Below are 60,948 nucleotides of genomic sequence, written 5' to 3' on the forward strand. Positions count from 1 at the left end.
TACAAATATACACACGAATGCTTATGAATAGGTCCTTACTACGATTTCCTGTATTCTCTGAACTGGCAATATTTACTAACAAGTGCTTCTCGGTATGTGAGAATGGAGCCAGATCAAAATTCAGCAGGTCTGATTTGCTCATCTGACGACCTATGCCACAAGTCACAAACCAAGAGCCGCAGGTGTTAGGGTTACTTCAGAAATCATTTTCATCCAATTTACCTACTTCATATATAGAAGCTGTGATGTAGAGGTTTCATAGCACTGTTTTATATAAGCTCTGAAAAATATCAGGTATATGTAACCAAGTCCTATATATGAGACTGATTTAAAAACACAACCAACTTGAACCTCACCTTCATCCTTTTTAAAATTTTTATAAATGAGGATTTTAAAAGTTAGTGTAAACATTTCTTAGGATCTCTTTATATGCTAGGCTAGTGAGAGTGTTTGGAGAGAGAAAGAAGGACATAGTTATTGTAAGAAGTTTACAGACTATGAATATGTGTAGTTTGATCCTTAAGAAGACCAATCCGTGTAAAGCTGGGGGCTGATTATTCAAATTAGCTTTTCATGTTGATCATATTTTAGTAAATGGCAAAAATCTCCACTTCTAAAGTTGGGGGTACACCTACCCCTGCCAGCCCTGATAAGTACTCTCCATTTCCTCTACAAGTACCCAGCTTCTCCTGTTATAGCATGATTAGCATACACATGCTGACGTGTTCCTGGATTGCTTACTCTGGCAGAGTCACTCTAACTTCTGCTTTGCAACTTCAGTGTTATCAGAAATTCCGCAGGAACCTTAGTATTTTTGAGCCTTCCATTTCAGTTTTATTTTTTTAAACACACAGGTTCCTTCTCCATCCTCCAAACTTATATGAAGCCAGAGAGTGTGAGAGCATATGAAAATGATAAAGACAAAAGCAAGTCACATATTTCTCTTGTGACATTTCTAACTATTTGATTATCTGGATATGAACCACTTTTTCAGTGAGGAAAAGTGCCTCACTTTTCCCTCAAAGTTCTGAATTAAATCATTTATTTGCCATTTTTGCCCATGTAGAGCTCAAAATCTGTTACTGAGTCAATGTGGTCCTCTGGGAGATGAATTCTCATGAAGTGGGATGAAGGCAGACCCCTGCTCTTGGTCAGATGGAAAAAGAACCTATTGTTCTGGACATGTTTTGATGGCACCTTCAGGCAACTGACCTTCTTACTCACGGAGCCTCGGTTACAAGTACTTGCCTGGGACACTTGTTCTGATCAGTTGTGCTTCAAAGGAAAATAATCTCAGGAGGTGAAAACCGGGAAGAACTATAGTACCTCCCCATGATTCCCAGTCTTCCCCATTCCTACCTTTTTGTCCTCCCAAAGCATAAAACAAAAGCCCACAAGTTTTCATCTGCCAGCCACCACTGAGATTGGGTTATCTTGGGGCTTGAAAGCCCACGAGTTCCTGCAACCCAACTGGGGTGTCACTTATTTGCTCCAAGTCATCAACCCACCGAGTGGTTTACGTCTGACGCCTTCTGAGGCCAGGCTTCTTGGGCGTCTGCTCCACTGAACCGGCGTTGGGGGAACCGTCTGAAACATTTTCTTCTGTTCTGTTGGCTCTTTTGTTTTGAGGAGAGGAATCTAAGGGCAAGAGGGAATTTTAAAAAGAACACACACAAACAATCTTTATTAGAAAAAAACAATGGCCGACAGAAGTGAGCCCAAGAGTCAAGGGACAAAAAACCCACCACCTCCACCCACAATCCTGGGTCCGTCATTCCCAGTGGCCTTTAAGGGCACAAAATGAAGTTGTTTTCACATAACAGAAAGTGTATTTTCTACGCTTCAAAGCTCTCTCTCCAAAGCGAAGAAGGAGGCAGTTGATAAACATCCCAACGTTGTCACATACCTACCGCTGTCTAGCTGGGAGGAGCCGCGATGTTTTCAGTTAGAGAAATGATCAGATAACACAATCTCAAGCTTCTGACTTAAAAGTCATAAACAGACAAGCAGGCAACTAAATAAATAGCATGTACTCATGTACCTCAGAGTAGCAAAGTGCGCTCCCCCCGCCTCCGCCCCAAAAGCTAAGTCAGAACTCGCTGAAAAGAAAGCTGCGGTTAAAGACCCTCGAGCAGGGAAAGGAGCGCGGCAGACAGACACAGACAGACATTTTAGGCATCGGAAAGGGTCATTACCATCTGCGGCAGGTCGCTTCCTTATCCCAGGGCACTGCTCCGCTAACCCGGTCTGGCTGTCCGGGGCATCAGTCTTCTGATCGACCAAATGCGTGTCCTCTGGGTTTGCCTGAGACCCAAGTAAAGGGACCGCCGGGCGGGCCCCGCTGGCATCCTGGCCTTCCTGCGCCGGCACCTTGCAGGCGCCTTTGGGTGGCCGCGGGGGTCTGTGGTAGAACTCGGGCAGGCTGCCCTTTTCTACCTCCTGCCACTCGTACTTGCCCTCCAGGGGCTTGTGATTCTTAAAATCAAAATTCCACTTGCGCTGGCTGGCCTCTTCCATGTCTCTGCAATGCTTCTCCAAGTCCCGGGTTAACTCTTCGTGATTGACCGGGCCAAAGAGGTTTCTGCAAGCCGAGGGCTTGGGGTACTCCGCCTGTCTGGCGTCCATCCGCTCCAGGCTCGGACTCCCGTTAGACACTCGCACGTTTGACATCTTCCTCCCGGGGGGTGGGGTGGGGGTGGGGGGTCTCGGCGACTGAGGCTCTTGCGCGCGCTCTCTCTCTCTCTCGCCAAACAAAACCGAACAAAACAAAACGCCCCGACCCAGCCCGAGCCCCTCTTTATAAGCCCTGCGCCGGCCCCTGGAGCCAAGAGAAACAAACGCGAGCCGAGTCAGCGCCCGAGCGTCTAGGCGCGCACGGGGCTGGGGGAGGGGGCGAGGGGCAGCCCCCCGGGGCCAGGCAGCCCCGATCCCGGCCGTTCAAGCGGGAGGGCGGGGAGCGGAGGGGAGGGGAGCCGAGCGCCGCCGAGACAGGAGGGGGCAGAGCCGCTCCGAGTCCCGGCCGCCGCGAGCCCGCGGGTCCCGCCGCCCGAGCGCCCTCTCCAAACCTTGCGGGCGTCGCGGAGTCGCGGAGCGGCGAGGGAGTGAGCCCAGAGGAAAGCGGGGAGGAAGAAAAAAAAACACCCCCGAAAAGACGAGCCCCCTTTTTGGAGTTGCCCAATATGGCGGTGGAAGGGAGGCTGACGAAGGAGAAGATGATTGACACCGCGAGTCTATTTAAACAGAGGAGGAGATCATTGGTCGCGGCGCCGGGAGCCGCCCCGCCGAGGCTGGCGAGCGCGGCCTTAAGGTGGCCCCGCCGCGCCTCCCCGCCTCCCGGGCGCGCCGCCGCCGCCACCGCCGCCGCCGAGCGCGCGGCCGGGACCCGGGGCTGGTCGCGTGACTGCGGGAGGCGCACGTCTTGCCAGCAGACCTGCTCCGGCTGGCCTAGGAGAAATTACAAATAAGACAAACAAGCTCGCCAAACGGCCGGGGAGCCGGGGAGGGGCCTGGGCAGCGGTGCCGGCCGGCGGGTGTTCTGATCCCGGGCGCTGCGCACCTCCCCGGCTCCTCGCCCGGGAAAGCCGGGGAGAGCTCCAAGGTGTTCGGCCGCCAGTGGTGGTACCCATGGCTGGCGATCTTGTTTTCCCCGCACTCGCCGAGCGGGGGATGGGGGGATGCAGTGTGGGAGCTGGGCCCCCTAGCTGGGCTCCCCCCCGGGGGCCCCCAATCGCTCACACGGCGGGGGAGGCGGGGAGCCCCTCGGCCTGGGTGCCTTAAGCTGGGGGTGAGCAGTGGTTAGTTCACCCTTAACCTAGAAGTCTTTGCTATTTCTAGGGGAGGCTAGGGGCTTAGGGGAGAAGCCTAGGCGGACGTCTTTCTACAAATTACCCTTGAATAGATGCAGTCTTAATCATGTATTCTGAACCCAAGGTCTCCCTCAATAAAAAATAAGAAAGGATTGCAAGATCAAAAAGTCAACTGGTCTCTCAAGCCCCTAATAAACTTTGTAGCTGTCTCAGACACTTTTAGTTTAAAAAAAAACAAAAAAACAAAAAACGAGGTTAAACCCCTGGCCAGGTTCTTGCCTCCCAAGTACAGATGACTGACGCGGGCTGCGTGTGGGAACTCGTCTCCTCTTTGTATTTTTCAATTCTTTGCCGGGTTGTAGCAGTTTCCTCTACCTGAGTCCAGCCGCCAAACACAACAGCTTCTTCCTTCCTCCACCCTTCTCTCCTACCAAACTCAGCTTCTTGGAACCCACCCAGAACACCATTCAGATGCAAGTGAGTGACGCTTTTAAAGGGCGGCGGGTCTTCTAGGAGTGAAAGGAATCGGAAAGTCCGGGTTGCGAAGTGATTTCTAAAGCAACCACAACCGTGTCCTCACGTCTGAGATTGTTCGGTTGGTCAGAAAGTTCGTTCGGATTTTTCCAGGAGATCCTACGGAAAAGCCCAAACGAGCTTTTTGGTCAACCCAGTATTTCGGCATTTCTCTGCTCCCTTTTGCAACTTGAAATTTACCTAACAGTGTGCTCCTGAGCAAGGTGATGGAAGTTAAAACAGGATGCACAGGCTGTTACATCTGAAACAAAGGGTCTTTAACTGCCCTCCCTATCCTCCTTTTGTTCTGGAACAAAGTTACACATTTTACTGGAAAGTAATCTCCGGTTCTAACAGTGCCCAACAGCAATTGTGCACTACAGTTTTCTTAGGCATTTATGCTACAGGTGAGTTTGACATTTAACTTGTTTTCTTAACCCACATAGTATTTGCCCACTTTGTGTGCCTGCCTTGCTTCAGACACTCCAGAATGTAGGAGTTAGGAGGAACCTTGGAAACCCTGTGGTTCAACCTTGTCTTTTAACCAGTGAGGAAACTGAGACTCAAGAGAGGTTTCTCTGGGTATCACCCAGAGTGATTCTCCTGTCTATAGTCTGCAGGTCCTCCTCTCCTATAAATGATTCAAAATGGCTCCTTCTCATGCTCTGGGCTGCTTGCAGCTGTTTTCTTGATGTGGCCTGTGGTCCCTGATATTTAAATACGACTGTCACTGGCCTTTGGTATGACCTTGCACTTAATATGACTAAAATGCAGATTCCAAAAGGGCAGGGTGAGACCCAGAGAGCAGCAAGAGAGGCAGTGCTTTCAAAGGCCGGACTTCCTACCTGATGGAGAGAAAATATTTCACCTGGCATCTAAGTAAAAGGTCTCATCTTCTTTCTTTCTTTTATTTTAGGTCGAATGCCCCCACTACTGAATTGGAGAAGATGGAGAAGAGGGAAAGAAAAATTAGGGTAGGTCTCAATACCATAATTTATACCCTACTCCTGAAATTATAGATTATTGTTGTTGAAATCTTTACACAGTTGTTGGACTACACCAAAATTCTGTATTCTATATGAGCATAAATTCAGATGCATAAGTACACAGCTACCATATCTATGTAAATGGAGACATCCTAGAGTATTACACCTTGCCACAGATGTTGGATTTTATTCGTGGAATTAATATCTTCCAGAAAAGTTAAAAATGGATTTTTCATCCCCTACGCACCCTGAATATTTCTTTAACTAGTATGTAGGACCACCATTTTGTCGCTTTGTTAATCTTGAAAACCAAACGAGTCACGGTGACGCCACCTTAAGACGTCTGGCTGCCAGCAGAAAGGCTGTGCTTACTCCGACCTTGCTATGATCTAAAGTGTTTTGTTTACAGTCAAGGCACCGTAGAACTGCGGGGCAAATAGTGAGAGGGCAGGCGTCCGCTGTAGTAGCGACGAAGCGTGAAAAAAATACGACGGAGTCCCCGAGGGAAGAGAACCCGGAGCTGTGAGCGCCATCCTCCTGTGGACAGTAGGCGGCGGCTTTAAAAGACTGAGCCCGGGAGAAGAATTTCCAATAAACAGCCTAAAGGCGGAGCCTGGGAGAAGACAGAAAGTTACACTCGCGCTGCTCTGATAAAGGGGGTTCGGCTGCCCCCAAGCCCCAGAATCTCGTCCTGGGTGATGTTTTTGTTGTCAGTTTCACTCTTGGTAGTCTTCTCCTTAGAGCTGAGAAGTGGCTCATAAGCCACCCAAGATTTGTGTGTGTCCTTTAACAGCTTAGGAGAGAGACGAAGACCAAAATTACTTAAAGGAAAACACCTGTGTGGTAGCCGAATGTCCCGGCGGGGCGGCTCAGCAAGCTCGCCTCCCAGGTGCAGTTCCTCGCAGGGGGGAAGTCAGGCAGCCCCCAAAACTTCTGCGAAGCGCACGCTTCCTGGCCCCATTGCCCCTCCCACCTCGAGCACACGATTTTAATCCTTCCTCGAGGATGTTTACGGTGAGGCGACGCTCGCTCAATTTCACTATGCTCCTAAACCGACACATTTTTAGAGTTTGGAAATTTCACAGTCTGTTTCTGACCCTTTTAATTCAATTTAATAAATACTTACTGAGCATTTTCTATTAATTTGCTTATTCTTTCTTTCTACTAATATTTACTGAGTGCCTTGATATCCGAGACTCTGGGAATACAGAGGTAAACAAGCAGATTTACACTAGGATGACGGCTTACACTCTAGTAGGGGGAGAGGAGACAGAAAATACACAGTGATACATGGGTGAAATATACATACCGCGGAAGGAAGTGATACATGCTATGGAGAATAACAAGAGGAGGGGGAAAGAGAGTGTTGTGAGGTTCCAGTGTGACTAGTGTGGTCCAGGAAGGCTTCATGGAGAGAGTGCTCTTGGAGAGATGCTCTGAGGACTCGAGAGAGAGCAGCCATGTAGTGTCCCCATAAAGGGAACAGCAGAGGACTTCCCTGGTGGTCCAGTGGTTAAGACTTCTCCTTCCAATGCAGGGGGTGGGGGTTCCATCTGTTGTGGGAGAGCTAAGATCCTACATGCCTCCTGACCAAAAAAAAATAAACAACAAAACACTAAAACATAGAAGCAATATTGTAACAAATTCAAAAGACTTAATTTTTTTTTTTTTAATGGAGGATGGAGAGGAACAGCAAACACAAAAGTTCTGAAGTGTGATTTTGTCTTCAAGGAACAAAGGGGAGAGAGGAGGGAGTAACAGCAGCAACATCTGCTCAAACAAAGCGAGGTAGGCCTCTGCAGGGTTTTAATCCATGACTGAATGACAGGAGAGGCCACTGAAGCAGTAGGAGGTTCTAAGCACTGGAATGATGTCCTCTCACCATGGGTAAGGTATTCCCCAAGGTGGTATTCTCAGCAGTGTGGAGAATGAAAGGATGAGGAAGTCACAATTCTTGCCTTTTAGGGAGTATTCATCCTAGAGGGCTTCCCTGGTGGCTCAGATGGTAAAGAATCTGCCTGCAATGCAGGGGATTGGGGTTCAATTTCTGGGTCAGGAAGATCCCTTGAAGAAGGGATGGCTACCCACTCCAGTATTCTTCCTTGGAGAATCCCAAGGACAGAGAATCCTGGAGGGCTACTGTCCATGGGGCCGCAAAGAGTCAGACACAACTGAGCGACTAACACTTTCATCTTAGATAAGGAGACCACCCTCTCCATAGATAGAAAGCAGAATATGGAAGAACTGTGTTCAAAGATGGAGTACAAAGGAGAGACAAAGAGGAAGCTGTCAAGGAGGTGATATGAGTCAGATCTTGAAGAATGAGAAAGTGCCCTTGGAGAAATGCTTTGAGGACTCCAGAGAGACCATAAAAATTATAAAGATGTATTGGCAGGGGTGGTAATTGGGGGTTGGGATCAGACAGTGACAGGCATGGGGGTGACATGCTAGTGAAAAAGTCTGCTTTATTCAGTAAGCAAAGGAGCTTTTGGTGAAGAGAATAACATGATCACTGTTCAAACATGTCTCCTGACCAAGAACAAGCCTGTGCTCTGAGAAACAGAGTCTAGGGACGGAGCCAAATGAAAGGTGGGTGGACAATCCCATTATGGCCTTAATCGAAAGGGAACTGAGTTTTGCACAGAGCACAAATGTGAGGCAATAGGGTAGAAGCATGAGCCACGAGACCAGAGAAAAAGGGCTTGGAACAGAGAACAGGAGGCTGTCTGGTGTGAGCTACTGAGTCACAAAGGCATAGCTGCAGATACTTTGTATGCAGTGATCACCACCTTGACCAGGAGTGGAGGCAACAGTTAAGGGACCCAAGCTGCATAGACGTGGAGTCCAGAAATGGAGACACAGATGTAGAGAACAAACTAACAAGGGGGTGGAGGGGTGGGATTGACATATGTACACTATTGATACCATGTATAAAATAGGTAACTAATGAGAACCTACCTATAGCTTCAGGAACCCTACTCAGTGTTCTGTGGTGACCTAAATGGGAAGTAAATCCAAAAAAGAGGGGATATATATATATATATGTAGCTGATTCAGTTTGCTGTACAGTTGAAGACAACATTGTAAAGCAACTATACACCAATAAAAATTTTTAAGTTATTTATTTGGCTGCGCAGGGTCTCAGTTGTGATACTAGGGAATCTTTGATCTTTAGTTGGAATCCTCAGGATCTAGTTCTCTGACCAGAGATTGAACCCGGGCCCTCTGCACTGGGAGCATGGAGTCTTAGCCCAAGGACCACCAAGGAAGTACCTCTAATAAGAATTAATTAAAACAATATAGGACTATGTGCTCCCAATGCAAGGGGCCCAGGTTCAATCCCTGGTCAGGGAACTAGACCCCAAATGCCACAACTAACAGTTTGTATACCACAACTGAAAGATCTCTTGTGCCACAACTAATTGATTTGGTGCAGGCAAATCAATACATGTTTTTTTATTAATTAAAAAAATTAAAGGGCCCCAAGCTGTCTTGGACAGTCAGATGTTTGGGTTCAGAAATGGCATCTGACAGCAGAGTCTAGGGTGGTTGTGATGAGCATGGAGGCACTGACATAGGGAGGTGACTTTCAAGGCTGATTGCAGTTGCCCAAGCAAGAGCTGTGTGTGTGCCAAGTCGCTTCAGTCGTGTACAACTCTTTGTGACCCTATGGGCTGTAGCCCACAAGGCTCCTCTGTTCTGGGATTCTGCAGGCAAGAATATTGAAGTGGGCTGCCATGCCCTCCTCCAGGGGATCTTCCTAACCCAGGGACTGAACCCGCGTCTCTTGCATCTCCTGCACTGGCAGGTGGATTCTTTACCACTAGTGCCACCTGGGCAGCCTAAGCAAGAGATACAAGGGCCTTAAGCTGTGGCGCAGAGGAAGGAATGGAAAACAAGGAATGAATGTGGGTTTGCTTAGGTAGTCAGAACAGATACGAGGGCTGGTGAAAGATGGAGAAATGGGGGATGACTTTAAGGGTAATTGAGAGAATGGTGCCATTAAATAAGAGAAGTAGCACAAAGGGAGGATGCAGCAGAAATGGCTTGCTGTCCAGCAAATTCCATTCTCACCTTCTTCCTCAGTATCAGAATTGTAACCAGGCATACAGCTGCCCAGCTACGTTAAATTTCCCACCCTCCTTTGTAGTTGGATGTGGTCTGATGATAGGTATTTTCCAGCAGAATGTAGGAAAAAGTGATATGTGTCTTCCAGCCTAGTGTATAAAACCTATCACATGACCCCTCCCCTTCCGCTTCTCTCTCCCCACTCCCATGGACTGTTAAGGTGAATATCACTGCAACCTTGGAAGCCACACATTAAAGATGATAGAGCCACCATCAATGACTTGACCCAAGAGAAGAAAGCGAATTTCTACTTTGTCGAACCATGTTAGTTTGGGTCGATTTGTTATAACATTTTATAGTCAATCTTAACTAATACAGGAGGGCAGAAAGAGAAGGGGGGTGACAGAGGATGGAATGGTTGGATAGTATCACTGATTCAATGGATACGAGTTTGAGCAAACTCCAGAAGACAGTGAAGGACAGGGAAACCTGGTGTGGTGTGGTGCACGGGTCTCAAAGAGTCAGACATGACTTAGCGATTGAACAACAACAACTAATACAAATGGGAAAGTCTGGGAGATAAATAGGGAAGATTGAGAATTTGATTTGTTACAGTCAGTATATATATTGAAATGAACTATATCCTTGAGGGAAAAAAGAATAAGAGGTTATGTTCCTTAAGAGGGTAACAAAGGGACTTCCCTGGTGGTCCAGTGGTTAAGAATCTGCCTGCCAATGCAGGGGACATGGGTTCAATCCCTGGTCTAGGAAGATCCCACAGGCCTGGGAGCAACTAGGACCATGCGCCACAACCACTGACCCTACGTGCTGCGACTACTGAAGCCCGCATGCCTAGAGCCCACGCTCGGCAACTAGAGAAAACCATCACGCAGCCATGGGGATTCAACCAAATAATTATAGTTAGTTTTTAAAAACAGGCATTATAATCCCCGCCCCACACAAAAATGGGTAACAGAGATAATATTGGAGACATGAATCTGACACGTAATGTAAAGGTATGGTGTGGTTGGCAGGACTCTCTGAGACCTGTCTGTATTTACAAATATGCCAAAAGTAATCATATGACCAGGTCAGATCCCACATAAAGTTTTCAGAAGTATGGGAAAAAGTATATGTGGAATGTTCTCCATATTTTTCATCACAGTTGACCTGTGCAACACTCTTTTCTTCACTGCCCCACACAACCTTCTCAGAGAGTTTGCTCCCTTAGCCTTTTCTGCTAAGGGATTATATGATATTGCTCCCATTTGCTTCTTGAAGATGACCAGAGAGGGGATAGTTGGTAGCTATCTGATTTTAACTTGGCAGACCAAATCCTCTCTCCTGGAAATTCGAAACCAGGTCTCAAAAACTTCAGTTAGTAAACTGTAAGTTAGAGATGCATAAGGTAATACAGATTCGGAATTGAAAGAGCAGTTTTAAGAAAGCTATCTTTGGCCCATATGTGATGGAGATGGAGATAAAGATTGCTTGCAGTGTCAGAAGAAAGAAAGGGACATTCAAAGAGAGGAGGAGGAGAGAGACTGTAGGTTTTCACATTTATTTATTTATTCATTTGGCTCTACTGGGTCTTCATTGCGGCATGAGGGATCTTTAGTTGTGGCATGTGGGCTCCCTGACCAAGGGTTGAACCCCGGGCTCCTTTGCATTAGCAATGCATAGTCTTAGCCACTGGCTCACCAGGGAGGTCCTGAGACCCCGGGTTTTAGAGAGACAAATAACACTGAGCACCCTAAACTCCCCAGTTTCTGGATCCTGCAACTCGGGAGGTCCAACTACATGGATTTCAGTTCCGTGGGACAGCCTGTGTTTGTAAAACAATTCCATTTTGCTCCAAGCTAGTTTGTTACTGGTTTCTATTAGTAGAACCCAAGACATCCCTGATTAATACTTTACATATTTGAAAGCAGCTTCTTTGATTTCATCACATTTGACCCTCATAAGACCACCATGGCAAGACAAATGCCATTATCCTCTCTTGCAGATGAGGCCCCGAGATTAAGAAGACTGAGTGTTCCGAAGCCACAGAAAGGTGCAGGCAAGGCGCTAGGACCAGTGTGCCTGCCCTTCGGAAGCTGAGTCCAGAGTCCACTGTGCTGACCCTTGTAGATGATGCAATGACTTAGTGAGTTTGTAAATTTTATCACTGAAGTTTCATTGGCTTAGTCTACCTACTGTTCATCAATAGAAGGTTCTGGAGAAAAGGAGATTCGAATTTCTAAAAAGAAAAATAGCATCTTTGAAAGAAACGACTCAAAAAAGGTTTAAAACTGAGCTAGGTCAGACTTTAGAGAAAAAAAAAATTCATGAGGTATTTTTAATTAGAGAAAAAATTCTCATTTTTAAGTAAAATATAGTAAGAAAATTCAGTATTGCTGATTTCATAAGAAGGGGAAATAGCAAACTCTGGTTTCACGACCTTAATTTCCATGATTGAAACATAAATGGACAACTTTCATGAGTAGAATATGGAATTTGGAACAAAAAACATATTCACCACCAACTCACCATTTTCTACTATTCATTGAGAAGATATGAAGGAGAAAACCTCTCTCAATGACCATCTCAGTCTTCAGTTTGCACAAACTTACAGCTAAAAAAATACTGGAAAGTGCTCATTTTCTGTTCCTGACCACTCTCTGAATAACTGTTCACATGAATATTTGTTCATTCCTTCATTCATTAAATTTTTAATGAGCTCTTACCAGATGCCAGACCCTCTGGGGACATAGCAGAAAACAAAGACAGCCAAAGTCCTGCTTAATGGAATGGAGTTAATACTCAAGTGTGGAAGGCAGACGATACACAAATAAGTAAGCATAGGGTGTCATGCCATTAAAGGTGCTCAACTGGTGTCATTGAGGGTGCAGAGAGTAATGGAGACAGGTGCTATATTAGGAAGGACTCTCTGATTAAATGACATTTGAACAGAGACCTCAATGAAATGAGGGCATGGACTACATAATTTTCTGTGTTCCAGGCAGACGAAATAGCAAATCCAAGAGCCCCGAGGAATATGCCTGGGATGCTAAAGAACGATAAAGGGACTTGCAGGTTAGAGTATGTAGGGGCTGGGAGGTAGGAGATGAGATCAGAAAGAAACTAGAGCCCTGGATCATGTATACTTTACAAGATATGATAAAGACTTTCAATATTATTCCAATTGAGGTAAGCCATCTTTGAGTGGGGAGTTTTGATTTGACTTTGGCTAATTTTGATCACTTTGCTGTGTGGAAAGTTCTTCAAAGAAGCCTGAGAGAAGTAGGGAGACCATTGCAGTAATCCAAAGAGGTCGTGCTGATTCAGACCAGGGTGGTAGCAATGTATGTGGAAAAAAGTGTAGAGTTATGATATTTGGGTTTTAAAATTTTTATCTTATTTTTAGTTGGAGGATAATTATTTTACAATATTGTAAAATATTGTTTCTGCCATATATCAACATGAATCTGCCATAGGTATACATAGATCCTCACCCCACACCCACCCACCTTGAGCCACCCACCCTCCTCCCTTCCTATCTCACCCCTCTAGTTTGTGACAGAGCACTGGCTTTGGGTTTCCTTCGTCATACAGCAAATTCCTACTGGCTGTCTATTTAACATATGGTGATGTATATGTTTCCATGCTATTCTCTCAAATCACTCCCCCGCTCCTTCCACCACTATGTCCAAAAGTCTGTCCTTTATGTCTTTGTCTCCTTTGCTGCCCTGCAAATAGGATGGTCAGTACCATCTTTTTAGATTCTATATATATGCGTTAATATATGATATTTGTGTTTCTCTTTCTGACTTACTTCACTCTGTATAATAGGGTCTAGGTTCATCTACCTCTTTGGAACTGATTCAAATATGTTCCTTTTTATAGCTGAGTAATAGTCCATTGTGTGTATGAATCACAACTTCTTTATCCATTCATCTGTCAATGGACAGATATGTTTTTAAAGATATAGCCAGCAAACTTTGCCAAATGATTGAAAATGTAGAGTGTATGGGAAAGAAGGGTCCGTAATGACCCCAAGGCTTTTTGGCCTAAGCAACTGAAGAAGGTTTGGCCATATACTGAAGTGGGGTTGACTGAGGGAGGAACAAATTTTGCTTTGAGTGTGCTAAGTGTGAGACAGACATGGGCATCCAAGTGGAAACATTGAGTAAGCAGTTGTATATATGAGTCTGGAAGTCAGGCGAGAGAGGTTTGTGTTGGAGAAACAAATTTGGAAATTTTCAGCATTTAGATTATATTAAAGCCTTGGGACTAGATAAGATCATGAAGGGAGTGAGTTTAGATAGAGAAGAGGCCTGAGCATTACAACCTTTAGAAATCAAAATGATGGGAAGTCTCTAAACAGAAGAGAATATAAAGGAGCCACTGATGGAGTGGAGGAGAGCCAAGAGAGAGGTGACTCAGAAGCCAAGTAAAACAAAATGTTTCAAGGACGAGAGAGATCAAATGGTTCAAATGCTGCTGGTAAGTCAAGTAAGATGAGGACTGAAAACTGACCATTGGATTTGGTCATGAAGGTCATTGGTGATCTTGATAAGAATAGTTCTGGCCAAGTGGAGGATATGAAAGCCTGGCAGGAGTGGACTAAAAGGTAAGTCGTGTAATGTCCCTGCGTGCTGTATACCCACATGAACAAAATATGCACGCATATACCTCATCTAAACAGAGAGTGGCTAGGTTCTAATAGCAGGAGGCCAGTGTGGCAGCAGGCCTGGGATGGGGCCTGGGCACCGGCAGATAGGGAGCTAAGCATGTAAAGAAGGTGCCACCCACTGACCACCTCTGCTTGTTTCTCTGTATGGTTTCACATTCTATCATTCCTTCAGTGTGTTTTCTTAACTTTCCAGAGAATTGTCATGTTGATAAATTACCTTAAACCTCTTGGAAAGGAATCGCTTTTGGAGGCTGTGCTAAGAGAATTAGCACTGAATGAGCTGTGCTTGCAAATCTCATATTTCACCCGGCTAATGTTCTGCTTAGAAAACCATCGCTTTATTGTAAATTCTTAGCATAATAAAAGGACATTGAGTTGTGTTTCTGTTCTTGACAAAAAGCCTTTTCTGACGTTGTCATAATGGTATTTTTCTCCGAACCTCAGTAATCTGCTTAAGATCTTCCTGTATCAGTGAACCAATTACATCTCTAGTATCTAATGCAATTTGCAATTTGTTGCCTTTTTCCTTAACTTGGGATTTGATTTTCTGACCTAAATGTTTCAGAGTGGTTTTCCATCTGGCTTCCTTCACCAAAGAAACAGAAACATCCAGAATAGTTAGGCCCTCTGTTGCCACATGAGGACAGAAGAGGGTAAGTAATAAGAATTCCCCCGCAGAGCATTCATGAAGCAGGAATGTAACTGACCTGCTGAGCTGTTTAAACAGCACAGGAGGGCAGCACAAGGCCAGAACTCTCGGCCCCAATCTGGCAAATATTTCAGACCATAACCATACTTACAGCCTACGTTTCTAAATGCAGACAGAAAAGTTTTAAACCCCACCAAATTTAACTGAACTGTAAATCTGCATAGACTCTACCTATTGAACGTTTTCAGATCATTTTCATACATTACTCACATAGTTTGAATTTAACGTTAATGTAGTTTATCACAGCAGAGTGTTTTTAATAATTGCGTGGTCAAAGTAAGTATTATAATCCTTAACAAGTGAGTAAGTAGAAATGAAGGAAAAAGGTGGGGACTTCCCCGGTGGTCCAGTGGCTAAAACTCTGCGCTCCCAATGCAGGGGGCCCGGGGTTTAATCCCTAGTCTGGGAACTAGATCCCACATACTACAACTGAGAGTTTGCATGTTGCAACTGAAGATCTGGTGTGCAGCAACAAAGACCAAAGATACCACGTGCAGCATTTAAGACCTGGCCCAGCCAAATAAGTAAATAAATACATATTTTTAAAAAGATAAAACGTAATTTGTCTCTGGTCACATGCAACTGGTGAAAAATAATCCAAGTCTGATCCTTTTCCACTAAACTACTCTTCAGAAAGACACACCCCCATCCCTCTAAACACACATAGACATATACACTGCCTCCATGACATATTCACCTTGACTTCAGATATAAACATATGGCTTTCTTTTCCCTCAGGATCGCTTTGGCAAGTCTGGGTCTTTTATGGTTTCATGTAAATTTTGAAATTATTTGTTCTAGTTCTGTGAAAAATGTCATGGATAACTTGATAGGGAATCACATTAAATCTGCAGATTGCTTTGGCTAGTACGGCCATTCTTAACAATATTAATTCTTTCAATCCAAGAGCATGAGACACTGGAGCAGACTTTTAATTTCGATGAAACTGCTTTCAATTGGAATCAAATGTCCTCAATGACCTACATGTCCAAGGAGAAAGCACATGTCCCAGGGTTAAAGGTTCTAAAGCAGCACTGTCTGGCAGAAATATGAGAAACATGTACAATTTTAAACTTTCAAGTAGCTATATTTTCAAAAAGTAGAGTAAAAAGAAACAGGTGAACTATTTCAACATATAATCAATATAAAAATTATTAATGAGATATTCAACATTATTTTTTCATAGCAAATTTGGAAAACTCAGCAGTGGCTACAGGACTGGAAAAGGTCAGTTTTCATTCCAATCCCAAAGAAAGGCAATGCCAAAGAATGCTCAAACTACTGCACAATTGCACTCATCTCACACGCTAGTAAAGTAATGCTCAAAATTCTCCAAGCCAGGCGTCAGCAATATGTGAACCGTGAACTTCCAGATGTTCAAGCTGGTTTTAGAAAAGGCAGAGGAACCAGAGATCAAATTGCCAACATCCGCTGGATCATCAAAAAGGGAAGAGAGTTCCAGAAAAACATCTACTTCTGCTTTATTGACTATGCCAAAGCCTTTGACTGTGTGGATCACAATAAACTGTGGAAAATTCTGAGAGAGATGGGAATACCAGACCATCTGACCTGCCTCTTGAGAAATCTGTATGCAGGTCAGGAAGCAACAGTTAGAACTGGACATGGAACAACAGACTGGTACCAAATAGTAAAAGGAGTATGTCAAAGCTGTATATTGTCACCCTGCTTATTTAACTTATATGCAGAGTACATCATGAGGAATGCTGGACTGGAAGAAGCACAAGCTGGAATCAAGATTGCCGGGAGAAATATCAATAACCTCAGATATGCAGATGACACCACCCTTATGGCAGAAAGCGAAGAGGAACTAAAAAGCCTCTTGATGAAAGTGAAAGAGGAGAGTGAAAAAGTTGGCTTAAAGCTCAACATTCAGAAAACGAAGATCATGGCATCTGGTCCCATCACTTCATGGGAAATAGGTGGGGAAACAGTGGAAACAGTGTCAGACTTTATTTTTTGGGCTCCAAAATCACTGCAGATGGTGACTGCAGGCATGAAATTAAAAGACGCTTACTCCTTGGAAGGAAAGTTATGACCAACCTAGATAGCATATTGAAAAGCAGAGACATTACTTTGCCAACAAAGGTCCATTTAGTCAAGGCTATGGTTTTTCCAGTGGTCATGTATGGATGTGAGAGTTGGACTGTAAAGAAAGCTGAGTGCCAAAGAATTGATGCTTTTGAACTGTGGTGTTGGAGAAGCCTCTTGCGAGTCCCTTGGACTGCAAGGAGATCCAACCAGTCCATTCTAAAGGAGATCAGTTCTGGGTGTTCTTTGGAAGGACTGATGCTGAAGCTGAAACTCCAATATTTTGGCCACCTCATGCGAAGGGTTGGCTCATTGGAAAAGACTGATGCTGGGAGGGATTGGGGGCAGGAGGAGAAGGGGACGACAGAGGATGAGATGGCTAGATGGCATCACCGACTCGATGGATGTGAGTTTGAGTGAACTCCAGGAGTTGGTGATGGACAGGGGGGCCTGGCGCGCTCCAGTTCATGCGGTCACAGAGAGTCGGACACGGCTGACTGAAGAGTCAGTCACGTGACTCTTCAGTCACAGCTGAAGAGTCGTTCACAGCAACTGAACTGAACTGAAGTTTTTGAAATGTGGTGTATATCTTACACTTACATCACATCTCAGTTTGGATTGGTATATTTAAATGCTCAAGAGTAGAACTTCCCTGGCGGTCCAGTGGTTAAGACTTCACTTTCCAGTACAGCAGGTGCAGGTTTGATCCCTGGTTGGAGAGGTAAGATCCCACATGCCTTGAAACCAAAAAACCAGAACATAAACAACAGAAGCAATATTATAACAAATTCACTAAAACCTTAAAAAATGGTGCACATTAAAAAAAAACTTAAAAATGCTCAAGAGCCTCACATAGACAAAACAGACAATATAGCTCTAAAAGATTACTGTGATGTTGAGAACACCAGAGGAGATTTAATTGTGCTGATATTTTTCATTAGCCTAGTAACTTTTATGGTCCTCAGGTAACAAAACTGCATAGGTTTTGAGTGGTCTGTTCCAAGCTTGTATTTTCTCTAAGTCCTGTTATTTCTAGTGTGCTGTTTAAAAAAAATACTTTTTTTTTACTGTATATACATACTTTCCTACCCTTCCTCCCAGCTAGAGGTAATCATATGACATAGTTCTGAGCAATGAGATGTGAGGGGAAGTCTGTTAAGTCATATGGGAAAGATTTTTCACGCTGATAAGGGAGGACACAAAGAGAAAGCATTTTCCTCTTTTTTCTCCCTCCCTCTATCCCTTCCTTTCTCTTTGAATATTTCATATGAGAACATGATGTTTGGTGCTATGGCAGCCATCCTGAGACTGTGACTGCTGCTGCTGCTGCTGCTGCTAAGTCACTTCAGTTGTGTCCGACTCTGTGCGACCCCATAGACGGCAGCCCAACAGGCTCCCCTGTCCCTGGGATTCTCCAGGCAAGAACACTGGAGTGGATTGCCATTTCCTTCTCCATTGCATGAAAGTGAAAAAGTGAAAATGAAGTCGCTCAGTCGTGTCCGACTCTTAGCGACCCCATGGCCTGCAGCCTACCAGGCTCCTCCGTCCATGGGATTTTCCAGGCAAGAGTACTGGAGTGGAGTGCCATTGCCTTCTCCAGAGACTGTGACAGAAGACTACTGAGTTGAGGATGGCAGAACAGAAAGGAGATGTAAATGCAAATAAAGAAGCCAGCCGGGCAAAGATGAGGATGGCAGAGAGCCTAGGGTGGAGTTCTCTAGCTGTCTCGAGAGTATTGTAGCAGAGATGTCCTTAATGGGCACTGCTAAATATTCACAACCAAAGTTCACCCTTTTTTCTCCCATATGCCCCCCCCCCACCCCGCCCTTGCTAACGATTCCCTTCCATCTGACTGCAATATTCTTTCTTCAGGTGTGACAAGTGTACTAGAATTACTCCCAACACTTGAAATAGTGCAGGGCTAGAATCAGCAGCACAGTTCTCTGGCAGTCCCTTGTTCACCAATAAAGGGAACTGCAGTGCACAAACACTGCAATTTGGCTGTAACGTTTAATACTTCTAAAATCTTTAAAATTATGTCATGAAAAAAGTCCTATCACTCAGTTAATAAGATTGAAAGTGAAAGTCGCTCAGTCATGTCCGACTCTTTGCGGCCCCGTGGACTTTATAGTTCATGGAATTCTCCAGGCCAGAATACTGGAGTGGGTAGCTGTTCCCTTCTCCAGGGGATCTTCCCAACCCAGGAATCGAACCCAGGTCTCCTGCATTGCAGGCAGATTCCTTACCAGCTGAGCCACAAGGGAAGCAATAAGTAAGATTATATTGTATTGATTCAACAAATTTGGGGTAATTGGGAATGCATAGAAGATTCCTTGTTCAGCAGTTCCTTATGTTGGGATCACAATAATTCAAGAACCCACGTTTACATAAACATTTGACTACAAAAGGCAGCAGTTTTTTCACTGCCTTACAATGTCAAGGTAATTACAGGACAGCATGCTCAGAATGCTGCTAAATAAATAATATGGATAGCTATTTTTTTTTCCATGGATAACGTTTTTAGCTACTGATCGTGGAAATTCTGGAAGTCTACTACTTCCTGAGTTGCATGACAGACTGAATGGGTAACCAATTCCTGGTGAGTTTCTTTTACTCATTAAAAGATTTTTTTTCAGTGAACAAAGATAAAAGTTTTATTTGACCAGTTACTGGTCTTACACTAACATTTTCATCACATGTAAATACACCAGTAGTCTCAAAGGATTGGTAGCTCTGTATCAACTCTTCATCCAATTTCCATTCTCTATTTCCATTAGCACCATCTCATCATGTGCAATAAAAGCATTCAGTTTCTTTTACAGTTGTTGACTGCCTTGACAAAGTAAGCAGTGTTTATGAGTCAGTCTTAATCACCTTAATAAGTGAACAAAGAATCAATTCAGCTTATCTACATTTCTTTTCCTTCACGAAAAAAAATGTCAATTCAATCCTGCTTAGAAAACTGGCTATCACCTTACCTCAACCAAATGAGTGCAACCCTAGATAATGGAGCAGGACTTTAAGTTCCTTCTGACTTTGGCACCAATTGTTGCCTTAAAAGTAAGTATCCAAATTGCTACATTTACTGCATTTTACTATCATATCAAACAGAAAGAGAAAAATCTAGAGGTTAATTTTTTAACGTTAAGGCTCTCTGAGAACCATGGTGGAAGTGCCCAGAGCATTGAAAATTTGGCCCCGTTTGCACACATGTACATACTTTTCCCTTACTTAATTTCATGTGACCTAAAAATCTCATCTTCCTTTTGTAGAAAGTTTCTTCTATTACAAATTAAAGTCTTCAAATTCATTTTTTGAAACCTAACAAATAGTCCAATAAAACGTCCAAATTGTAAACATCAAAGATACAGATACTATTATACAACTCAAAGATGCAGATCTAGGTTTAGCTGAATCTACCAGCAACTGAAGGAGTTTAGAGCACATTAAAATGCATCATTAGAAATTCTTCCATCAAAAACTTAAAAAAAAATTTAACTTGCCTTGTTTTCAAACGGATCTAGTCATATCTATAATATAATCAAAGTTTCACCAGACCTTCTCATCTTGTATCATAGCCTTCTAATCCATTTGAAACTGATTTTGAAGGGAACTTAAAGCCATTTTAGAAAATTTGCTTGTTGGTTGGTGCTTTTTCTGGCTATTGCTTCTAGAGCCACCAGTTTTTAGTTTCAAAATTTGCATGGCTGCCTTCTTGACTCTGCTGCAAGAGACATTCTTAACCATGGAGGTATTGCTCGAAATTTAAGTAAGATGGGCTTAAGCGTTAGGGTTATTTGCATCTTTTCCATTTCAGAGTCTATATTTTTAACAAGTTCCTAAATTCCACCTCCGCTTTGGGGCTTAGAGTTGCTGCTTACCACTTCTTAGTTATTTAAGAGTGGCGCTATCACCTTCATTACTTTCAGTTCGACAGATCTGACAAGACAACGGTTTCTGAGCGTTTAAGAGCTTTCATTACCGCTCGTATTTTCCCTGGTTTCAGGCTTACACTTAACCTGTCCTAGTATCAACCTCCCATCCGTGTCCCCGGCTTACAACTACACCCAAGAACATGCCCTTACACGCCAGCTCTTGAGGCGGGACCCAGCGGCCGTCCGAGGTAGTAAACAAAGCCTAGCGCAGGCGCAGTGGCGACAGGCGTGTAACCTGGTTTGCTAGCAGCCAATGGGATTTTTCGTACAGTAAAAAGTGGAAAAACAAGAATCTCCACACCGCTCTAAGGTGATACAGTGGTTGGCTGCTTCTGTTTTTATATACTTCTGACTTTTGTTTCTGAGGAACTTGTGGGGCCTTCGAGGCGTCGCAAGAAGCCCTTCCTAGAAGGGAAAACAGCCGCTGGCGTGTTGCCTATTTCTAGCCTCGTTTGTTCTCGCCGTGGAGTCTTCATATTTTTAACTTGATTACAACATTAAATCACTGCACCTGGTGGAGGGGAGAGGGGAAAAGCCTCACAACACCATTAAAAAAACGCTACTCTCCGGTCTGGCTCAAACATCGCGAGATTTGCCTGCGCGAACAGCAACCCCCGCCCCCCACAACTGTGTGCGGTTGCGCGTGCGCCTGACTTTTTTTTTTTTTTTCTTTTAAGCGCGAAAACGTTTTGAAACTTTTTGGTAAATAACAGTCAAGCTAGTTAGGCTTGAGAGGTCGAGAAAGGTCGGAGGATAATTCACGTTGACGCGATGGATTCAAGCACACAACCCTAGATTCTTCGAGATTTTGCAGCAACTACTCCACATGCTTGTACGGTCGTCCCTCTTTTCCTTACTGTGTGTCTGCCGTGAATTCTCTGAGAATTCAGCGAATCGAGTAGTAAAGGAGTGGACATGGGAGGGCCGTTCAGGCTTTAAAACCAGAGTGATGGGCTTTATGTATTTGGAAAGATAACCCTGGGAGCGACAGAAGGAATACATTTTTAAGGACCGTGAAAACAATTTTTTTTCCCCTGGAGACCAAGAGGGATTGTGAAGTAAGGTAATACTGAGGGAAGGAGAAGATGGGAAATAGAAGCGGTGAAGAAAGGCAGTAACTACACAGACCAGTGGAGAGGGGAAATTAGGAAAACAGGGCTCTTGGTAGTAGTGTTCCCCAACACTACTTTTTTTTTTTTTTTTTTTGCACCAGGCACTAGTTTTGTGGAAGACAGTTATTCCACGGTGGGTGGGGGACAGGGGATAGTTTCAGGATGAGTCAAGGTCATTACCTTTATTGTGAACTTTATTTCTATCATGATGGCATCAGCTTCACCTGAGATCATCCGGCATTAGATCCCGAAGGTTGGGAACTCCTGCAGTAGAGAACGTTTCCCATCAGACAGTGTGAAGATGTTCGTGTTTGTAAACAGAAAGACAGAAATGCCCCCATATTTAGTTCCTCTTGAGTACGGTAGAAACTGGGGAGTCCCTAAGTGAGCGGGACAAGGAGGATTCTAAAAGCCAGAGTCCTGAGCAAGGGCTGAGGTTGGGATGAGGAAGTAGAGGAGTCAGGAATTCTGGAAGCATCTTAGGAGAACTGACTAACCTGACCTCTTTCTCTCTCAGGATACGTGGGACACCTGCACGAGCATTCAGTTTCTTCCTGCAGTGTCTGAAGGTGCTGCTGCTGCTGCTAAGTCGCTTCAGTCGTGTCCGACTCTGTGCGACCCCATGGACTGCAGCCTACCAGGCTTCTCCATCCATGGGATTCTCCAGGCAAGAACACTGAAGTGGGTTGCCATTTCCTTCTCCAGTGATAAAGTATGAAGTGAGTGAAGTGAAGTGAAGGTACTACCCGCACCTGAAGTGTCCTCGTCCTGTGGGTCCCTTCAGCCACACCTCAGGCAGGATGCAGTGTGGACTTCATGGAGTGGAGTGGTGGAACTGAGCTATCAAGACACCAGCTTGTTATAAAAATACATACTTTCTGCTTTTAGCCTCCCAGAGTCATTTGGTATGAGAGTCCATTTTGATATTGGCAGCAATCTCTAGTCAACTTTTGATTTTGAATATATTTTGATTTTTTATGGACTGTCTGGAGTACAAGGCAGAGGAACGATGCAATACGTGATTTTAGTCGACCAGCAAAGGAATTGCTTGTAGGTAAGCGATATAGCTTCATCTGTAAGGAAAACTCAGGATCCAGGTATCAATCAATAGAATGGAAATGCTTCATTAAGAAAGGTCCAGTCCTGGTAGTCCCCTATTAAGAAGTTCTCCCTAGAGCAAATTCACTTCATTTTGGCAGCCTACAGTATAGCCTAAGAAATGGCAACCCCCTCCAGTATTGTTGCCTGGAGAATTCCATGGACAAAGGAGCCTGGCAGACAGAGAGACATGACTGAGCAATTAACACTAGGGTAACCTAGTAACTGGGCCACATGTGTGTCATTCATGAAAATGTTCCAGAAAAAAAAAAAAAATCCACGCATGCAATAGAAGAGGGTTTCTGCATTGATGCCTTCGTATTTTGGTTTTAGGGAGTGGGATCATTCAACTGTAGGAGGTGTGATCTCTCAGTACGGTGTCACAGAAAGGGTATAGAATTGAGAATCAGACCTGGAGTTTGATGCTAAGGTATGACAGTCTCTCTGTGTGGCCTCTCTGAGCCTCGGGCTTCCTCTGTGTCAAATTAGAATAGTAGTGTCTTCTTCATAGGATGACTGTAAAGATGAAACAAGATATTGTTGACAACTGCATGAGTTACTAGCATAACTTATAGTGTATATTTAATAAATAAGAGTGTCTGCCTTGAGCTTCTCACCATTTATGCCTGCCATCTCCTCACCAAAATGTGCATGCTCAGTGTAGCATCTGTATTCAGAGAACCTTAGGCTAGATTCTTTACCTTGCCTGCACATTAGAATCATCTGGGGAGCTTTAGAAATTCCTAGTGCCCAGGCTTCACCTTCGACAATTCAATCAGAATCTCTGGAATTGGAACCCAGATATCAGTATTTTGTTAAAGCTCCTCATTTTGCTGCCAAGGTTGAGAACCACTGCTCTGACTACACAAGTGGTGGTGTCGGTACTTTCAAATGAGAATAATGAGAATCGAGGCTGTTTTTGTAGCCTTTCAGTGAGTAGAGAATCACTTGGACAGGGCGGGATGGCATGTGTGGGTCACGAATTTGAATTTCTAAGAGAAAGGGTACTTTCTTGTAGGTTTCTAGGGATATAAGTAATTCAGAAGTTGAAACCACCTTACTACTGCTGTTATCGATGCCAGGATATTGTGGTTATTGGCAGGCTCGGCAGTGGAGAGTTCATGGAATTAAAAAAAAATACACATTAAGATGTCCATCATTTCCTCTGTCAGCTGCTTCCTCCCTTTCGTTGTCCTTCCTCTTTATAATATTTGCCAAATCTGTTAGAGAGTGTTGAGGGAGAAGCACAAGAACTCTGCTGCATCCCAGTGCCTCCAGCTGATTTGATCTACTTTATATCTGACTTTGTTGTTGTTTAGTCGCTCAGTCGTGTCTGACTGACTCTTTGCAACCCCATGAGCTATAGCACGCCAGGCTTCCCTGTCCTTCACTATCTCCTGGAGTTTGCTCATACTCATGTCCATTGAGTCAGTGATGCCATCCAACCATCTCATCCTCCATCGCTGCCTTCTTCTTCCCTCAGTCTTTCCCAGCATCAGGGTCTTTTTCCAGTGAGTCGGCTCTTTGCATCAGGTGGCCAAAGTATTGGAGCTTCAGCATCAGTCCTTCCAATGGATGTTCAAGGTTGATTTCCTTTAGGATTGACTGGTTTTATCTCCTTGGTCTCCTTGAGCTGAGTCAAACTGACTGCCTCCTAAGAATTTGGATCAGAATATTGAGAGACTGGGTCATATGTTTTCTCCCCAGCTTTATGGAAGTATGACTGACAAATAAAAGTTGTGTATCTTTAAGGTATACAATGTGATGTGATATATGTACATTGTGATGTGCATTGTGATGACCACAGTCAAGCTAAATAATACCCCATCTCACATAGTTACCATTTTTGCATGTAACACTTGAAATCTCTCTCAGTAAACTTCAAGTATACACTGTTATTAACTGTAGTCAACATGCTGTATGTATATAAGGTCTCAAAAACTTGTTTATCTTATAATTGAAACTTTGTACCCTTGACCAGTATCTCTCTCCCTGTAGCGAAATCCCGCAGTCCTGTAACCACTATTCTACTCACTGTTACTATGAATTTAACTTTTTTAGTTTCCACATATGAATGAGATCATGTAGTATCTGTCTTCCTGTGTCTGGCTTATTTCACTTAATGTAAGGTTCATCCATGTTGTCACAAATGGCAGGATTTTCTTTTTTAAGGTTGAATAATACTCCAGTGTGTGTGGGTGTGAGGGGGAGGTATTTGTATATCACATTTCCTTTACTCATTCATCTGTCAACAGACACATTGTTTCCACATATCTTGGCTATTGTGAATGATGCTTCTATGAACATGGGAATGCAGACATCTCTTCTAGACAGTGATTTTATTTCCTTTAGGTATATACCCAAAAGTGGACTTGGAAAGGTATCTAGTAGTAAAGAATCTGCCTGCCAACACAGGAGATATCGGTTTGATCCCTGGGTTAGGAAGATCCCCTGGGGGAGGCCATGGCAGCCCACTTCAGTATTCTTTCCTGGAAAATTCCATAGACAAAGGAGCCTGAGGGGTTCTAGTTCATGGAGCTGCAGAGTCGGACACGACTGAGCTACTAGACAACAACAGTATACCCAGAAGTAGCCTTGCTGCATCATATTGTAGTTCTGTTTTGAGATTGGTTCATTTAGATAGAAGCATTGAATTTGTAAGGTCATGTAACTTGCAGAGAGCTGAGCCCACTATTTGTGCATCAGTAATCGGAACAAGCTGATTGCAAAAGAGAAGCAGGTGAATGCTGCCAATTAAGAGAGAGAAAATGGGAGAGAATAGGTCTTGTAGCCTCAAGAGATGGAGAAGGCGATGGCACCCCACTCCAGTACTCTTGCCTGGAAAATCCCATGGGCGGAGGAGCGTGGTAGGCTGCAGTCCATGGGGTCGTGAAGAGTCTGACATGACTGAGCGACTTCCTTTCACTTTTCACTTTCATGCACTGGAGAAGGAAATGGCAACCCACTCCAGTATTCTTGCCTGGAGAATCCCAGGGATGGGGGAGCCTGGTGGGCTGACGTCTGTGGGGTCGCACAGAGTCAGACATGACTGAAGTGACTTAGCAGCAGCAGCCTCAAGAGAGAAAGAGATGGAGTCGGTGGCTATCTCAGCTCTGACAGCTTTCTGTCCCTTACTTCAGTCCCATTTTTGGTCTCACTGCCACTTCCTGTTCTTGAGTTCCCTGCAGTTCTTCTTCAGAATCTTTATAATAAATCCACCTCCACCCCAGTGGCTTTCTTTTTTCCCCTTAGATAGCTCTCTAACGTGGCTAGTTGTGTTCTCCCTTTCCTCCTGCCCTTGGGATTAATAAAACCACAGTTTACCACAACAGGAACACACACATATGCAGCAGGGACACTTAACTCACTACTGCTCAAATATGTCAAGAAAAAGTAGTTCTCTTCGTTGTTTTCTAGAGTTTTCATGTGGGTAGGTTATCTGTTATTGCATAACAAAATTCCCTCAAACTTAGGAACTTAATAATAAGCATTATCTTATCATTTTTGTGGGTGAGGAATTTGGGAACAGTTTAACCAGGTAGTTCTGACCTGGGATCTCACAAAGTTGCAGTCAGGATGTTGTCTGTGACTTCCCTAGTGGTACAGTGGATAAGAATCCACCTGCCAATGCAGGGGACGTGAGTTCAATCCCTGGTCCAGGAAGATTTCACAACGTAGAATACGTGCATGCTCAGTCACTTCAGTCGTGTCCAACTCTCTGTGACCCCATGGACTATGACCAGCCAGCCTCCTCTGTCCATGGGATTCTCCAGGCAAGAGTACTGGAGTGGGTTGCCATTGCCTTCTCCACTGCAACATAGAGTAACTAAGCCTGTATGCCTCAATTACTACTGAAGCCCGCACACCCTAGAGCCTGTGCTCTGCATAAGAGAAGCCACCGCGAAGAGAAGCCTTTGCATTACAACTGGAAATGAGCCCTCCCTTGCTGCAACTAGGGAAAGCCCATGCGCAGCAGCGAAGACCCAGCAGAACAACAACAAAAGATGTCCTGTGGACTGCAGTCACTTGACTAGGGCTGGAGGATCTGATATCGGGGTGGCTCACTGCCCTGTTGCTAGTTGGTGCTGGTTGGTGAGAGGCCTCAGTTTTCCATGCGTGGACCTCTTTACAGCATTAGTGTCCTAATGACATGGTGGCTGGCTTCCCCAAGAATGAGTAATCCGATAGGGAGAGAGCCAGGCAGAAACTGTCCTTGCGATGATCTAGCCACAGGAACTACAGAGAATCACTTCTCCCACATCATTTTAACTGGAAACGGGTTGTAAGGATGGCCCATGTTCAAGAGAAATATTATTAGGTGTCATCATTTGAAGGGAGGCATATCAAAGAATTTGTGGACACATTTTAAAGCCACCCCAACTGTTTGATTACAGAAAAACCAACTAAGTGTCCAGTTCAGTCTCAAATATAGTTCAATCAATTTCATTATTTAAGTGGTTCCTTTAAGTAGCGTAAGTCTTTTTTGGATAAAAATGTGTCCTATTTCATAATGTTTCCCAAGGAGGTCCTGACATCTCTGACGATAACGTCCATTTGTATGAAGGGTGGGGAGGGTAACAGATACATCCTTGTGGACTCATGATTAAGGGGTATTCCCTGGCTTTATTCTGGACCTAGTGTGTGCACTGGCAGGGTTCTCGCATGATGCCCCTTGCTGGCCTGATCACTGGGGAACCTGCTGGCCTGTGATGCTGAAGCCTGGATCTCACGAATTCATGGCCCATTTTTGGCTTCAGGCAAATCTCCCAGGGAGGAACAGCCTCTCCCCTTTAGAGACTGCTTCTCCTTGGCTCTTGCTATCGAGTCACTTCACCTGACCACAGCAGGCCCTATGGCTGTTAGTTCAGCATCCATGCTTCAAAGGAACAGGAAACGCTTGGGATGGTCAGCTGCTCTGTATGCCTGTGTACACTGTAGAAAATTTGCCGTTGGCCTAAATGGCCGTGCAAAGTTCAGGATGAGGTGTGAGGGGCCTTGGCAGCTGTCTCCAGAGGGGAGCAAAAGCAGAGATCTTTTGCCCTGAGTGCTCCTCTCAACCTGGAGGTAACTTACTGTGGTATGCAGAGTTAGGACACCTATAGATATTCACCCTAGTACTCAGACCCTGTGAATATGTTACCTTCCAGGGTAAAAGGGACTTTGTAGATATGACTAAGTTAAGGCCTTGAGAGAGGAGATTATCCTGGATTATCTCGTGGATCCAACCTAGTGACTTTCCAATCTGAGGTTGGAGTCACAGGGAGTGACTCTGGAATGGCTAAAGTTACCATTACTCTGTGGCTGGAGTAATAGTTAAAGAGATACAAGATGGTTGGTTTTGAAGATGGAGTAAGGGAATTACGAGCCAAAGGATGGAAACAGATTCTCTCTCTGTAGTCTCCAGAAGAGAACACAGCCTTGCTGTCACCATAATCTGAGCCCTAAGACCCATGTTGGATTTCTGACCTACAATACCATAAGACAATAGATTTGTGTTTTTTGAAGCCATTGTTTGCAGTAATTTGAAAGAGTCACCAAGAGAAAATGAATACTCTCATATCCTTCTTTGGTCTAGAAGGAGTCAGGTCCAGTGACTGGCTGCTTTATTCTCCTTTATCTCTTTGTCTCTGAACCTGAGATCTAGAGGGAAAGACTCTTACTCTCTGTGTGGCGTGTCCTTGTCCAGCACAGAGCAGAATTTATTACTTTCCATTTTCATTCAGACGACAGAGTTGAAAGTACAGTACAGTAAACACCCACAGACTCCTCAGCTAGATTCGCCTGTTGTTACTTTCCCTTTCTGATTTTTTATGTACGTGTTTTTTCTTGTTTAACCACATGTGGGTAACTTGAATTCATCTTGACCTTTCATCCTTACTTCTTCAACGTCTCCTAAGAATAAGAAAATCCACCGGTTAACTACAATTCCTTTCTCACACCTAATAGAAATAGTGATTTCATGACACCATCTAATACAAATCACAAGACAAATTTCCCCAACTGTCCCCAAAATATTTTAGAGCTACTTTATATATATATATATATATGTGTATATATATATATATATATATATATATATATATATATATATAAACTATTTATATATTTTAACTATGTATTTTAACTCTCCCTCCTCAGTCAGCATCTCATCAAATTATGTGCTTTGCAATTGGTTTTCTTTAGTCTCTTTAATCTGTCAAAGCTCACCCTTCTTATTTTAAAACAATGACCTTCTGATAAGTCCAGACTAGTTCTTTTGCAGAATATTCTATATTCTCAATTTGGTTGATTTTTTTTCTTATAATGTCTTTGATTTGTTTTTCCAACTACTACTTTCCCCACCCCTCTCCCCTCCCTGAGAGGCACACTGTATAGAGGTTTGATTATATTCAGATAAATGTTTTTAGAAAGAACATTAGTAATGTTGGGTAGGTTACATTGCTTTACATTAGGCACTAATTTCAGGGTGTCCCGTTTTAAGTGTGCTCAGTCACGTCCGACTCTGCGCACCTATGGACTGTGACCCACCATTGCTAGTGATGCTAAATTTGGTCACTTGGTTAAGACGATGACCCCCTCTCCCATTGAAAGTTAATAAATAATCTACAAACAACCTGTTCCCAACAACTTTTCATCTCATAGTTTGAATATCTGTTGTGGTCCTTGCCTGAATCATTTATTACACTGGGGCCTGCAAAAATGGTGTTCAAAATATTATATTCTGCATTTATTAGCTGGCATTCTTTTGTAAATAGAGCTTTCCTTTAAGAGAACTTGTTTTAATGAATCTCTCAGTGGACAATTGGATAGTGGTTTGCTTTCAGCTTTGTTTAAAGTAGTTGGAGAGCTCTTGTTTTTTAAAAGGATGTGTTAACTCAAGTTAACTAATATCTCAATAGCATCCTCAGTGTTTCCAGTTGTTTCCTTGCTTGGCTCCCAGGGGCTTTTTAAAATCCAAGCAATTCACCATGGTAGGATTTGAGGTAAGGTGGGTGAGAGGTTCACCAGTCTGTGGTAAAAGGGAAGAAAAACTTCTAGATGGGAATCAAGAACCAGCATGATATTTCGACTGCAGCAGTTCACAGGAAGATCAGTTTGTGGAAGTTAAGGATCTAAAAATTATTACCCATAGAACTGGCTACAGACTCTGGGACCCTTTGGAAAATGTTTGCCTGCCCCAGTCTGAAGGCCTATTCTATGGTACCAGACAATCTGAGCAAAGTCTTCTATATTTGGTTGATGACAAATAAAGGAATTTTGAGAATGGCTTTCAAAACAGTAGCTTGGATTTCAAGCCTATTGTCTTGCTGTACACTCCTGTTTTAAATTTTGGAAGCTGAATATTTACTCCTTTTTTTCCCATCACTTTGGTAACTCTGAAGAGTGCCACATTCTCTATCCCCAAGGCCAACTGATTCCCCAGGCAGGCAGAGGAGAAAAAAAAATCACGTAAGTTATTTTCAAAATATGACCCCAGTTACACAAATATTATGGATTTGTGGGATTTTATGGGTTTGGATGGAAGACAACTGTTTTTTCAAAAAGGCTGGGAATAAGTTTGGTGATTATAAATATATTTTTAATAGAATTAGTATATTACATAGCATTTTATAGTATTAATATTTCAGATTATGATTCCTTATGAAATAATTTTTATTATTTTATCATTAAGCTATGATGTACATGTGCGGTCATTCTAAAAAGAATGAATAATTTGGTCTTTTTTTGCTCTCAAATGATTTAAAGCAGTCTTTCTGATTTCTTTTGTCAAAGGCCTATAGTACTGAATCACATCAGTCATATTAAATTAATAAGTTATTTTAAATGAATCCATTATTTATGATATAGAATAGTATAGTGTACCTGCTGTGGGGTCAGACTAAATAGTCCCAAGTCCTAGCTCCTATGCTAACTAGTGGTGTGATTGTGGGCATATTACTTCTCCCTAAGTTTCCTTGTCTGTAAAGCAGGAATGTTAATAACAGTACCTGTCTTATGGTTGGATGTGCTCAGTCGTGTCCAACTGTTTGCGACCCCATGGATTGTAGCCCGCCAGGCTCCTCTGTCCATGGGGATTCTCCAGGCAAGAATACTGGAGTGGGTTGCCATGCCCTCCTCCAGGGGATCTTCTTGACCGAGGGATCCAACCCAGGTCTCCTGCACTGCAGGTGGAATCTTTACCGTCTGAGCCACCATAATTTGCTGAGAAACATAATACATCACACCCCACTCCCAATATTTTTTTTTTACCAGTGTGATGAATGTTTTATTAAAAATACAATAATTTCTTTTACCAAGTCAGGCTAAACCTCCAAGGAGTCTATTAAATAAATGAGAAAAATACAGTTAAGTTTTTCTCTGGTTGGATAGGAGGGTTAAATGAGATCATGGCTCATGATAAATAATTAGCTGGTTCTGTTGTTGCTGTTATTATTATTCTTATTATTCACTAAGAAAAGAGAGATGATATTAAGTCACCATCTGACTAACTCTCTTAAGAATTTCTTCAAATACATGTCCAACTTTCCTGATAAACTAATTTTCTGAAAGGGGCCAGTGTTAGAATTAACAGAGTTGAATTTCTCTGAGCCTTACATGGAAAAACTAGAATTAACTTGATTCTTATCCTAGAATAAAAGAAGTAAACATGTCTTAAGCTGTGGACATTAGGCCAGGAAAGAGCTTCAATTTCATGGAATTATACTGGAGCTTCTCTATGCTACCTCTTTTCTTAACAGAATTTGCATTACTGCACATTGAAAGTCAGTATTTCTACCTGAACCCCCCCATAGAAATACAGTATTCAGAATTGCTATGCTTAGAATTCTGAGTTAGAAATAAACAGGTTATGTGTATGCCTAAAGAGACAAATGTATAGATTCAGTTCCTAACTTGGGATAGTCCAAATGTTATACAAGGGATTGACTTTATTATTCAAATTGTTCTTTATTTAAAATAATCCAGCAAGTCACATTAAACAATATTTATCTTTTCTCCTGTGAACTCATAAAGCATTCACAATTGTTCCTAGTTCAGGTGTAGGTCTAGTGTATCTCCCACTTAAGACTAGATAAATGGCCTCACAAAAGCCAAAAGCCACAATCCAAGAAGTATGTTTCCTGTGTTCTTCCACCCCCCCACCCCCTCACCCCAACCCTGCTTTCTGATGGCACACCACAGTCGTTCTGTGAAGCTGGCATTTTCATTGTGTTGCACCTAAATAGATTTTTAAGGAAAGAAGCAGTGAAGGATGGAGGGAGTCACCATCACAGTGTCCATACTAATTCCTAGAATCCTTTCAAGATTTAGGGTCAGCAACAATTCAGTAAAGAAGGGGCCCATTAGGTAAATTTGGCTCTGAAAATGCTCACTGAAAGTCCTCCTCTGCAATTCAGTTCTGTTCCCTCTTCCTTTCTTTAGTCAGCAGGGTCCCATGGTGACTGGTTCTGAACGCAGTCATCCCCTTCAGCGGTTACCTAGCACCATGGCAACCGGGACGTCAGCAAAGCAGGAAAGACCCTGCACAAAACAGCTCCTACCAGACTCGCTCTCTGCCTCTTAACTCAGCCCTGCCTGAGGCCTAGGGATGGGGCTAAAGACATCTGAACATGCACACTCAAGAAACCTACATATTTCTGTGGTTGTGCCTGTGAGCATAGATATATGGGCATATGGTAAACTGTGTAATGAGAATTTCCTCTCCACCCCCAAAACATGGAGCATGTTTAAAGGGTGTGGATGGATGGTGGGATGGGGGTGGGAAGGTAGACATTTGATGATATGTAAAAATTATATTTGTGTTTATAAATAACAGTAAGTTGACATTAGAGGAAGTTGGAGTCCTACTTACATATGGCCAGGTGTATATTTAGACACAGAACCTCAGGGAAATATTTTTTAAATGGTTTTATTTACTCGAGAGTGAAATAGACAAATGAGCGCTGAGGGGGTATAATGCTGTCCGTGGTGCTGAACACTTGATTTTTGTCAGATATGCCAAGGTGGCTCCGGAGGGAACTTAGGGAACACCTTGCCAATTTAAAGTACAGACAACAAGGAAGAAAGGGAGGGCATGGGGAGAAAGTATCCTTTTCTTCCCTTCCAAGCAATTCTGCATGTCCAGGATAAAATGTTCAGATGAGAAATAAAAAAGAAAGTGGAGAAGGCTAGAGGTTTGGATGGTTGAATCTTCCCCTTTTCATATGGAGATTTTTGGTTAGAGCCAATCAGGTCGGAGATTTCTGCCTCTGAGCTCCTGAAAGGAAAAGTGAGGGGGAAGGGAGAGAGAAGCTGGCCACATTCTCCTCGTGAGCCACATGATCCATTTCCCATGTGACACATTCCAGAGCCCAGGAAAGGAGAAGGAGGGGCACCAGGAGAGTGGGGCTGGGGGCGGGAAGATGGTTTAACAGTCAACCCTGCACGGCGTCATCTTGTCTTCCTACCAGGAAGCAGGCTGTGAGCCAAGGGGAAGGCAGAGGACAGATATGACTGTGTTTCCAAGCTTCTGTGGTGGTTTATGGCATCCTCCAAACTCCTCTGCAAGGGCTGATCCTGACCAAGACGACCCAAGGAGACTGTCTCTGAAATCAAGTCCAGATGAAGGTATGTATTAGAGACCCCGCGGTTTCGTGGCTGAAATTTGGCTCAGAGGATATGATACCTTCTGTTTTCCAGGCCATTCAGAGATTTTGTCTTGGCTTACATGCTGGTTAGGGGCTTTTGATTTGTCACAGGTCCAGAAAAGATGCCTAGGTAGTTCTGTAAAATGCATAATTCACCACAGTAACTGCCTATTGAAGAAAAATGAGATGGACATTGTATCCAGTGATAATGAATAAAACAAAGCACTCCCTGCTGAAACAGATTTTTTTTTCTTTGAATCCTGGAAAGAGGGAAAAAATAATATTACTGACACTAGCCAGATTTCATATGTCACTACAATCAAATCCTGCTTCATGCTTTTCAGCTGCTTATTCTGTGTCCATGTTCACAAAGGTAATTGGCTGTGGCTGAGGGAGCCTGAGTGGGCTAGCATGCTGTTTCTTTGTGCTGTGTGATCGTCTTCCTTCTCATGTCCCTGATACCAGGAGTGCTTGTGATTGTTTTCAGCTTTCTGTTAGGGATGGTAGGCTGTCCACCAAATCTCGTATCTTTCAGAATAGCTACCAAGAAGGCTCCCAGGAAGTTCTCAAAGGAATCTTCCAGAGTTATAGGCTAAAAGAATCTGCCATGCACTCAAATCTTGATCCTTTTGGTTATTTCTACCCAGCACAAAGAGAGGAACTAGCAAATTTACATTTTATTTTGTCTTTATTTAACAAATACTTATAAAATTCTTGCTATGTGTAAGGCATCATTCTAAGCACACTCAGTTATTTAATCTGTATAATAACCTTCTGTGGGAGTTATTATTAGTACCCACATTTTGGAGATGAAGAAACTAAGGCACAGAGAAGTTAAGGAACTTTCCCAAGGTCACACAGCTATCAAATAGGAGAAATGGGGTTTAGACTGAAAAAACTTGACATCAGAGTTCATGCTGTTAATCACTGAACTATGTTGCTTCCCTGCTTCCATTATTTTAAATGATGTCAACAGTTGATTTGGCTACAAATTGTGTTCAGCTGACACTACTAGAACATTTAATTGGCTTGCCTGGCTAAAACAGATCCCCAGTGTAGTCTGTATTTAATTTTGAATTATCCCACTAGTCACATTCTGTACCCCCAAATAACTCAGTAAGTAATTGCCTGTTCTTCTCTTCCCTTGTGCTGTATAGATATGTGGTAGTAAAACACTGTGTTGCTATGGTGACCAAATGATATCTAAAAGGAAAAAAGAAATCTAAAATTACATCATGGTTGATTTTTTTTTTGTTGTTAATCAAACCCAGAAACATTCTTCCATCCTCAGGAACTAGTAACAAGCCCAGCCTAACCATATTATCTTTAACAGTACTTACCTGGTTTTCAAAATAAAATAAATAAATTAAAAACTTATAAAATTATAAACATAAACTATGTTTTATCAAACTGACTAGAGTTATTGCTTTAAAATAACATTATCATACTTTAAAATAGGGAATAGACCTCTCTTTTACAAATTATCTTAGGTTTTATGGGAAAAAGAGGGATTTTTAAAATTTCTGGTTTACTTCCTCTTGGTCTTTGTCATTTCTCTTCTGGGCCCTGACAAGAAAAGATGACATCTCATTCTTATATGCTGTGGGAAAACTTACAGAAGTTACTGGATGGGTCAAAGATACAGAGAGAAAGAAAAGGGGGGAAGGAATTCAAAATTTCTGAAATTCCTTACGATATAAGGTGTTTCCCTTCAGGCTTTCACTGAAAAACGCTTTGAGAGGAGCGTGTCTCCCTGACACCTTGAATTTTATTGAACTTTAGTTCTTAGATTAAGCCTTTGATCCTTGCTGAAATCTACATTTCCCTGGAACAAGTACACTTAAGACTATCATAGTCATCTGAAGTCAGCTTCTGGACAGAAGGGACCCACTTCTTCCATCTCTGGATTTCTAGCACTTAGCACCTGGCTTGTTTATAGTATCATCTCAATATGCACTTGTGAATGAAGAATGGGAAGACTGAAGACTCTGACAGCATTCTGGGGTCCCATATCTATTTTGTTTTGCATGCTTTTATGGGGAAGGGTATTAAGGAGGTTAAAGTGTAGTAGGAGAGAACTTGGCAACAGTTAAAGTTGTGTCTGAAATTTACATATGCTAGTCAGACCAACCTTGGAGCAGACTAGAGTTCAAGAAAGATCCATAAATTTTTTTCCTGGTGATTACCAAGCCCCCTGACATTTTATTTATATTTAGAATGTAGTTCTCCTGATACTTGTATTTGCATCTAGGTGGAGGCACCCTGAACAGTCTCATTTTCCTCTGATGTTTTTTTGGCCTGGCATCATTGAGATAGTTCACCTTGGGCCAAGAGAGAATGCCTTGAGAAGATCAGTTCCTGCCCCAGGCCGTCCTGTCCTAACCAACCATCCCTCCCATTCCCTAGGACATTGCACCAAGATCCCATCCCACTGGACTACAGGACTCCTCCCTAGAGAACCATGGGATCTTCAGAGTCAGAATGGATTGAGCCAGATTGCTCAATATGGATTGCATCCATACTGTGGTGACTAGGAGCTGAGTACAAGAGATTGTCTCGGAGTATCTTTAAAGGTTGCTTGGGATTTGAGTTTAAGTTATCAGGTTAATAACTAGGCTTAAAATAGTTACCCCTCCTGATAGCATAAACAAATATAACCCGTTCTGTTCTTTTTCCCGGCTTTGCTAGTGGCTCAGTGGCAAAGAATCTGCCTTCCAATGCAGAAGCCACAAGTTCAATCCCTGGGTTGGGGAGACCCCTGAAGAAGGAACTGCAACCCAAGCCAGTATTCTTGCCTGGGAAATCCCATGGACAGAGGAGCCTGGCAGGCTACCGTCCATTGGGTCGCAAAAGAGTCAGACATGACTTAGGATTAAACTACAATTCTTTTTCCATCTGATTAAGGATCGTTAAGAACATGAAGAGTGGGGTTTGTGGATAAGGTGTGTGTCCTTTAATCCTGTCTACTCATCCTCCCAGCCTTCAGTGTGGCCTGGAGTGAATGAGTTGTGGAAGAGAAACAGCCCTGCTGGAAACACTGTGCAGCTGGGCCGGTGCTGCTTGCCCACTGCACGCTTGCTGGCCTCCTCAGATGAGCAGGGCTGTGCACACAAGAGCCTTGGATCTAGAAGCCTCTCTGGGTTTCCACTCATCCCTCTCAAATCTAAAAGGGGACAGTCCTCTCAACCAGCTGAACAGGAGAGAAAGTGGAGAGGCTCCCCTGGAGGAGAGACCTTGCTAAGAACACTTTCAGCTTGGAGGCTGGAGATGAAAGAAGAAATACGAAGAGGAATAGTGAGGGTGCGTGAAGCTTGTGAAAGTGACACCTGGGTCCTGCCTTTCCCTCACAGTAACTTCCGGCTGTTAGTCTGCCCTGCCCACCAGATTATCAGATCCTTTCCTAGGATGTGTATGTGGGGAGGTAGAAGGAATAGAGACAAGGATCAGTGTATGGGTGCAATTTCTCCTCTGAGTCCAGACAAACAGTGGGTTGAGATGAGAGGACAGTTTAAAAACCAAAAGGGCAGTCACCATCATGAATATATTTCCCTGTTTGTAGCATCATTTTTCCTGGGCCCAACTTGGAAAGCGCTCATCTCTCAGAGCCTGTCATTCAGTATATTTCCAAGGCACTGAATGACTGTCATGTTTAATCTTGATGGAAGCTCTCTGATATGCGTTACTAGACCCAATTTCTGATCAGGAAGCTGAAGCTCAGGATAACTAATTTGCCCAAAGCCACACACAGCAAATAAAGCCAGCATCTGAATCCAGGTCTTTCTGGTTCCACTATGTCCCAAAGGAAAATTCTTTCCTCTAGAGTAATAATAAATACAATTCTAGAAAATTTGGAAAATATAAAGACATATAAAAGAATAATGAAAATAAAAATCAGTTGTGGTCTGGCCACCTAGAAACAACTTATTTTTAATTTTTGGTGTTTTTCTTCTCAGTCTTTTTCAGTGCATATAGTGATAACAAAAGTAAACATTTGTTAAGCTCTGGCTTTGTTCTGGACATTGTTCTTAGCTCCTTTTTGTGTCATTTTTTTCTCACAATAAATCAATAAAGTGCAGAGACTGTTACTGTTCTAATTTCACTGGTCAAGACAATAAGCACGTAGATGTTAAGTAACTTACACAAGTCACAGGTGATTTGAAACCCAGGCAGGTTGGCTTGAGAACAAGGTTTCTCAGCCTTAGCACCATTGGCATCTTGGATCAGACAGTTCTGTGTTGGGAATGCAGCATTTGTCCTCTTTACTGTAGTATGTTTAGCAGCATCCCTGGCCTCTACCTACGAGATATCAACACTTTCCTCCCTGAGTTGTGAAAATCAAGAGCATCCCAGTATTGCCAAATGTCCCCTGGGAGGCAAAATGACCTCTGGACCACTAGTCTAAGAGCCTGTGCTTTGAACCATGTATGGTGGTTGAGATAACATAGCCTCTTCATATTTTAAATGTGTTTCGAGTATTTTCTTCTACATGTCAAGAAAGAAATACACCTTTGAATTTGGATACAGGCTATGAAACCCGCCTGGGATGTCAGTGGCTTTAAAGAGCACAGGTAGGAAATTAGTTACTTCCAGAAAAATGCTCATTAGTGGACTTTCGTCACAGGTTTATCTTATCCCACCATTTCCCAGTGTGGAGAATGTGTTTCTCTCATTACTTTTTCCATGGTTCTGTGCACCTTTAGCCTTCAGGAATTGGGATTTCAAGCATACACTTATGGTATAGCAGGGCAATGCTTATCAACCAAAGTGTCAAAATACGTCCCAAACAAAGGGTGTCTGTTGCAAATAATTTCTAGCTCAATAAAATACCAAAGTTTGCTGGTTATTCATTTTTTAAAAAAACTTATTATAATAAATTTAAGGATGTCCACATAATTTTTTTTTTTTTCTACCTGACTACATGACTTCTTGGCTTGAAGACTGTGGTCTGAGTGCCAAGTGCTGCACGTAATTCTGGATGTGTCTGTAGGAGTGCATCACATGTATGGACTCAATGTCACACCTGCCTCCGAAGAGGAAGTTGAAAATTGCTGGTATTGGTGATTTCGGTCAGTCATTGTTTATATGCAGAGAGGGTTAAAATAAGCACTGAGAAGTGATAGCAGTAGCATTTTAACTGATAAAATGTCTAAAAATATATGGCACTAAGATATGTTATTAACCATGTGAAACACATGCAAATACGTGCTCAACCATATTTTTAATCACATCTGACCACAAACGTAGTTGCATAATTTGTCCATGAAAAATACATGTGCTGCACATTGAAATCTAGCTTCTCCATGAGCTTGAGGGTAGCTTTCTTGGAAAACCATGATTGAGGACAGTGGTGCAAAATTTACCCAGAGTGTTGATGTGAACTTGATGTGAGACAGCATGTAATGCTTCTGAAAGAGAAGTTTTTGGTAACTCACTATTCAGTGCTTATACTCAGTTCTTAATGAATCCTTCACCTGCTTTTCAAAAGGCTGTAGATCACATCCACTGTTCATCTCTTTGCTTTGAGTGTAATGAATCTGGTCTTTGCCTCCCCACATCTCTCCTGTTTCAGTCTCATGACTAAAGATGTTGGTACTGAAATCAGAGATTGGAAATGAAATTGAACATTTCTCTCCCAAACTTGAATTCAACAAGCACACAGCAGCTGTTCAAAAAATGTTTGTTGTAATAAGCTGAGTTTACTGAGGTGCAAATTCCTTGGCCAAATTATTTTCTTCAAAACTTGAAAGATCCTATTCTAGGAAGAGAGGTGGAAAAATTGGTAGAGGACAGTCAGGGTTTCTAGCAAATATTTCTCCTCCCCAAGAAGTCTGGTGTTACCCAGGATGGGAAGCAAACACAGGTGGCAGGTTTTCTTAGACCAGACCACTTCTGGTGAGGAATCTTCTCTAGGAGATTGTTGGCACATCCAGGGTAACTACTGGAGAAGGCAATGGCACCCCACTCCAGTACTCTTGCCTGGAAAATCCCATGGACGGAGGAGCCTGGTAGGCTGCAGTCCATGGGGTTGCTAAGAGTCGGACACGACTGAGCGACTTCACTTTCACTTTTCACTTTCATGCATTGGAGAAGGAAATGGCAACCCACTCCAGTGTTCTTGCCTGGAGGATCCCAGGGACGGGGGAGCCTGGTGGGCTGCCATCTATGGGGTCGCACAGAGTTGGACACGACTGAAGCGACTTAGCAGCAGCAGCAGCAGGGTAACTACTGAGGAGGGCTAGGCTGACCCCTCAGTACAATTCATCTCTCCTTTGGAGACCGAGACTAGTGACCTTGGACTGGACCCCAGCATCCCTTAACAGATTCCCTTTCCTCCCATCAGAGTGCACTTTCAGGAGGCGCTCTCCACCAGCTGAGAGGGGTGGCTTATAAGTTAAATGAATGCGTGTTGCTCGTTATGATGTCTGCCTGTCAGTTTTAGTTCATACAGCGAACATGACCTTAGAAATTATCTGGACCAACTCATTTTTGTTGCAGACATGGAAACAGAGATTCAGGGAGATTAATTTACTTGAGGTCCTTACACTGATATAAAAATAAGACCTGGGTCTCTTGATTTGCTGTTCAGTGCTTATAATCAGAATTATAGCTTGGGTTTCTCGGCCTACAGTCTAACATTAAAGGTGAAGTAGAAAGTACTACGTTCTTTAAGATTTGGAGGGTTTCTGATATCCTAGATACTGGTAGGGTAGTGGAAGGTGATAGAATGGCTGGTATGAGTTTCATTGTTCACACTCGGTTTTATAACAAATCGGTATTGAATGTTTCTGTTGCTGCTGTCACAAACGAACACAAACTTGGCCAACACAATTGCAGCCATTGATTATGTAACAGTTCTGCAGATCAGAAGTCTGGGTGGGCTTGGCCGGTTTCTCCGCTTAGAGTCTCACAGAGTTTCAAGGTGTTGACAAGACAGCACTCTTTGTAGAGGCTCCAGGGCTGATTCCCCTTCCAAGCTCCTATCTGTGGTTGGTAGAATCCCGTGCCTTATCCTTGTAGGACTAAGGGCACGTTTCCTTGATGGCTGTCAGTTGGGGGCCACCGTGGCTCCCCAAGGCTTCCCCCTGGTTCTTGCATGTGGGTCCCTCCACCTCAGAGCCAGAGCAGCATATCAGTTCCTTCTCACTCTTAGAATCTGTCTCTGGCTTCTATTGTAGCTCTCTGCTATCAGCCGAGAAAGTTCTATCTCTGAAAGGGCTCATTAGTTTGGGCCCCCCTGGCTAATTCAAGATCATCTTCCCATTTTAAATTGCATAACCGTGATTGTATATGTAGAGTCCCTTTGTTATTTAGTGTAACATTCACAGAGGTGGAAGTATGGACGTCTTGGTGGGGGGGGGGGGTGGCATTCTGCCTGCTATACACGTCGTCTGAGTGTGTGCTAAGTCGCGTCAGTCGTTTCCAACTCTGTGTGACCCTGTGGACTGTACATGTTAGTTCCTTTAAATAATGGCAAGGCTCCATCCTACCAGGACAATGGGAAAGTTGGTGCCAAACATTAGTAGGATTCTCATCCTCTTTCTAGGACTCGGGGCTCTTACACACTACAAAAAGATAGGGTGGCCCCTCTAGGCTTGGATCCCCTCTGATTATAGCAGAGATGTATTTATGGCCTGAACTGGTGTGTGTGCTTGAAGGCTGGTGAAGCTGCTGGATCAGTATAGCCCCCTGCCCTACCCCTGACCTGGAGCAGTGGCCTCTTTTCCAGCTGGGGAACTCCATTCCTTGAACCCACCTCCCTAACTGCAAACCTCCATCACCATCTGTCCCTTACCTGGAGCACAGTGAGGAAGTGAGGCAAGGGTCCCAGGCCTGCCTTTTCTTTTTAATTGCTTTATTTACATGCCATAAAATTCATTTGTTTTAAGGGTACAATTCAGTGATTTTTGTTAATATTTACAGAGTTGTACAACCATCACATAATCCAATTTCACCTTTTCATCATCCTCAAAAGATCCCTTGTGCCCATCCAGGACTCCCCTTTGCAGGACTCCAGGGGGCACAGCCACACTCCTGTTTCAGAGGTCCTAGTTTCTCCCTCCTCCCCTGTACAGAACTGCAGAAATTCCACCCCTCCCCCGCCAACCAGAGAACCCAGCATCCAGAAAACAAAAGCCAAGGAAACAGGCTTGTCTCAGGCCTGGTGAGAAACTCTCCTCTAAGACAAGAGAGTGCTTAGCCCTGGGTTCATTCTCAGCAGAGGACAGGAAAAAAGTCCCAGCAAGGAGCACAGTGCGTGCACATCAGTATCTCAATGACTTAACCTCTCTCTATACCAGGCAGTGAGGTCTTCCGGTTGCACTTCCCAGTGGGCAGCCACTGACCCCGTGGATCAGTGACCTTCAGAGGGTTGTCAGACCTCTCTCCTCCCTGATTCCTTACCTCTCTTTGCTTGTAGAGTACCTGATGGGCACATACTGGGGAGTAGGGAGGGAGAACGGGGAGCCCCTCTGTGGTACCAGAGTGAAAGGAGGTACCCAGAAGTACTCTGCCCCTCCAGGCCCCGCTTACTCCTTTCTGTCTTCCCTGCCCCCATGTGATGGGGCAAAGAATTCTGAGTCACCTTAAGAACAACAGCCTGTCACAAGAGCAGTCCTAAGGCCAGGCCCCAAGGAGCCTGAAACATTGTTCCGGATCTGAAAGGAAGCTGGGGATCCAGTGGTGACTGGATTTCCTTGGCCTGTGTACTGTCTGCAGCAGGAGTCCTGGCGAGTCTACTGCAGAGGACCCTGGCCTCTGTCCCTGCTTCTCCTGCCTCCATGACTTCCCCAGTCTCGAAGCCCAAGAAAGGGGCCTCCTGCCAAGCTCTTACAATAGCTCTTTTCTTTCATACAACTTTTAACAGCTTACTGTCTTTTTGGGGGGTTGTGCTAGGTTTTTGTTGCTGTCTTTCTCTAGTCTTGGAGAGTGGGGGCTACTCTCTGGTTGGGGTGCGCGGGCTTCTCGTTGCAGTGGTTTCTCTTGTTGGGGAGCACGGGCTTTAGGGAGTGCGGGCTTCAATAGATTTAGTGCGTGGGCTCAGTAGTTATGGTGCACGAGCTTAGCTACCTCGAGGCATGTGAGATCTTCCCGTGCATGCGTGGTAAGTCGCTGCAGTCATGTCCGACTCTTGGCAATCCTATGGACTATAATCTGCCAGGCTCCTCTGTCCATGGGATTCTTCAGGCAAGGATACTGGAGTGTGTTGCTGTGCCCTCCTCCAGGGGATCTCCCCGACCCAGGGATCGAACCTGAGTCTCTTATGTCTCCTGCATTGGCAGATGGATTCTTAACCACTAGACCACCAGGGAAGCCCACAACTTACTGTCTTTATTTGTGCTTATTTCTTACTCTTCTCTCCACCCCTCCACAACTAGGCTATGACCTTCATGAGGGTAGGGACGCAGTTTTGTTTGCCATTGTATATCCAGTTCTTAGTACATTCTGGCGCATTGTATGATCTTACAATATGTTTATGGAACGATGAATGAATTAATAAAAATGGGCAAAGAATCTGAAGAGACATTTCTCTAAACTTATATGTCCAGGTGCCACCTGGATAGCTCTGCTTGAATATCCAATAGGAATTTAATTCAGCCAAAATAGAATTGCTGATTTCCAGTTCCCCAAACTTTTTCTTTCTGCGTCTCAGATCCTAAATTTAAGAATCATCTCCATCCCCTACCCCGTCACACATCAGCAAATCTTGGTGGCTCTTTCTCCAATATGTTTTCATTATCCATCTACTTTTTTCCACTTACACTGCTAACTGCCCTGGTCATCATGTACCTAGGTAATTGTAAGAGCCTCTTAACTGTTCTCTCCTCTTCTACTCTGAGCTACCCACACAGCAACTAAAGTTGGATTTTTAAAACACAAATCCAGTAATACTCATATTCGTCCATTGCTTAAAGCCTGCAGTGGATTTCACTGCAATAAGAATAACACCTGTGCCCTACAGTGCTATATGTGACCTAATCCCTGCCCATTTTCTTTCTTGAGCTATGTGAAGCACATAGCTCAGTTGGTAAATCATCTGCCTGCAACGTAGGAGACCTGGGTTCGATTCCTGGGTGGGGAAGATCCCCTGGAGAAGGAAATGGCAACCCACTACAGTATTCTTGTCTGGAGAATCCCACGGACAGAGGAGCCTGACAGGCTACAGTCCATGGGATTGCAAGAGTTGGACATGACTTAGAGACTAAACCACCACCACCACCACCATTTTCTTCCACATTCATATACTCCAGCCTCACAACAAGCTTGTTCTGCCCCAGGACCTTTGGACTCATTCTTCCTTCTGCCTAGAATGTGTTCTGATTTCCACATGGCTGGCTTCCTGTAAATGGGATTTAGCTCTAGTATCATTTCAGAGAATCCTTCTCTGATGACTATCTGAAATAAGATCCTGCATTTAGAGGCAAATAACAGAAAACTAGAGTCCCTTGGACTGCAAGGAGATCCAACCAGTCCATCCTAAAGGAGATCAGTCCTGGGTGTTCATTGGAAGGACTGATTTTGAAGCTGAAACTCCAATATTTTGGCCACCTGATGCAAAGAGCTGACTCATTTGAAAAGACTGATGCCAGGAAAGATTGAAGGCAGGAGGAAAAGAGGACGACAGAAGATGAGATGGTTAGATGGCATCACCGACTTAATGGACATGAGTTTGGGTAAACTCTAGGAGTTGGTGATGGACAGGGAGGCCTGGCGTGCTGCGATTCATGGGGTCGCAAAGAGTCGGACACGACCGAGCTGCTGAACTGAACTGAACAGAAAACTCAAAAGGGCTTAAGACCTCAAGGACTACTTAATAAGTAGTCTGGAGGCAGGTGTTCTGGCAGCTCCGTAATGTCAGAGCACTGCGTGGTATCTTTGAGAGTCTTAGGACGTCCCTTAACCTCATAAGATACCACCAATTGCACTGATATCATTATGTGACAGTTTACAAAGGCAGAAAGTGATGGATAGCCAGGCTCATAAGAAAGAACACTCCCGACATGCCCTTTTCCTTTTATTAAGAAAGATTTTTTCGCGAGCCTCCCAGCACCTTACAAGGAGGCTTTCTCTTGTCTCAGTGGCCAGAGGAGATGATGTTGATATGACCACCCCTAGCTACAAGGGTTGGTAGAAGGTGATTATATTTCCTTGTCAGCCTCTGGAGACAAGGAAGGCAGGGGAGGTGTTGGGAACGGCCACTGGGTGACCAGCCAACCACCCACTTGCCATCCCTTTCCTGCCCATTCTGGACCTTCATTCTGCTTTGTTTTTTCCCATGGCACTAACCATTTATTAATTGTGTACTTTTTCTTATTTAGCTATGTAATATTATTTCTCCCACTAGAGGAGAGCTCTAGTTTACCTCTGTATCTCCAGCAATTAGCCCAATCCTGGCTTCTCCTAGATGATAAAAAATATCAGATAACATGTGATTGAGGACTGCTGTGTATATATCCTGTCATAACAAAGTGGTCATTTCGTAGGGTGAAGTTTATTGCTGTTTGTTTCTTTCGCATTTTATCTGACCACAGACTTTGTGAGAACGGTAGAAAGACAGGAAGTGTTATTCAGGCTTCCACATAGATCCGTACTAAGTGGCAGCTGGGGTGGGAAATACTGGATCGTGTCGTTTATACATTCCCCCAAAGAGGAGCCGGTACGGCCTAACATTTCCTCCTGCAGCTAGGTCTACAGAGAGTCTGGGGAGGATTGCCCCTGTGATCAACGTAAACCTCCGTGTGGGTGAAGCCTGGGCTCCTTTCTTTTGGACTTCTGTGGGTCATGTATCTCTCCAGTGCCAGCCATACCCACACAAAACTGTCAAGTCGATGGCGTTTATCTTCTTCAGCTTCAACCTTTCAGCCTCCACCCATCCCTTCCCACAATGTGACACCCCACCTTCATTCTCTCCAGATCCTGACTGTTGCTTGTGGCGTTGGCTTTCTGGCATCTCTTCTGTTTTCATTTTCACTAAGATCATAGCTCTCCAAGATAGAAAGGGTCTCAGATATCACCACTGTTATACTGATAATATGTTTTAAAATTTACTCTTTCAGAAGCATTTACATTTTAAGTGGACCTTTGGTGCTCACTTAGCAGCATGTATACTAAAATGGGACTTTGACCCTAAAAGAATGTTGCTCTAATGGTGAGAGAAGCAGAGGGCATAGAAGCCCTCCTGATTTCTGGAAATCACACCAAGAATGCTGACTCTGTTTATTTCTAATATTTTCAAATTTATGTGAAAAACAAAAAAAAAAGGTAAAGGTAATGAAAGAAGAATCGTGGTGGTGGTGGTTTAGTTGCTAAGCCATATCTGACTCTTGTAACCCCATGAACTGTAGCCCACCAGGCTCCTCTGCCCATGGGATTTTCCAGGTAAGAATACTGGAGTGGGTTGCCACTTCCTTCTCCAAAAGAAGAATATAGTTCCTTAACTCTAGATATCTAGAATTTCTCACCAGCAATGTCATTATTTTGGGATATTTTGTGATGTTGTGTGTGTGCTTAGTCGCTCAGTCGTATCCGACTCTTTGCAACCCCATGGACTGTAGCCCACCAGGCTCCTCTGTCCCGGGGATTCTCCAAGCAAGAATACTGGAGTGGGTTGCCATGCCCTTCTCCAGGGGATCTTGCCAACCCAGGAATCAAACCCAGGTCTCCTGCATTTGTGATGTTAGAAGAGGCTTTTTTGAAAACTCTTTCCTGTTCAAAAAAAATCATGTTCTCCTTGAAAGCAGAACAAATATTCAAACAAAGAGAAAATGTGCCACATCTGATCTCAGGAAACTGCTTGATCTCAGTTGGGAAATAGATTGAAAAGCTCAGACCTGAAAATATTATGGAGAAATACTTATATATATTATATAACCAGAAGAAAGAGAGAAGGGCATTAGGGAAAATTTCAAGCTTATAAGTCACAATGCCAGGAGTCTCAGATGGTGGAGAAGAAACTTAATTTTCACTGGAATTATGAGGTTCTTTTGCAATTATTCAGAATTATCTAAAGGAAATAATTTAAGCAGGATAGTGTCTGTATGCTTTTGAGAAAGACACAGTCAATCTAGTTAGATTATCAATACATATTTTGGTTCAGGGTATAGGAAAAAGTTTCATCTGGCAAAAAGAAAGTGAAGTCACTCAGTCGTGTCCAACTCTTTGTGACCCTGTGGACTGTAGCCTACCAGGCTCCTCTGTCCATAGGATTCTCCAGGCAAGAATACTGGAGTGGGTTGTACATTTCCTTCTCCAGGGGATCTTCCCGATCCAGGGATCAAACCCAGGTCTCCCACATTGCAGGCAGATGCTTTACCCTCTGAGCCACCAGGGAAGCCCTCATCTGGCAAATATGTCACACACACACACACACACACACACACCCAATGTAAAGAAACTTGGAGAAAGATTATGTTTGTTTATTTGGACCTCAGTGACTTTCCCCTTAAAAGCAGTGTTGTCAATGATGAGGTATTCAGGCCCTTGACAAAAGCCATTCATCCTTAACAATCCTAAATTATATGACCAATGTTAGTAATATGACTCTAGGGTGTGATGTGTACTGTGGTTACTAAAATTTGCTTGTCATATGGCTTAGAAGACTTTTATGGGCTAACAGTAGTGCTAATATTTTCAGCACTTGCTATGTGTCAGATACCAAGCTAGGTGTGTTTTAGAACTATCGTAGGATAACACTTACTGAGGGTGTCGTACCAGACAGATTGACTTGTAATAACTCATTTAACTCCTGAGCATATACTATCTCATTTAATCCTCATAATAATCAAATGAAATAGGGACTAATTATCCTCATTTTCTGGGCTTCCCAGGTGGCACAGTGGTAAAGAATCCACTGGCCAGTGCAGGAAATCCAAAAGATGCAGGTTCAATCCCTGGGTTGGGAAGATCCCCTGGAGTAGGAAATGGCAACCCACTCCAGTATTCTTGCCTGGAAAATTCCATTGACAGAAAACTGGTGGGCTACAGCCCATGGGATCACAAAAACACGACCGAACAGATTCTCATTTTACAGATGAGAACACTGGAATCAAGAGGGTTAGATAACTTGTTTTGGGTCACTCAACTAGATAACGAGTGACAGAGATAGTGCTCTTACTTCAGTCTGCTTTAAAGCCTATACACATAACCACTTGGCAATAATCCTATACTGTGAGCTGAAAAAGAAGTGTGTCTCAGCAGATTATGTTCTAGGTGTGTATGTTTGTCAGATTTAGGTAATAAAAAGATAGGATGGGACATAGTTAGGTTAAAAAATTATGTTATTTATCTGAAATTCATGCTTAACTGGGCTTCCTGTGTTTCATCTGGCAACCCTGTCTGTGTGGCACATTATGAGAACATGTCTTGTCTCTTTCTGGTTTTCCTGTTCCCCCACCACAGTCATACTGGTAGCTACCTGGGCCTTACGTAGTTCTATAAAGTGCTTAGCTCAGTGTCCACACCAGAGCCATAGCTCAGAGCCAGGAAGCAAGATAGGAACTCAGGAAGCTTCCAAAGAACCTGTGTGACCTCCTTAGCCATTTGTAAATTCAGGGATGTGTGTGAGTTCAGGACTTTTGGATAGGTTGGTCTGTGAACTGCCCTACTGGAAGTGGTGGGCTGGTAACTACTGGCTCTGCAGGGAAAGAGCCTATTTGTGGTGTTTGTCAGTCTCATGGTGCGACTGTTCCTACCTTGGCTGATTCATGATGCCAACATGATGTCATTGAACTTGGAATTGGGAAGGAATGTGCTCTGAGGAGCCCCATGCAAGCTAGTCCCAGCCCATCTCTGTTCCAGTCTTATTTCATATGTAGGCAAATCAAGCCTACAAAACAGTGAAGGGTTTAAGGAAAATATCTACCACCATCATATTTCTTAAATTACAACAGTTAAAATTTAAAAGAGAATTTCCTACTTGGGGTGATACTGAATTGTTCAGACTTTTTCTACACTTCAATTCAAGCTGAAGTCTAGAGTTCTGCTTTCATTCTACATTTAAAAGGCAGAAGTCAATCATCTGATAATGAATTTTCAACACTCTCACATTCTTTATTCTGAAGAAAGGCTGTGTTTCCAGACCAGCGTGTCTACTGCACTTTTGATGCTAAGCCTCCCTGCAGTATATAGTGGGAGTGATTTTCCCCCCAGATGTTCACTGTGTCACATATTTCTGAGCTAGCATATTGAACAGATGTTTCTGTGGGTTGCAAGAGTCTGTGGGGGAGTTTTATATTCGTGTTTGATTGAGAAGTCTGTGTCCAGCCAGTGTGACCCTCCAAATTTAGATCAGCCCATTGTGGCTCCCCTGGGAGATGAAGTGCCAGTGGTGGTTAAAAGCGTGGGCTTTGGAGCAAGGCAGTCTTGGGTGACCACTTTCCAACTGTATGACCTTGGGGAAGAACTTCAGCTTTTTCATTTGAAAAATAGGGCTAATAATATTACCTCTTTCTCTGGAAGGTCTCTGCATCTGAAATACCTGACAGATAAAAAGCACACCACAAAAAAAGTACTAACTCTTGGTGGTATTGATGCTACTATAACTCCTGTCTTCATTGCAGTTAATCTCACTGCTCATTAGCCACAGGCTGTGTGGCTAATTCTACAGAAAATGTTTCCATTCATTTTTTTCCCAACCAAATCATATGTAACTTTAACATAAAATTCTAATTTGCTGTAATCTTCCTGTATTATGGGAATATCTCTGAATCTGTATAATTTCAGGAGGGAAAAATAAATCAGTTATTAGGGTTTCCTGAGTCTGGAAGAAACCTCCCCAGCAATGATATACTTATCTGGGAATAGCCTCTGGCAAACTGTGAAGTTTATCGTCTGTGCCCCTCTGATTCTTTTCTGTGGTCCTCTCATTAGTATCTAATCATTCATATACCCATCAAAATACAGTTTTCCAAAGGTTAAAGTCATGGTTCTCATTCATCATGATTTTCATTCAAGCATAGAAATGAACATAATGTCAAAAATTCATTAACTTATTACTGAAGGAACAGATGAGATAATAAGTTTGCTTCCAAGAGCATTTGAATAAATGGATATTTATAGGGATTGAGGGGGGTGTTCCTATTTTTTTCTTTCTTTAAATAATGTGAGCATAAGATTGCTAGGAGGCACAAAACTGGTTATTGTCCTACAGGGCAATAAATCTATGACCTTTGGGGTTATTTTTTCTACTAAACAAATTTGCATGTTTACATGTAATATCTGGGTGCTAGTCATATTGTAAATAGCAAAATCAAGAACAGATACATTCTTCCAGAGAATTAAATAATCCTTGGGGAATCCCATGTAACAGTGTCCTAGCATGATATTAAAAAATTATGCTATGCTCTCTGTGCCTTATTTTCAAATAATGGATAATTTTTCTTAACATATCTACCCATTTATTTATTCAGTAAACCTTTATTAATATCTATGTGCTGCAGGGATATAGAAGCAAAGACACAGTCCCTGTCCTTAAGAAATTCATAACCCAACAGGGGGAGACAGCACTCAAAATAAAAATTACAATATGAAGTGACAGACATATCATTTTATATATAGACGCAAGCCCGCATCATTACAGAGGTCGCTCACTCCCTAGCTGTATATCATGTCAGCTCATGTCCACCATTTTCCCCACCTGTATATTAAAACACATCTCTTAGAGCCCAACAGATGGATAATTCCTCTGTTAGATAATACATAGATGAAAGTACAGCCACTATGGAGAACCGTGTGGAGATTCCTTTAAAAACTGGAAATAGAACTGCCATACAACCCAGCAATCCCACTGCTGGGCATACACACCAAGGAAACCAGAATTGAAAGAGACACGTGTACCCCAATGTTCATCGCAGCACTGTTCATAATAGCCAGGACATGGAAGCAACCTAGATGCCCATCAGCAGACGAATGGAAAAGAAAGCTGTGGTATATATACACAATGGAGTATTACTCAGCCATTAAAAAGAATACATTTGAATCAGTTCTAATGAGGTGGATGAAACTGGAGCCAGTTATATAATCAGAGTGAAGTAAGCCAGAAAGAAAAATACCAATACAGTATACTAACGCATATATGTGGAATTTAGAAAGATGGTAACAATAACCCTGTATACGAGACAGCAAAAGAGACACGGATGTCTAGAACAGTCTTTTGGACTCTGTGGGAGAGGGAGAGGGTGGGATGATTTGGGAGAATGGCATTGAAACATGTATAATATCATATAAAAAACGAATCGCCAGTCCAGGTTTGATGCAGGATACAGGATGCTTGGGGCTGGTGCACTGGGATGACCCAGAGGGATGGTATGGGGAGGGAGGTGGGAGGAGGGTTCAGGATTGGGAACACGTGTACACCTGTGGCGGATTCATGTTGATGTATGGCAAAACCAATACAATATTGTAAAGTAATTAGCCTCTAATTTAAATAAATTTAAATTAAAAAAATACATAGATAAAGGTTTATATGAATAGGGACCCTCAGTCTCAACTCAATCCGCTGTGTCATGTGGTAGTCTCAGGGCTGGTTGGGAAGAGACAGGATGAGCTGGAAAGAGGTGAAGACGGCTTTCCTGTTGTTGCTAAAATTCCTGAATATGGATGACCCAGACACAACTACTAATTACGTAGCCTCTGTATTTCAGAAATACTTCCTTAAAGATATATTTATTTCCAAATTAATGGAGCAGGGGAGAGCTTTCTTAACATTTACTTTAGAATTCTAGAATTTAGTTAGTTATAACATGGCAGACCATGTTTTCTGCGAGTGGGTACAGGAGGCTGTCTGAGGTCGCCTAAACTGCCTTTACTCGCCCTTAAACGAGAGTTGACCTGGGTGACGTCAGTTTCACCTGCCCTGCTCTTGTCAGGAGCTGTGTTTCCCCCTGTCACCATGGTCGCCAGCGTTCCAGCTCTCTGAGAACACACAGTGATTTTGTATCTCTGCTTTTAATTCTCCTAGCAGAGCCACCTAGAGTAGGAGGCCTGTATTTCAGCTCTCTGTCTTTCTGAAGTCAATTCATTCAATAGCTAATAAGCGATTATTAATGTAAAGAACTTCAGAGGAAGCTGTGGAGCATAGACAAAGAATAACGCCCTTTTCCCAGGACCCCATAGTTAATGGGAGAAGACAGAAATGTGGAAGCAATTCTAAAGCAGTGATTGTTAATCCGGGCTGCACATGGGGATCACCTGGGGAACTCTTGAAACCTCCTGATGCCCAGGCTGCACCCCAGAGCAATTAAATCTGAATCCCTAGGGAAGGACCCCAGCATCAGCATTTTGTAAAGCTCCCTGGGAACATCCAGCATGGCTCTAAAGCAAAACAAACCGGGAAAAGGAGTAACAAAATGCTCTATGAAAGAGGGAACCATAGCCATTCTGCATATGTTAATGTTCTCATCCACCGGGTGACTACATTTCAGCCCATGAATGGGGAAAATGTAATTTCTCATTGTAACCACAGGAAAAATGTAGGTCAGTTTGATTGTAGGGCATTTAGAGACTGTATGGTCTGGGCAGTATGGTCTGCAGAAAACTATACCTCTAAGAGTCTCTTGGACTAGAAGGAGATCCAACCAGTCCATCCTAAAGGAGATCAGTCCTGAGTGTTCATTGGAAGGACTGATGTTGAAGCTGAAACTCCAATACTTTGGCCACCTGATGCTAAGAGCTGACTCATTGGAAAAGACTCTGATGCTGGGAAAGATTGAAGGCAGGAGGAGAAGGGGATGATAGAGGATGAGATGGTTGGATGGCATCACTGACTCAATGGACATAAGTTTGGGTAAGCTCCGGGAGTTGATGATGGACAGGGAGGCCTGGTGTGCTGCAGTCCACGGGGTCTCAAAGAGTCGGACATGACTGAGCAACTGAACTGAACTGAAGGGGAAAAGGGCCCCCAAAAGGTCAGCCCTAGAAGGATGACCCCCAAGTTATTCCACATGCTCGCTCTCTCCCTTGGAATGTTTGGGACTTTTTTTTCTTTTTTAAACCCCTGTCTTCCTGAAGAAGGGACCTCTCCTCCAGGTCCCTGGCTTACACCTTGGTCTCCTTTGTGAAGCCTTTCCTTTTCTTCCCTTTTCCAAGCAAAATTGGGTCCCTGTTTTTCTCTGCCACTTAGCTCCTTATCTGTCAATTATAATTATTTTAGAATTTCGTTATAATATGGCAGACAGCTTATTTACACATTTACCCTTTTACTGGCCTTACTTTTCATTGGTTTTCCTAGCACCTAGCATAGTTTCTTGGTGTACTGAATGAGTAAACAGAGGTGCAGCACTTTTAGGTCCAATCAGGAAAGTCATGCCATCAATCAGGTGAGACCTAGACTCAACAACTCCTCAGGCTGTCTTGTCCCATTTCTTTTTCTTATTTGGCCACACCCCACAGCTTGTGGGATCTTAGTTCCCTGGAGAGGGATCAAACATGCTTCCCCTGCAGTGGAAGTGTGGAGTCTTAACCACTGGATCACGAGGGAAGCCCCTCCCTTGTCCCCTTTCCAGGAGGGTATGTGTGTGTGTGGGTGGGGGTGTGTGTGTATGGCGGGGGTCGGACACACTTGTAAAGCTGCAGGAGGAAGGGACAGAAGAAGGCCCCCGCAGCGCATCAGTGGTGGTGGTGGTGGTGGTGGTGGTGATTTTGAGTTTTATCTGCAGAGTTTTGCTATGAGAGGAAGAAAGAAGCAGAAGGAAGTTCAGAGGCTTCAAAGTGTGTGTGGAACTACAGAAAAGTGCCCGTGCCACCAGCTCCTATTTTATTTAGGCCACAGGCATTCCCCAACAAATTTAGAACAGCCCTTTCCCTCTGGGAATGTTGCTTGTCTCTTGTATTTTTAAGCTTTCAGTTCAGTTCAGTCACTTCAGTCGTGTCCAACTCTTTGCGACCCCATGGACTGCAGCACGCCAGGCCTCCCTGTCCATCACCAACTCCCGGAGTTCACTCAAACTCATGTCCGTTGAGTCATTGATGCCATCCAACCATCTCATCCTCTGTCATCCCCTCCTCCTCCTGCCGTCAATCTTTCCCAGCATCAGGGTCTTTTCCAAAGAGTCAGTTCTTCGTATCAGGTGGCCAAAGTATTAGAGCTTCAGCTTCAGTATCAGTCCTTTTAAACTTTAAATCTTTGAAAAAAAAATTTAGTTTTTTTTTTTCTTTTTTCAGTGTTGTAGGTTTTACGCACATAAAGGTGAAAAGGTGATTTTGATTTTGTACGGATGACACATGCATTACAGATTTTCAAGGACAGTGCTAATTTTAGATCTTAAGTCCCATTTTCAGACTGTGTCCTGATTTTGTATATGGAAAGTATGGTTGCTAGTCTTACGACTTACTGTCAACCAGCCAGGCATGCTTAAAGGTCTTTTAGTTATTAAAATGGCTAGTTAACCTATGTTTCTCTTTAAGAAATTAAGTAGGGCTGCTTCATGGACAAAAAAAGCCTTGAAGGGAACATGGACCTGGCCATTTGTACATCACCCTGAGCTTCAGACTTTTGTTGAATGGGGTTTCTTGGTGAGGACAATATATATTAACATCCTCTCCCTACCACAAATCACTGCAAATATCCTTCAAGGCAAAATGGGTCATTAGGAACTGTCCTTTGACCCCACAGAAACATTTCTTTGTGAGGTGTAGTGACAGCCGCTCCCGGGGAAGGGCAAGAGGCAGAGCCTGTTGCTGGGGCGCCCTCCCCTGTGCCCCAGCCCTGGTTATTATGGATTCAGTGGCTGTGCTTCCTCTTTCTGCTTACTAGATTCAGACCAAATTAAACCTTAAAGATGACTGCAGCCACAGTCACCTCAATTTTAATTGAATGGCTCACAATGATACAGTGTTTTTCCCTGGTAAAAAGTGTAACTTTTTCCCCCTAACTGAATAGAAGTAAGAAAAAGTTAAAATAAAGGCTGGGTAAAGCTAGAGTAGATTACTCATAATTATCTGAATGCCATGAGGTTTCTAGCAGCCTGGTTTTACATTCTTTAGGAGACATCTTGCACATTCTCAGTCAGTGTCATTTTATGAAACAGTAGCAACAGCAGCATCAAACATGTCATCAATAGGTGGCACATCATTTGGGGAAAAATAGGCTGTGTTTTTGTGTCATTAAATGAGCTCCTCCGGCTCACGTGAAAGTGTTAGGTTTGCTCCATGTTCCCCACGATGCTTCTGTAATAGGAATTCTGCAGTAAGTGAGGACAAGGTCCTTCCCAGTAGCCAGCCAGTCTGCATTCGGATTCCTGTTAGCTGTTTCCATAGCTGACGTCTGTGTTTCCATCTGCCCAAGTTTTCCTCCCTTGCAGCCTCACTACTTTAGTGTTAGGACATTCAGGAACTTCTCATGTGCTTCCCAGAATTCCAGCAGTTCATTTGGGGGTAAACCCTAAAAGTGAGCCAGATCTGAGATCCCTACCCCTCTGCGATCCCCAGCACGTGAAGGGAACAAGCGTCAGGAGGACTGGGCTTGCTGTGCGTTCCACCACATTTGACGAAGGTCAGGAGAGAGGGGAGGCCAGGGAGACCCTGAGCTGGGCTCAGCTGAAACAGCCCTAAAATGAAAGAGAAGCAGAGCCAGAGCTTTTTCTGGGTAGTAGTCATGTTTTCCTACCAATGCACAAGTCCTCCTTGACAAATGACAACTGACCTAAGCATCCTAAATCATTGTTAGCCTTAGGAATCAATCCTTGTAACACCATTTTAACAGGAGGCCTCATTCTTCTTTCCTTATCCAGAACTAAGAGGGGAAAAATGAATATGGTTTTTGCTCACAGAATGGATAACAGCAAGCCACCTTTGGTTGTTCCTACACTGCTGGTGCCTCTTCACAACCACAGCTGCGCAGAGACGACCACCCCTCTGCCGAGCCGAGACCTGACGGAGCTCTCCCCAGAGCACAGCTGGAGGAGCAACAGAACAGATCCACAGTACGGACCGAACCCTGGGGAAGTGGCCACAGCCAGCATTTTCTTTGGGGCCCTGTGGTTGTTTTCTATCTTTGGCAATTCCCTGGTGTGTCTGGTCATCCACCGCAGCAGGAGGACTCAGTCCACCACCAATTACTTTGTGGTGTCCCTGGCATGCGCTGACCTTCTGGTCAGCGTGGCCAGCACGCCTTTTGTCCTGCTGCAGTTCTCCACCGGCCGCTGGACCCTGGGCAGCGCCATGTGCAGGGCGGTGCGTTACTTTCAGTATCTCACCCCAGGTGTCCAGATCTACGTGCTCCTGTCCATCTGCATAGACCGGTTCTACACCATCGTCTACCCACTGAGCTTCAAGGTGTCCAGAGAGAAAGCCAAGAAGATGATCGCCGCATCCTGGATCTTCGAGGCGACCTTTGTGACCCCTGTGTTGTTCTTCTACGGCTCCAGCTGGGACAGCCACTGCAACTATTTCCTTCCCTCCTCCTGGGAAGGAACCGCCTACACTGTCATCCATTTCTTGGTGAGCTTTGTGATCCCGTGCATCCTCATAATCTTATTTTACCAGAAGGTCATAAAATACATTTGGAGAATCGGCACTGATGGCCGGACAGTGAGGCGGACCATGAACATTGTCCCAAGGACAAAAGTGAAAACAATCAAGATGTTCCTTATTTTAAATCTGCTCTTTTTGCTCTCCTGGCTGCCTTTTCATGTCGCTCAGCTGTGGCACCCCCATGAACGAGACTATAAGAAAAGTTCCCTTGTGTTCACTGCTATCACGTGGATATCCTTTAGTTCCTCAGCCTCTAAACCTACTCTGTATTCCATTTATAATGCCAATTTTAGGAGAGGCATGAAAGAGACTTTCTGCATGTCCTCGATGAAGTGTTACCGAAGCAATGCCTATACTATCACAACCAGTTCAAGGATGGCCAAAAAAAACTATGTCGGCATCTCAGAAATCCCTCCATCGGCCAGAACTATAACCAAAGACTCGATCTATGATTCGTTTGACAGGGAAGCCAAGGGAAAAAAGCTTGCTTGGCCCATTAATTCAAATCCGCCAAATACTTTTGTCTGATTTCTCAGAATTCTTTCAATTATTATTATGCACCAGAGGTTAAAAATTTAACTATAAAAACAAGCTATTTATGTATTTTTTCAATCAATTTTCTGAGGGAAATGTTTTATTATGTAGAATGCATTCACTATTGATTTTAGTTTTTGTCTTTTTTAATTTAGTTGCTTTTTGTTTTAGAGGAAGCTTTTCACCTTGAGCTTATTTATGGTCAACAGTCCCTTTACTATATTAGTTACATGCATTAAAAAAAAAAAAAAAAGAATGCTTTCTGACTTTTTATTTACTATTAGGTCCAAAAAGCATAACAGTCTTTGATTGATGATTTAACCTGATTTTATTCTGTTTCCTTTTTCTCCTCCCTACTGAATTTTTGTTAACTATAGGCTTCTGTTCCAAATCAAATCTCCTGTGTGACACATTTCAGAGACTTGTATTTCTTCTGCTGAGCAACATTTAGAAGTGTTAATATTTTATATGTTTTTACATTACCTTCTGTCCAGATCTGTTAATGGAGAGCACTCCATATGTTAGAATATACTAGAACTTGCCCAGGTAGCTTTCTGTGATTGAATTTTAATGAAGATGCTTAGGGAAAGAAAGCTTATCGGTTGGCCTATTTCTGTCTCTTTCTGTCTCTCATTCTCATTCGCTCTTAAAACCAGCTGATGATGCCTGGAAGCGTTTGAAGTCGCCGTGCTGTTTTCCTCACATCCAGGTCCATCTCAGCTGTGTCCAGGATGCCTGCCTCCCTTCTGAGTCAAATTCAAGCAATGCACAGGGAACCTGGCTGGGCAAGCCCAGAAACTGCCAAAGGGAGTCATGCAGATGCCATTTCTCTGCGCTCTGCCATTCAGGCAGACACCTTCGGCTGCCTGGCGCGGCCCCCAAACTCTGGGACAGCAAGGGCAAGGAGCAGTTTTTTCTTTTTCCTGAACATGTAGACATGAAGCCGCTTTTCCAGCCAGTACTTCCTGTCCCTCATCTCTCTCTCAGGACGCATGATCATACCCTTGCCAAGCTCACACTCTTCTGTGGCCGAGGTAACTTGAGATTTTCTTCTCTGGTTGTCGGGTCTCCATTATTTCAAATCCAGGACGAGCACATTTTAAAAATGTTTTGTTTAAACAATAACAGGTTTACAAACAAGATTGGTGTGCATTTTCTCACCCTAGTTAACAAGAATTGCAAATAATAATATCAGTAGTTCAGCAACTTTACCTGTATTGTCTCATGTTATCCTCTTAAAATAGTCTGTGATATTCTTATGATCATCTCTGTTTTCTAGATGAGGAAATCGGACCTCAGCGTTATGGGACTTGCTTAAGTCAGAGCGTGGCTGAACTGGTTTTCACACTCAGTCCCCTAGCTGCAGGTCTATGGCTCTTTCCTTGACATGACAGGTGTCTCTCTAGGGAACACTTGAGCAGTCAAGCCCATCCAGACCTCTGTGGGCCTAACAGCTGCAGCCTGGGTGGAAATCTGAGGTCTTAGGAGAGCATGATGTTCTTAACAGGAGAGCCTAGAAATTTGGTGAGCTGGCCCCCACCTTTTCCTTGGCTGTGGCTGGGTTCCTGGGCTTGTGGTGCTGAACATCTGAGACTGGAAACAAACTGGTATATCCTGTCTCGCAGACACAGGGAAACAAGACACGATTGGGCTTGGTTTTGGGGGGCAAAGAATGAGAACAATAAAATATTCTATCCACAAAACATAGAGCTGCCTTCAATCAACCAGGTCAAAAGATAAAAAGAATACCTTGTATTTTTTCTTCCTTTTCTTTCTCCTCCACATATGATATTCGAAAATGACAAAGTGAGTCAGAGCTTGATGTCACTTGGCCCTTGACTTTTATGATTCATAGTTGTTAAAAAATAGAAGAGACCCTGCAGTGCTTTTATTTATTTTTAAAAGTTAAATTGTAAAAAATAAAATTTGATTTACTTTAATTTTATTTATGTATATATTTCTGGTCTCGGTTAAACTGAAAATAACTAGATGATTACTAAACTCTATTCTGTCTTTAATGTTCTGTGAGTTACCCCAGTGGGTGGAAATTCAGTGAGAGGATCTTAGGCAAAGTCTTACTGAGATTAGTTTTTTAGAAAAAAATCCCCCCGAATAATAACAAATAGAGTTAATCAAATCACAAAAAGCAAGAGCTCTAAAGTCTCAAGACCTATGATAATTCAGCTATATTTTCTCAGCATGTTGTTAATTCACTGTACTTCTTTAGTTTAATATTTAGGAATCCTGTTGTCTCACTTGATCCTGAATTTGGAGGAAACTGGATGTAATATACAGATTAATAAAGATTTTCATAAATCCCAGCAACACAAGGGCTTCCCAGGGGGCACTAGTGGTAAAGAACTCGCCTGCCAGTGCAGACTTAAGAGATGCAGGTTCGATCCCTGGATTGGGAAGTTTCCCCTGGAGGAGGGCATGGCATCCCACTCTAGTATTCTTGCCTGGAGAATCCTATGGACAGAGGAACCTGGAGGGCCACAGTCCATAGAGTCACACAGAGTGGGACACAAATGAAGCGACTTATCATGCATGCACTCAGCAATACAAGAAAAACATTCACCATAACTCATATTTACCTGCCAAGCACCAGTCACAGGGAGGCAGGCTATTGTGGGGAGTAAGAAAATGACTCCAGTCTCCTTACCAGGCACATGATGAGGTGCCTCATGAATATGGATTCATATGGCTTCAAAACAGGAATTCAAGAAAGCTAATGATGGGGAGTGAGAGGGCAATGGCATCCCACTCCAGTACTCTTGCCTGGAGAATCCCATGGACGGAGGAGCCTGGTAGGCTGCAGTCCATGGGGTCGTTGGGAGTCAGACACGACTGAGCGACTTCACTTTCACTTTTCACTTTCATGCATTGGAGAAGGAAATGGCAACCCACTCCAGTGTTCTTGCCTGGAGAATCCCAGGGACGGAGGAGCCTGGTGGGCTTCCGTCTATGGGGTCGCACAGAGTCGGACACGACTGAATCGACTTAGCGTCAGCAGCAGCAGCAATGATGGGGAGCAAGGTTCCGGGGAGAGCAATTCCCTGGAGCCAATTCCAGGTGCCCATAAACTCAGAGGAAGGGGCAGGGCCGCAGCCTTTGAGGTAGGATTTGGATTTCTCCTAATCTTCAGTGAAAGCGGTAGTCCCACCAGCCTGCTGCTCCGAGTCCATCAGCTTTCTCATGGACCTTCCCTCACAGGTTTCCCCAGGGTGCCAGGAGCCAGGGCTGGAGCTCTGGCCAGTGCTCTCAGCAAGGACAATTTTACCCACCGGGCCTCCACCAAGCATGTGGGGAGCAGAGTCAGTTGCCAGATAAGGTCGGCACTTCTGCCTCTCCTGGTGGGCATAGTGCCTCCCTTCACCCTCCAGCCTTGCTGCCACCTGCCAAACTCACTTTGAAGCAACAGAAGCAAGATCTGTTAGAGCTTCTGGACCAGAGTCAGCTTCCAGGTTATGCTCCTCTATGAAAACCACATGTGAAAAAAAGCAAAGAATTAGACTTGTAGAGTAGAAGGAATGGACGCTGGGAGACCTAACCCAAACTCCCCCATTGTTTAGAAGAGAAAATTAAGTCCAAAAGAGGTCAAATTAGGGGGAAACTACAATGCCTTCTGCCAACCAGTCCAACATTCTTTAAATTCACCATCCTCCTGGCTGTGGCATGGTGCGTTCATTGGAGGAAAAAAAGTCTTCACTGTGTTGGGAAGAATATGAAGAGAATAAACAATTCCCCACTGTTCAGTGAACCTGCTGATTCTCCGGAACAGAGATGACCTTTGTGTGGTAAGTTGCTTTTGTCGTGTCCAACTCTGTGCGATCCTATGGACTGTAGCCTGCTATGCTCTTCTGTCTGTGGGGTTCTCCAGGCAAGAATACTGGAGTGGGTTGCCATGCCCTTCTCCTGGGGATCTTCCCAACCCAGGGATTGAACCCGCATCTTTTAATGTTTCCTGCATTGGCAGGTGGGTTCTTTAGTACTAGCGCCAACCTTAGAGAGCTGTGATTCAGTTCAGTTCATTTGCTCAGTTGTGTCGGACTCTGCGACCCCATGGACTGCAGCACGCTAGGCTTTCCTATCCATCACCAACTGCCGGAGCCTACTCTAATGTCCATCGCTTAGAGCCGTGGAAAACTTGGTCCCACCGTTTTACAGATTGACCACTTGGTGGCGCTGTGGCCAGTGGGCACAGCCCAGCAGCTCTTCACAGGACCCATCACTCTGGCGATTTCCGGCAAGTCCTCATCTCCTAGCAACAAGACAGTAAGAATTGCTGAGCACCCAGAAGCAGCTGCAGATTAACTAATCAGTCCGTGTGTTCAAAATACAAAGCATCTAAACACTGCAGGACATTCCAAACTA

General features: G+C 43.7%; 2 protein-coding genes across 7 annotated transcripts in view; one reads left to right on the forward strand and one right to left on the reverse strand.

Moving 5' to 3' along the window:
• The window catches only part of CDKN1B (cyclin dependent kinase inhibitor 1B), a 5,216-nt gene extending 1,996 nt beyond the window's left edge, over positions 1-3,220 (reverse strand). Inside the window, exons 1-2 of the mRNA XM_061417809.1 lie at positions 2,196-3,220; positions 1,509-1,638 (exon numbers count right to left, since the gene is read on the reverse strand). Coding sequence (XP_061273793.1) covers positions 1,517-1,638; positions 2,196-2,670 — 597 coding nt within the window. The 5' untranslated portion in view covers positions 2,671-3,220 and the 3' untranslated portion in view covers positions 1,509-1,516. The remainder of the gene's footprint in view (positions 1-1,508; positions 1,639-2,195) is intronic.
• Positions 3,221-21,395: 18,175 nt separating this feature from the next.
• GPR19 (G protein-coupled receptor 19) lies at positions 21,396-58,459 on the forward strand. 6 transcript variants are annotated; one of them, XM_061417802.1, is made up of 5 exons: positions 21,396-21,804; positions 22,371-22,907; positions 33,400-33,556; positions 35,983-36,149; positions 55,299-58,459. In XM_061417802.1, the coding sequence occupies exon 5, from the start codon at positions 55,315-55,317 to the stop codon at positions 56,566-56,568; it is 1,254 nt and encodes a 417-aa protein (XP_061273786.1). In that variant the 5' UTR covers positions 21,396-21,804; positions 22,371-22,907; positions 33,400-33,556; positions 35,983-36,149; positions 55,299-55,314; the 3' UTR covers positions 56,569-58,459. The 6 variants fall into 6 exon arrangements, with proteins under 6 accessions (XP_061273786.1, XP_061273790.1, XP_061273787.1 ...); XM_061417806.1 differs by having other exon boundaries at positions 21,396-21,573; XM_061417803.1 differs by lacking the exon at positions 35,983-36,149 and having other exon boundaries at positions 21,397-21,804.
• Positions 58,460-60,948: the final 2,489 nt, after the last annotated feature.

The sequence above is a fragment of the Bos javanicus genome, chromosome 5 (genome assembly GCF_032452875.1).
Source record: "Bos javanicus breed banteng chromosome 5, ARS-OSU_banteng_1.0, whole genome shotgun sequence".
In the NCBI taxonomy this organism is placed as follows: Eukaryota; Metazoa; Chordata; class Mammalia; order Artiodactyla; family Bovidae; genus Bos; species Bos javanicus.

Bases quoted from the DNA above. Each gene is read 5' to 3' on its own strand.
- GPR19 (XM_061417802.1), top strand. From the start codon at position 55,315: ATGAATATGGTTTTTGCTCACAGAATGGATAACAGCAAGCCACCTTTG.